The sequence below is a fragment of the Xenopus laevis genome, chromosome 4L, assembly GCF_017654675.1.
Source record: "Xenopus laevis strain J_2021 chromosome 4L, Xenopus_laevis_v10.1, whole genome shotgun sequence".
NCBI lineage: Eukaryota > Metazoa > Chordata > Amphibia > Anura > Pipidae > Xenopus > Xenopus laevis.
The window spans coordinates 132,848,315-132,920,403 of record NC_054377.1 but is presented as its reverse complement, the minus strand read 5'-3'; the positions used below and the strand labels follow the sequence as shown (position 1 = coordinate 132,920,403).

General features: G+C 40.8%; 1 long non-coding RNA gene across 1 annotated transcript; it reads right to left on the bottom strand.

Moving 5' to 3' along the window:
* Positions 1–41,592: 41,592 nt before the first annotated feature.
* On the bottom strand, positions 41,593–62,621 carry LOC108714658. The gene is made up of 3 exons (XR_001935392.2): positions 62,475–62,621; positions 44,565–44,635; positions 41,593–42,395 (listed from the first exon to the last, which is right to left on the bottom strand). It is a non-coding gene; the product is annotated as an uncharacterized LOC108714658 (long non-coding RNA).
* Positions 62,622–72,089: the final 9,468 nt, after the last annotated feature.

Sequence of the window (72,089 nt, the reverse complement as noted above, 5' to 3'; positions counted from 1 at the left end):
CTGACGCATGGTCCTCCAAGCATGGTCAGGGCAGGTATGTCACCTACACTGCCCACTGGGTGAACTTGGTAATGGCTGGGAAGCAGGGAATGGGTAGCTCAACAACAACAGTGGAGTTGGTGTCACCGCCACGGATTGCACGCGGTTCTGCCACCACCTCTACTCCTCCATCGCTCTCTACCTCGTCTTCTTCTTCTTCTTACTCTGCTGCTGGGTCCTCCTTCTCCTCCTCCACACCTGTGCACCCCCAGCTCCCCCTAGGCTATTCGACGTGCCAGGTACGCCGTTGTCACGCTGTCTTGGGGATGACGTGCCTGGAAAGCAAAAACCATACCGGATCTGTACTCCTGTCATCTCTGCAGTCACAGGCCGATCGGTGGCTGACCCCACACCAACTGCAGATCGGAAAAGTGGTGTGTGACAATGGAAGCAATCTGTTGGCAGCGTTGAGACTAGGCAATTTAACACATGTGCCCTGCATGGCACATGTGTTAAATTTAATAGTCCAACGTTTTGTCTCCAAGTACCCAGGATTCCAGGACGTTCTCACCCAGTCCAGAAAGGTGTCGGCCCATTTCAGACGTTCCTACACAGCCATGGCACGCCTTGCTGACATTCAGCAGCGCTACAACATGCCAGTCAGGCGTTTGATTTCTGACAGCCAGACTCGCTGGAATTCAACGCTCCTTATGTTGGAACGTCTGCTGCAACAACAAAGGGCCGTCAACGAGTACCTTTTTGAACTGGGTGGTAGGACTGGATCTGCACAGCTGGGGATTTTTTTCCCCCGTTACTGGGTGCTTATGCGCGATGCCTGCAGGCTCATGCGACCTTTTGAAGAGGTGACAAATATGGTCAGTCGCACCGAAGGCACCATCAGCGACCTAATACCCTTCGCTTTCTTCCTGGAGCGTGCCGTGCGACGAGTGACAGATGAGGCTGTAGACCAGCGTGACGAGGAGCTGGAAGCGCACGATTTCTGGTCGGAATCACCAGAACGAACCCAGGCACCTGCTGCAACGCAGGGAGAGGTGCCAGAAGTGGAGTCAGAGGAGGAAGGTGGCTTTGTGGAGGAGGAGGAGGAGGACCAACAGGAGCAGGCTTCCCAGGGGGCTAGTGGTGACCTTTTGGGGACCCCTGGTCTTGTACGTGGCTGGGGGGAGGAGACCGTGGATGATGCAGTCCTTGATAATGAGGAAGCGGAGATGGATAGCTCTGCATCCAACCTTGTGAGAATGGGGTCTTTCATGCTGTCATGCCTGTTGAAGGACCCCCGTATCAAGAGGCTTAAGGAGAAGGACCTGTACTGGGTCGCAACGCTACTAGACCCTCGGTACAAGCATAAAGTGTCAGAAATGTTACCAACATACCACAAGTCCGAAAAGATGCGGCATTTACAAACCAGCCTGCAAAACATGTTGTACAATGCTTTTAAGGGTGATGTCACTTCAGGAACTCATCAACATTCCAGGGGCAGAGGTGCCAGTAATCCTGCCACGAGCACACCTGCAAGGACAAAGCCCTTTGGCCAGTCTGTAACGTCAGACATGCAAATGTTTTTCTGTCCAAGGCAGCGCCACAACCCTTCTGGATCCACCCTCAAAGAACGCCTCGACTGGCAGGTAGCGGACTACCTGGCATTAACTGCAGATATCGACACTCTGAGGAGCGATGAACCCCTGGACTACTGGGTGCGCAGGCTTGATCTGTGGCCAGAGCTGTCACAATTTGCCATGAACCTCTTGTCTTGCCCAGCCTCAAGTGTGCTCTCAGAAAGGACCTTCAGTGCAGCAGGAGGGATTGTAACTGAGAAGAGAACTCGCCTAGGTCACAAAAGTGTCGATTACCTGACCTTTATTAAAATGAATGAGGGGTGGATCTCGGAGGGTTACTGCACGCCGGAAGACTTGTTCTGACTTCTATGCAGCTGTCCTTCTCTTCAAGCCTCATGACTCCACACACAGCTGTCCTTTAGCGTCCTCCTCCTCCCTCCGCCACCGTTACAAACTAGGGTGCAAACCCTACTGGTTTAATTTTTTCTGGCCTCTGTGCTTCAGTGGCTGCAACCAAAAAAACTGGGCAAACAATGTCTACAAGGTCAACGTATGGCAAAAAATGACTATTTTCAGCATTTATATGGCATATTTTTTCTGGCAACTGTGCTTCAGTGGCTGCGTCCAAAAAAATGCATATTTTCTGCATTTATATGGCATAATTTTTCTGGCCTCTGTGCTTCAGTGGCTGCAACCAAAAAAATGCATATTTTCAGCATTTATATGGCATAATTTTTCTGGCCTCTGTGCTTCAGTGGCTGCAACCAAAAAAATGCATATTTTCAGCATTTATATGGCATAATTTTTCTGGCCTCTGTGCTTCAGTGGCTGCAACCAAAAAAATTTATATTTTCAGCATTTATATGGCATAATTTTTCTGGCAACTGTGCTTCAGTGGCTGCGACCAAAAAAATGCATATTTTCAGCATTTATATGGCATAATTTTTCTGGCCTCTGTGCTTCAGTGGCTGCAACCAAAAAAATTTATATTTTCAGCATTTATATGGCATAATTTTTCTGGCAACTGTGCTTCAGTGGCTGCGACCAAAAAAATGCATATTTTCTGCATTTATATGGCATAATTTTTCTGGCCTCTGTGCTTCAGTGGCTGCAACCAAAAAAATTTATATTTTCAGCATTTATATGGCATAATTTTTCTGGCCTCTGTGCTTCAGTGGCTGCAACCAAAAAAATGCATATTTTCAGCATTTATATGGCATAATTTTTCTGGCAACTGTGCTTCAGTGGCTGCGACCAAAAAAATGACTATTTTCAGCATTTATATGGCATATTTTTTCTGGCCTCTGTGCTTCAGTGGCTGCGGCCAAAAAAACTGGGCAAACAATGCCTACAAGGTCAACGACGTTGACCTTGTAGGCATTGTTTGCCCAGTTTTTTTGGCCGCAGCCACTGAAGCACAGAGGCCAGAAAAAATATGCCATATAAATGCTGAAAATAGTCATTTTTTGCCATACGTTGACTCAACGTATATGGCAAAAAATTACTATTTTCAGCATTTATATGGCATATTTTTTCTGGCAACTGTGCTTCAGTGGCTGCGACCAAAAAAACTGGGCAAACAATGCCTACAAGGTCAACGTATGGCAAAAAATGACTATTTTCAGCATTTATATGGCACATTTTTTCTGGCAACTGTGCTTCAGTGGCTGCAACCAAAAAAACTGGGCAAACAATGTCTACAAGGTCAACGTATGGCGAAAAATTACTATTTTCAGCATTTATATGGCATATTTTTTATGGCAACTGTGCTTCAGTGGCTGCGTCCAAAAAAACTGGGCAAACAATGCCTACAAGGTCAACGTATGGCAGTTGTTTAAAGAGAACAGTAGATTACTAGCCAGCAAAGCTACCTAAGCTAAAATGTCCCTCAAATCCCTGCAGACTTCTGTCCCTCCAATACAGAGCAGTATCAAGCAGATTACTAGCCAGCAAACTTACTATCATCTGTCCCTGAAATCACTAACAGCTCTCCCCCTACACTATCTCTTCCAAGCACACACAGGCAGATTTTTCAGATACATTTTTGCCCTTGATCCCCCTCTGGCATGCCACTGTCCAGGTCGTTGCACCCTTTAAACAACTTTAAAATCATTTTTCTGGCCAGAAATGTCTTTTCTAGATGTTAAAGTTCGCCTTCCCATTGAAGTCTATGGGGTTCGCGAACCGTTCGCGAACCGCTCGCATTTTTGCGCAAGTTCGCGAATATGTTCGCGAACTTTTTTTCCGACGTTCGCTACATCCCTATTGATGGAGAAGGACCTAGCAGTGCTTGTAGACAGGTCTTGGGATTAGTTGAAGAATGTTATTTCTTAGTATGCAGAAAAGGTTTTCATCATAGAGAGAAGCTGTAAAATTCTCTCCCAAAAGCTATTGAACAGTTTTGTACTCTGTCGATCCTCATAGGATAAGTAAATCTTTAAAAATGGTTGTTTTCCTTAAAATTAACTGTTAGTATAAGTTGATAATTTGCAGTTGGTATTCAGCTTTTATTATTTGTGTTTTTTTTAGTTATTTAGCGTTTTATTCAGCAGCTCTACAGTCCACATTTGGGTCCAAATTACCATAGCAATCATGCTATACATGAGATACTGGAATATGAATAGGAGAGGCCTGAATGCAAAGATGAGTAATAAAAACTTTCAATAACAATAGATTTGTAACCTTACACAGCATCCATATTTTAGATAGGGCCAGTGACCCCCCAGGAGAAAAAGGCAAATAATTTAAAAACTGGAAAAAAAAAAAAAGGATAGAGGCCAATTCAAAAATTGCTTAACGCATAGGTGAACCACCCTTTTACAGTTTACTGGAGGATTATTCTAAGCACTTTTGCAAAATATGTGCTGCTAACTTAACACATTTTGTTAAAACAGTGCCACCTAATGGCCAGTTTTGTAACGTGATATATTCCTAGAACTTTTCAGAAGAAAAAGTGAGGACTGTTCTGATGTTCCTCTGTTTTGGACAGATGTGAGAAAAATGATCAGATTTTTCCCATGTCTTTCCTAAACAGAGCAACATTAAAGGGCTCGTTCCTCGACAGAGTTACTTTTGAAATTGACCAGCAGGTGGCACTGGTGTAACAAAATTCATTATGTTAGCAGTACATATTTTCCTTAATGTCTTGGAGTCTTACCAAGAAAAATAATGAATGCAATTTGCAAAAGTGCTTAGTCCAATTTTACATTCACGTATTTTAAAGGTTTAAACTCATTCTTCTCTAACGGGACTACATTCAGAAAGCTGGACTGATTGATATTCTACTGCTGCCAGGGCCGTATTTATATATAGGCCCCCGAGGTCCTGTGCCTAGGATGGCCCTCGGGGTGCCTATTTTTTTTTGGTTTTCTTTTTTTAAAAAAAAAACCTCTCTCCGCCCTCCGCCACGAATTTCCATAGGAAATCCGATTATGGAGCTGAGGGGGTAAGCGGGTCAGAGGAAGACTGCGGAAGTGATTTCACATGCACGGCTCGCAGATGTCACTTCCGCTGAACGCATCACATGACATCAGCGCGTATGGCACGTGCCGTCAGCGCGTCGGCATGTGACGTCAGCGCGCACAACGTAGGCGCATGTTTAGGTCCGATGCCTAGGGCAAGAGGTGAAAATGAGCAGTGATAAAAGAAACAAACAACAATAAAAAATACATAAATTGTAGAACTGTTCATAGGAGCACAGTCAATGCAGAGAGAAAGCATGGTCTCTTTAATGATAATTATACAATATATTATAAACAAGGTTTAATAAGCAGCAGATCTTGAGAATGAATGCATCACTAATGTGTGTTACTAGAGAGATCACAAGGCACCTAAACGGCACATTGAATTGCACAATCATGAGCTTTTAGCATGGACAGAGTCTTCCCGCTTGTACTGGAGGTGCTGATTTCATCCATAAATCTATAAATATTAAAAGGCATAGATATTTATTCCTGTGAAGGTAAAAATAACCAGAATTTATATTTGCTTTAGAGAGTTCCCTCTGCTGCCTCTTTTTTTATCTCTTCTCTCTTGTGGTGCTCCGCACACCACGATGTTGGCTCACAGATGGCCAAAAAGGATTCTGGGAAACGGATTGCAATGAATGGCTGAAGTGTGCACAGCAGGAACATGAAAGTTCAGTTTGTTGAGTTGAACTCGTAAGGTTGTTTTTTTTGGGGGGTTTTAACCACAGTCCTTAGGGATCGCTGTTCTTATTTACCAAGCTATCTTCTGCTGTAAAAACCCATCTGATATATAAAGACAGTTCATAAAGGAATCCCATTATCAGACAGAATAACGTACAAATAGTGGTATTCAACTGCAGAAGACAGACCTGAAGAAATGTCATATTTGTGAGTGAAAATATATACGTAAATACAAAAAGAAATTATATATGTTTTACGGTTTTGACTCCCAAAATGTCTGCTCGTTCCTAAAAATTCCACAGTTTGTTTTCTGGACACTTTCCAAATTCCTATGAAAGATCCTGTTTTCGCATAAAGCAAGACAGGGAATGAGGTGAATTTGCATTGATTAAGTTACTGCTTTTATTTCAAGGCTGGAGCCAATGGGTAAGATCAAATGCTTTTCTGGGACATAAAATGCCAACAGCTAGAATTTGTTATCACCTGTTGGCAAAACAATTTCCTGTGATGACAGCTGGATTTCCCATTTGGCCAAATTTGAGTTGAAATGCAATAAAAATCATAAACAGAATAAAAAATGTGCAAAAATAAGAATGAAAATGTCCATCTTTTAGGACCTGTTTTATGCGTTCATAATTTTTTATTAAAGGAAATGTAAACCCTCAAAACAAACAAATGTATTGTTCAGACTGCTCTTCTGAGCACTTTTGTAGTTGACATTATTTTATTTCTAGTTTTCAAGCAGTTTTTACACTTCTGACATAATGGAATTGAAACAACAATGCCAACCGTTGATCAGTTCGTCTTACTGGACTGGCAGTCGGGAGAAAATTTCAGAAAAAAGTGGAAAGTGCTGTGATGCTCTGCTTAGGCAAAACTAAAGAATTCCCATAGGGAGGAAGCACACCAAACAATTGGCTTTGCCTTTTAGAACATTTATTCAGCAGAGTTGGCATGGGAATTCTTGTATGAAAATTGTGCTTGGAAGTAGCTGGAGGAGTTGAATGCACCCTAAGGAGAAAAAGCAAGAAAAGTAAGTGGTGTGCCGAAGAAAATGTATGTTGGTATAGGCAAAACTAAAGACACATCAGATGACTGAACACCACAAGATTTTCATCTTCTGAAATTTTCTCCCAATTCTCAGGCTGGTGCAAAGAACTAATCAGTCGGTGGCGCTTTTGTTTTAGTTTTATTACATCAGTATGTAAAAATTGCTAATACCTTGAAAACTAGAAAGAAAATGTGAGTTAATTGCAAAAGTGCTCAGAAGAGCACTCTGACCATGGATTATATTTCCTTTAATGCAAAGCTTAATTACGTACAAATTGCAAAATTTCTATTTTTGTAACTGGAAATGTGTCTCTTTTTATACATTTTTATTAGCAGTTTTATCAATAAAGGGGGTACAGAAAAGAAAAGGGGAGTGGTGGAGGAGGGTTTCACACATTAATCAAGTTAGCAGTGATCCCCAACCAGTAGCTCGTGAGCAACAAGTTGCTCTCCAACCCCTTGGATGTTGCTCCCAGTGGCCTCAAAGCAGGCGCTTAGTTTTTAATTCCAGGCTTGGAGGCAAGTTTTGGTTGTATAAATATCAGGTGCACTGCCAAAGAGCCTCAATGTAAATTGACAATCCACATACGGCTACTAAATGTCCAACCACAGCACTTTTATGGCAACCCAAGAACATTTTTTAAGCTTGTGTTGCTCCCCAACTCCTTTTACTCCTGAATGTTGCTCACGGGTTCAAAAGGTTGGGGATCCCTGAGTTAGGCCATCATTTTAAGAAACTGTACAGGGTCACAATAAGGTAGTATGTTGCTTCAGCCAAGCATATCTAGTCCGCCTAGTTGTACTCAACATGGGGTTTTATCCCATAAAACCTGCTAACAAAAGTAAATAAGCTTACTATATTAAGTTTTGCTTGTATATGTCTGAATCTTTAAATAAAAAACAGCGTAACCAGGTATCCCTGTTTCCTCTGTTTCTCAGTCTGGGCTGATAGTCCCTCAAACTTTGCAAGCTCATTTACCTTGCTCAGCCATTTTTCTGAAGGGGAGAAAAGAGGTTTTCCACTTATTTGGGATGATGAGTTTAGTACATATCTCTCTAGGGTAGAGTCAGATATCACTTCTGGCTGTAGGAATAGCAAGGAATGGACAGGGGTATCCAGTATCTCCCAAATATTTGTGAGCACGCCCTTAGAGCTTGCACTCAGTACGGCCTAAGCAGAGCACAATCACAAAAAATGTGGAGGAGTTTGCCAACTTCGGATTTACACCTACAGCACATATTGCTAGCATGGGGGTACATTTGTTTCAAATTCTGAAATGTATAATACCACCTGGATAGGAGTTTGTAATTCATCTTCTGAATCTAACAGCAGTGAGAGTTAAAGAGAAGTGCTTTCATACCTTTCTCGAGACCTTCCTCTGAGAGGTCTAGGGTCAGGTCTCATTCCCAAGACTTGATAAAGATCAATTTCTTCCTATTTCCAGAAGGGGCTTGGAGTCTATATAATACAGATATTATGTGCTTAGGGAGTAATTGTTTGTTGCACAGTTTTTCAAATAATGTTAAGTCTCTCCCCAGGGAAGTAGTTATAAAAGTGTTTAACTTGATGGTATTGGCATTCCAAAAGTTTAGTTAATGGTCTTGTTTGCTTGGAAGATGTCAATCTACTAGCCATTCTTTAAACTTGTTTGGCTTGAGGGCAGGTGGGAAAGCAGGGTTATTAGTCATTGGGATAAGTGGTGTTGGGAAGGAAGTTAACTTAGTACTTAGTTCATAGAGTCCCAGACCTGTAGGGTATAGTTTAGTAGAGGGTGGGTGGCGTGAATAACCCTACAATGTCGCTTATCAACCCATGGCAAATGAATAAGGTGTGTGCATGTAGTTTGCTGATCAATCTTGATCCATGCTTTGTCATGTAGGTTATGAGACCAGTCTATAATTCTATTTAGTATTGCCGCCTTGTGGTAACCGAGGTAGAGCTTGTCCGCCTTCTGACTTACTCCTTTGCAGTATGGTCATTTTAATTCTGGGGGTTGACCGTTACAGATGAATTTGATAATGGCTGATTGGAGCGTCTTCAGGTATGGTATAGAAAAGGTTAATGGGAGACATTGGAATAAGTATAACAGGAGAGGCATCACATTCATTTTTACTACAATTAATTCTCCCTAGCCAGGAAATTTAACCTATTGTGATAGGTCCTTTAGAATTAACTGCGACCCAATCCCCATAGTCCTTTGTGATAAGGATTCCTAGATAGGTAGTCTGTTGGCCCACGTATATGAAAAATTTGGGGAAAATTGTGGCACCATGTTGGATGGAATGGATTTGTTCAAAGTCAGGAATTTAGCATAGTTGATTTTGCTCATCTTACCGAACATCTTGAGAAGTCTGTTTAAATTAATATCAAGGGATGAACTGCTACTTTGTAATGCTTTTGCTTTACTAAGACCCCTGAGGTGTCTGGATGTAGCCGAACATGTGTCAGCAAGGGTTCTAATACTAGTATGAAGAGTGTGGGCGAGAGGAGGCAGCCTTAACATTTATATAATCAGAAAGGATGCCATTTACTCTGATGTGTGTGACTGGTCCTTCATATAGAGATTCTATCCAGTGACATAGGTGAGTTACAAAACATATTTGTTCAGTCACCTAAACATATACGACCAGCTCACCCTGTCGAACACTTTCTTCGTCGAGAGTAGCATAAGAGGGATGTGCCTTAGCTTAGAGAAGTGTATGTAAGTTAGTTTATTCATACTGTCCCACACTTGGGACAAACCCCACTTGGTCGAAATCTATTAAAGTTCCCAAAATTCACTGTATTCTTGTAGCTACTATTTTAGCTAGTAGTTTAATATCTGCATTAATCAAGAAGATTGGGCGATAACTGCCTGGCTCTTCCCGGGTTTTTGTTGGCTTTGAGCAAAAGGGAGATTCGAGGGATTGATGTGAAAATTGTGATTGGTCCTGTAGCGAATTAAACACTTCAGTTAAGTGTGGGATCCGAGCATCTACACATTTTTTATAATACATAATTGTAAAACCATCTGGTCCTGGACTTTTACCAGTAGGAGAAGCCTATTGCTTTAGAAACTTCTTTGGTGGTGTTAGCCTCTAGTGCCTGACTTTGCTCTTTAGATTATATAAACAAGCTGCTATGTAGCCATGGGAGCCGCCATCCAAGCCAGATGTTGCTTTTCTTGGGTAAGCCATCTACGACTGTTGGGCTACCCAATTGGTAAAGTTCCATATAATATTTGTGAAAATCTTTTGCATTTTCCAAATATATTTTTTTATGAGCCTGGCTAACCATTTGGATAGCTTGGCTGAGGGGCTGTGTTTATGTGACATCTCTAAGGTTCGGATCTGATCTACTAGGGCATTGTATTGGGTTTTACAAATGCGTTTCTGGCACACACCGATCTGAATCAGATCCCCCTTATGCAACACTTATGTGCTTCCAACACAATTACAGGGTTAACTTTACCACTGGCGTTGTTTTTGAAATAATTTGTCATGGCCTGTTTAATCTCTTTTAGGATAATGGGGTCTTTCAAGAGAGATTAATTTAGTCTCCAGAGATTCTGTCTCTCCTTACTGCCTCTCAAGGATAGATCTTCTGTAATGGGTCAGTGTTCAGCCCAGAAGAAAGTGTGAATTACAGCATTATCCAGTAGACCCAAGTGTTGCTGCAAAAGAAATATATAGTCAATTCTGGTATATAGGGCTTGATGGGCAGAATAAAATGTATAATCCTTTTCTTGTGGTTTAAGTAGCCTGCAAGCATCTACCAGTTGCAGTTGATGTAACAAGTGTGTGATCATTCATAGGACTTTGGGGGAGATGCTGGATCTGCCTGTTGAGCAATCTAAATTAGGTTCTAGTGAAGCGTTGAGATCATCGCCTAGTAGCAGTATGCCCTCAGAAAACCCCAGTAAATCCTCAAATATACAATTGAATTCCATGTCCTAGCTTTCATTTGGCAAGTATACTGCCACAAAAGTAAAAATTTGGATACCGAGTGCACATATCACCCATTTAAGTCCATTTTGGGGGAGTCAGCCTTAAAATTAAAATTTCTCTCAAATAATATGGCAAACGTCTATTATACTTTTCTGCATAATACTTGTTAGACCATTTGGGAACATCAGCCAATTTGAAATGTGTCTCTTGTATAAAGGCGACTTAAGCTTTATGGTGCCTCAATTCTGCAGAAAGCACCCCTTTTTTGGGGTGAATTTAACTAATTTACATTGAGGCTAAGTATTCTAATAGGTATACTCCTATTCTCCAAATGCCTTACAGTAGAGTGACATTGGGGATAACAGGGAAGAGAAAGAGAGAAAAGCAAAAGGAGAAAGAAGGGAAAGAAGCGAAAGGAAAGAAACCATGTATCAGAAAAAGGGGGGGTGAGGTTGGGGTTTTGAGGGTAGAACAGGTTGAAGAGGGGAGAAAATTTAGTTTCGGGACTGAGTAGGTTCTTTATGCTCTTTCCAATGGAGGGTGACAGCAATCACCTCCATGTGGATAATTCAGGTAGTGAGCGTGGGGGTTAGGGGGTAAGTGGGTACAAAGTGGTGACCCATATGTGTGGAGCTCCAGTGTACTTCTTACTACGTCATTTGCCTCATGTGTTGGCTACACTTGAGGGAAAGGGGGCTTAAGAATATGTAGCTATATAATAACTAATTAAATTTTCAGTACTGTGGGAAACGGTATGGAAATAAAGTCTGTTCCAGAGCCCCCTTTTTGCCTCATATCTTTCCCTCTATGCTAAAACATATTGCAAGTAAATACATATAATATCTAAGAATATAGAATCAACGTTACCGTTGGTCTCTATAGAGAAATACCAGCTGCATGTACATAATCAATTTCGAGTAATGCACAATATTGTATGTGCCAGGCCATAGCAAGTATCACTCAGCTATGAAGTAAAGGTACCTTTGCTCCAAGTCAATGTGCCCTAGGTGTTGGGGAAATACGGAGAAGTCAGCCTTTGTGTGTCATTAAAGACAGTAATGGGCCTGGCAAGGAGTAATTTATACGTATTAACAAAAGAAAATAATTGAACTTTAAACATACAAAACTGACAAACTCTGTCTGGGCCCTAGAGGGCTAGACAGGCAAAATCCGAATGGGAAAACTTGATGGGAAACCTTGTCCTTAAAGTCGGTATACGATGGTCATCCTTCTGCTACAGAGGGAGGGCTGGTGCCATACAGGTAGCTAGACCAATTCATGACATCTGGGGGAGAGATGTCTAGGGCAGTGTAGAATCTCCCAATGTTGGCCAGTTGATGTAGGTAATGGCAGGTACCTTTGCGTCGTGCTGAAAGAGTGAAGGGGTGAGCTCACTTGTAGATTATTTTTCATCCTTTTAGGATCTCTGTCAAGCCTTTCAGTAAGCACCAATGCACGATCGTTGAACTGGCCAAATCTTGGAACAGCTTGATCTTGTCTGCCTAGATTTTAAAATCTCCTGCTGCTTTCTGGAGGATTACTTACTTTTGACTGTAATGTTGTAGACAGCAAAGCACATTGTGAGGCCGGCCTGGTCTGGCTGCAACAACTCTATGAAAATGGTCTATGAGGATTGGCATGGCTTTGTTCAAGTACAGAAGTTGTCGGAAGAGGTCCTCCATTAATTGCCTGGCCTCTGAAAGCTCCACATCCTCTGAAATGCCACATATTACAGCACCTGCTTCTGTTTTCTGTGTCTTCCATCACCATTTTCAGTAGGTATATCTTGCGGCCTTGCATGTCCAATCTATCTGATAGTTGGCTTGTGGTGGTTTGCACTCTGTGGTCCTCTCCAAATCTGTGGAAGATATGAGTGGAAATTTATAACGCATGGGACAGGTGAAAAAAACCTTGTTTTTTGCACTTTGCCCCTTCGCCATAAGTGAATATGCAGAGATGCAAGTTCTTAAGTATAAGGCTGCAGTTTCCACATGAATATAGCTCTGCCTATATTTAGTAAAACTGTATTCATGAGAGGTAGGCTGGAAACATGTAGACATAGCGTTTCGTCTTATTTGTGCATCATTCATACTGGCAAGTTAGGGGACACTGGCAGGCACTATGCCTAGAAATGCAGACCCCCAGCAAGACTAAAAACTGAATGGGCAATTTTGTCGTTTGTGCCTTTGTTGTTGTAAATGACACCTAAGGGACCATGGCTTACACTGTTCTACATTTTTCCATCATGAGCCCCCGATGTTGTAGGGGCTGTTCTACCTAAAGAACAAAGACTCTTTGTTAAAGTGTCAGTAATCAACAAAATGCATCTTTATTGCCTTATATACATTGTAAATCCATTGCTGGCTCTGCCAGTTTGTGATTGCTCAAGACACACTATAACCTAGAGGCTGCCGTCAAGTCCATACCTATTCTCATTAGCTAAAGTGTAATTCAGGTAAACGCAGAATTCTCTGGGTAAAGTAATCGTATTACCCTCATCCAAGAAACAACTCCCTTATCATTCATGGTGAAGACATGGCTCGCATTACGTAACCATCTCCTATCCGCTGCTTTTATGGTCCTGAATCAATTCACTAATGTTCCCATGTTCTGCCCAGATGTCCGTAGGTTCTCTGCTTCTCGCCCTCTACAATCAATGGGGGAGCCACATTCCTACATAGGGGTTCCTTTTTAGGGCTTAGTTACTGATGGTGGGGCAGTGTTTAACATTCAAGAGACAGGCACACTATTCACCCTGCCCCACCTAACCAGGGTCCACACCTACTTAACCTAGGGTCCAAATTACCCTAGCAACCCTGCATTGATTTGAATAAGAAACTGGGATACAAATTGGAGAGGGCCTGAATAGAAAGAAGCATAGTAAAAAGTAGCAATAACAATAAATCTGTAGCCTTAAGTTGGCCATATACACAAAGATCCGATCATACGAATCCACGTGTGTGTAGAGTCCCGACATTTTTCGTCCAGCGGAGATCGGACAGGTTAAAAGATTTCTGTCGGCTGCCGATAATATCTCTGCATGTATTGCCGATCGTACGATTTTCAGTGGGAGACTGTCACTAGCTTTGTCAGACATAACTTTCGTACGATTGCTGTAAGGGGCAGAACATCGGCTGATTAGACCCCCATTTGAAAGCTCTAATCGGTCAGAAGCAGAATTATATTAATTAAAGAACTAAAAAATTAAGTAATGAAGACCAATGGAAAAGTTGCTTAGAATTGGCAATTCTATAACATACTAAAAGTAAACTTAAAGATGAACCACCCCTATAATAATGGAAATGTTGCAATTGCTATGAATAGCATGTCTTGCTAACACAGTACATATTTTTCTTATTAGATATCTGTTGAGCCTGGACTTTTCCTATTGAAGCAGATGGCATATATGTATATAACCCTTTTGACACCCCTCTGTCGGTGTTACACTCCATGTGTGACTTTTACCTAATGGCACAGGACAAACTTGAGCCACGCCGCAGTGGTATGAGGAGAGACTGGGTACCTGGTATTTACTAGTGCAGTGCCTCCACCTAGTGGGATCCGGGAATGCACCTACGGATGGCCCCACTAGGAATACAGAAATAACACACACACACAGTATTAGTTAAACTGAATAACGGTTTGTCTAAAATAAATGGCCAACTAGTACATGCAGCACATTGCGTCGAAAGGATTTCCTTCTCCTTTAATCTCGGTTTACAGGGATAAGTGCAAGGGTTTTGCACTAATTCCCTACATGTATCTATAGGAGACCTGTAAATTAGTGTACAGGCTGGAGCAGACTCTAATGCATAATCTTTTCTGACTTGCTCAATTTCACTTTAAATATTAACAAACTGAAATAAAAAGTTGTATTTAGAAGTATTGTTCCTATTTTATTCTATTACATAGATAACAAGCCTGAATGACAGCCACGGTTGAGCTAAGAGGGTAAAACTCAGTGAGGCCACAACATTTGCATCTTCTAATTGGACTGAGGTTAAGTAATGTGTCATAGGGATCTGTGTTATAAAGATTTTTTCATTGTATGTAAATGACATAGTTATGGATAATGACTGCAATGTACCTGTTGATAACACATTATATTCTACAGAATCTATGCAGCATATGCCATATTTGCAGGGGGGAAGGTGGGCAATGAAGCGACAAAGGATTCCTTACTGTATAATGCTATATAATGTTGTGCATATGTGGATAGAAATCTGTATGGAACCTAGATAAGCAGATCTTTAGTGTAGAAATAGCTAGAATATTTTGAGATAAGAGACTTAAAATACACAAAAGCCATTAATAACCTGTAAATTATATAGTGAATGAAGTACCCCCTCTTGTAAATTATAAGGATATTATAAGTTACCGAGGAGTTTCATGACCATATAAAAATATGAGGCCTAAGGGTACTTTATTCACTATATAATTTACAGGTTATTAATGGCTTTATTATAATACACAAGATTCAGTGAGTCATGTGACAGAAATGACATCACTACTCACCGTTTATGTGAGAGAAGCAACTCACCCTGGTGGTCCAGTGGTGCGGCGGGGACGCCCGCTGCGCCGCTTCTCTTCGGGCACCATTGCAGCTACTTAGGGCGCGCACGCCTGTGTCTCGTGGGTAATTTTGACGCGGGCACGATGACGTGACGACTTTGTGCGAAATTGAAAAGGGTATTTAAAGGGATCCCATTCGTTCACTCATTGCCCATGATAGGTTTATCTTGTGGTGCTTTTGAGCTTTGTGCTATCTGTTTGATCCTGTCCCTGATTCTGATTGAATCCTGTTGTGACCCCTGCCTGGCTTTTGACTATTCTGACCTCTGGATCTTGACCCTTGCCTGAATACCGACTACCTCTTCTGCTAATTCCCTTCTGATTGATCTCCCGGTTTGACCCTTGCCTGCCTGACTACGCTTATTCTCTGCCTGTCTCAACCCAGCCTGATTACAATTTTGCCTTACGCGTTGTACTGTGACCTTCTGCCCAAAGATACACATACACAAATAGTGCCTATGATTACATATCCTTGGATACGAAACGCGTTAGGACGCATACTTTTTAACATGATGGAATAAAGTTACTACTTTTAACCTCAATTGCCATGGCTGCAGGAGTGCGTGCACATTTATTTTCGAACTTCTGCCCAAAGACTCTAGTTTACAGTTGTGCCCCTCTGCTTGTCTAGAACCCCTCGCCATGCACCTCTCGTTTTAAGACCTGGCGGCATCTGAGTAGCTGAGGGCTCCTCCCGAAGCCAAAGGCGGCTGCTACAGGCAGAAGCACGAGCAGAGACCAGGGTGCTTGGCATCAGTTCTAGATTTAGGGTGCCAACCATTACAGTTTATAACTGATTACATCAGTACTCACCATTTATAATGATATAATTTACAGGATATTTATGGCTTTTGTGTATTATGTGTAAAAGAAACGGATCCGCACACACACCGATTAGTGCAGTTAGGGATTATCCCCTTTTATTCAGCCACCAAACATCAACATTTCGGGGGGGAAACACCCACCCTTCATCAGGATTATTATATCCCTATAAATGGTGCTTGGATATCTTCTATAGGAGATGGCCAGGGAGGAGAAATCGAGCGCCACACGATGGATCGTCACCATGTTTCTGAAGAGGAGCGCAAGCAGAGAAGTAAGTAATTTCTTAATAAAGACTGTGATTTGAAAGTTAAAACTGCCTTGGTTTTTTTTTTTCTTTAAGTAGAAACTATTTTTTTAATTTTTTTTTATTACTTGTTACTGGTCCTTAAAGATGTACAGGTTCAGTACTTTAAGAGGACAGAGGTCAGAAGCAGGAGTGGCTGAATGTCAGGGCCAGAACTAGGGGTAGGCAGAGTAGGCACGTGCCTAGGGCGCAATGCTGGGGGGGGGCACCAGGCACGCACCCTTGCTTTCTACCCCTAGTCCAGGCTGAGAGGGAGTGCTCACGCCTCTATTTGTGCACCTGTGCCTTTCCGCTGTATGCATGCTCGCGAATATCCAGGCTTGCACACACACACACCAGTGCACTCAAGGCGGCGCCTAGGGCGTCTGGCCGACTTGGGCCGTAGCTGCTGAATGTACATCAGAACTCGAAGAAGCAGAATGCGGCAAGACATAAAAAGCGCCAAAGAATGGGGCTGTGCCCAGGCTAGCAGGCTGTGATTGTATGGTTTGGCTTGTGCGAAAACCTGGGGTATGGACCACCATGGGGTATCCTGAGAAGAGAGAAACCAGGGAGAGCAGGGCTCCTTCTTGGTGGATGCTCTTGAAAAATTGCATGTGATGTCAACCGGGCCACATTTGGTGGAGGGGACTTAATATTCTAAATGTTTAATAAAGCTGTGACCTCTGGTCCCTTTTATTTTCCACATGTTTTGTTGTTCAATTATGTTGTTGTTCTGGTTATTTTATTAGTAGGATTCATTGGTTAGATGGAAACATTTGTGTTGCAGTGACAACAGATAGCGGCATAGAACATTTAGGGCTCATATACAGTGTTTCCATGTTGGCTGTTCACCTTTGGTCTTGTGCCTTTATATAGCCATGGAACTCTCAGCTCACTTGTTCTGGGTCCTCTGAGATGAGAGGAACTGTTTCAACTTCATGTAAGGAACGCTTGAACATTTAAGAAGCCATAATAGCTTTCTCTTCACATTTGGCTCCGATGGCTCACCATTTTCCACCATTCCACGCTGCATATAATTATCACACATTTTTCTGTGAAAAGTGGGCGTCCGTTTACTAAATTCCATAGAGATTGCCTATAAACTATCGCCCCTTATTGCTGTGAATGTTCTTGAGACAAAATGAATGTCACTCACGTTTACTAAAGTGCAACTAAACAAATTTGTCTTGTGATAAGTGGTGTTAATTACACTAGCATAGCAGTTAGCTTCAGAGTTATTTCTGGAGAGTTGAAAGGTTTGGGGCTCATTTAGGTTAACTGCATAATCTGCTATACATTTTGTGAATTTTTTTGCAGCCGCAGACATGGCCCCACTGATGAATAGTTTATATAAAATAGTATTTATTAGCAATTAATCCATTTATTATGGCCAATTGCTTATGGACTTCATGAACATCTCTTCCACTATGCAATTTCTGGCTTTCTTTTACATAATGCCATTCGACAGACTTCAGACTGGCTTCAATCTTGTCTATATTTAGTGACAATTCTGGCGCTAATCTTTAGTAAACTTTGCGAGACAACTTACATAGAAAATCACTGTTATTATATCTGTGACAGAAGTCAGGTTATGGAAAGTTTGAACACATTTGTGGGTGGTTTAGGGTTCAGGTTTTATGTGTTATTACAGTTTTTCTAATGAAGGTAAATCACAGTTTCCCCAAGAGACCTGCTTATCTTACATTGTTTCTTTGCTTAAATTGTAGCAGATGTATCTAAGTGCACCTGCCATGTATTCTGGGCTCTCTGCAAAAAGTAGGGTTGCCAACTTTTCATAACATTTCCAACAGCCAGTGGTGGGGACGGGAACAAAAGGGGCGGGCTGTGATGCAAAGGGTAGGATCATGGCACGATGGCCAGAAGGGAGAGAAAAGGTATGTTTTGAGTGGATTGGGGGTGGGCCAAGGGCTTTTGTTAGGGGTATTACAAATTTACTGGCAGCTACATTGCCGGTAAATTTGTAATGCTGGCCCCGGCCTTGGCAGGTGTTTTACTGGCTAGGCCGGTAAAATTCTGGCTGGGTAGCAACCCTAGCCAAAATCCATTTCAAAATATTTCTAGAAACTTTGTATCTTTTTCTGGCTGTTCAGTGCAGAAGATCAAAGAAAAAGTCGGGACATTTCAGTAAGAATCTGGGACTGCGGGTTGAGCTGTCAAAATTAGTACTGTTCCGAAAAACAGGGACAGTTGGGAGGTATGCTCTTCTGACTATCCCTAGTTATGGCCCTGAATGTCCTTTGCACACAGTGGCATGTATTCACTACAGGGTCCCTACTAAAGTGTCACCACATGAAAATCATTGCCATAGGTCACTTATATCCTAAGAAGTGGCTTATTAAATAATCACATTATGTATTTTGTGATTTTCTGTGTGTCATTTACTGATCCCCTGACAGGAAGCAAGCTCTAATTGTTACAGGAAGTAGTAAGTAAAAGACACCGCTCTGTCAGTTCAGTGGCAGATGTAACCTAGCATGTTTGTGTGCTCTGGGTTTGTGTGTGAGCACAGTGCCTCATACAAGCCAAAGGGACAGACTTTAGTTAAAATGGCAGTAATCCAATGGCACATATTAGAAATGCTTCTGTTTTATGTAACATATTTTTGTAGAGACCCTAGTTTCCTTAGTTTTGGGATTACCACAACAAGCGCGCTTGCCATGGAGGAAAAAAATATTTTTTTAACAGGTGTGCTTCCGTGTACATAGGCGGAAATGCATAGCATGCTGGGGAAAAACAACAGGGCAGCAAATATGACAGTTGAACAATACCGACTATTAAATGGTGCCGTCACTTGCTGCTCCTAGCAATGTCCATAGTAGGAAATTTGAGATAAAATGCAGCAGGAAAACAAAGCTAGCATTTCCTGCGGCTCATGTTTCTTTAATCATTTTTTTGTTATTTTCCAGAAGTGAACTGTACAAAGTGGCTCGTTCTGTGCAATGGAAAGTGCACTTTGCTGTTTGTACAGAGGGGAAAAAAAGTCTCATTAGGATTCAGAGCATGAAACCCACACAGGTCTCTCTCTGTGCAAGACAAGGCTGTTTTATGTAATATGGCCGTGGCTGCCAAGTGCTCATGTTGGCATCACTATCCACCACTGACATCAATACCTGACATAGCTGGAGCCAGCGGAGGACCTGAAAGACATGTTTGTTACTCACCCTCCTTGATGAACTGAGCTCATTTACAAAGAAAACAGAATGTTGTGTTGCAGGCTTGTTTGATAAATGAGGCTCTGAAGGGAGAGGGCATTTCAGCCATGCAGTTCATGTTCAGAGACCTCCATTTTGTTTCTCTTTAACTGGGGTAAATGTATATCTTGGGACGCACTGACAATAATAAATGCTCAAAAGATATCCAGTGTGTGTGTGAGAAGTTAAAGGAGAACTAAAGCTTAACTAAAGAAGTAGCTAGAAATGTTGTACATTATGTTTTGTGCTTCTGTACCAGCCAAAGGCAACCACAGCCCTTTAGCCATAAAGATCTGTGTCTCCAAAGATGCCCCAGTAGCTCCCCATTTTCATTTCTGCTGATTCACTTTACATGCTCTTTGCTGCTGTCCGTTACTGAGCTTAGGGGCCCACTCACAATATACAGTACACATAGAATAGAAATGTCACAATGTAAGGTTGACCAGTAATTAATACAGATAATTTCTACATGGCAGCTCATAAACAGTGGCGGAACTACCGGTGGAGCAGGGGGTGCGAGAGGGCCAGGGCACCCCCTCAGGGCCCCCCGGCAGTTCACGCACAGCTAATTCCCGGCCAGTTCCGGGTGTACGGAGGGGGTCGGGGGGTCCTGCGCCAGGGCCCGCCCCCCTCTAGTTAAGTTTCTGCTCATAAACCAGTGCAATTAGCATCAGAATTTAATAATCAGCCCTGTAGCATCAGCTTCTCAACAGCTGCTCAGAGCCCACTGAGCATGTGAGTGTCACAGACACTTTCCAAGATGGTGACCCCTTGTGACAAGTTTGAAGTCCTGGGTCATTGCTGCTATTGACAAGCTGAAACTTTAGGCTGGTGCAATATATTCAGTATATAAAATATGGCATTTTTAGCCACATTTTTAGGGTTTACTTCTCCTTTAAAAGATAAATCTGTTGGCTCACTGTATGTAATATAATAGTTTCCCAGAGAAGCAGAGTGATCAGACACCTTAGGAGCAGTTGCGCTAAAATAGACACAAATCTTGGCTTATTGATGCCATTCATTAAAAGGCAAGTCAACCTGAAAATAAAAATTTTCCTAATAAAAAAAGCATAATTCTAAGCAACTTTTCAATATATTTATTTATTTATATTTATTTAACAGTTGCTATTGAAAGCAGCATTTGCTTAACTCCTGGTTGTCACTTTTTTAACAATGTTGCAAAAGTCTTAGTTTCCCAGCAAAGACAGGTCTGATAATCAGCTTCCTTGTCTTACATTATATCAATAGTATGATCCACCAGGACAGCTCATAGAAAGGGACAAACACAGCTTTCAATAGCAAAACATTTACAAATAAATTAAAAACTATAGAAAAAATGCAATGAATTTATATTGCAAAGTTGCTTAGAATTATGTTTTCATTTATTAGGCTACTGCCACCCTGAGGAGAATAATTCCAGGGTTCCCACAGATTTGTACTAGAAGACTTTAAAGGAGAAGGAAACCCCCAGGGCGCTAAACCCCTCCCCCCCTCCCCTGTGCTGCCCCCCCTCCCTCCTCCCCCCTGGCCTACCTGTCCCCCTGGGCAAATGCCCCTAACTTTTTACTCACCCCTCTGCGCAGGTCCTGTCCACGGAGTACGCAGTCGCCATCTTCTCCCACGCGCGTCTTCTTCCTGCTCTGATCGGCGTTTTCTGGTGCATGCGCAGTAGGAACAGGTACCGGTACGGCTCTACTGCGCATGCGCCGAATGTCACGAAGTTTTCCGATTTCACTTCGTGACATTCGGCGCATGCGCAGTAGAGCCGTACCGGTACCTGTTCCTACTGCGCATGCGCCAGAAAACGCCGATCAGAGCAGGAAGAAGACGCGCGTGGGAGAAGATGGCGACTGCGTACTCCGTGGACAGGACCTGCGCAGAGGGGTGAGTAAAAAGTTAGGGGCATTTGCCCAGGGGGACAGGTAGGCCAGGGGGGAGGAGGGAGGGGGGGCAGCACAGGGGAGGGGGGGAGGGGTTTAGCGCCCTGGGGGTTTCCTTCTCCTTTAACCCCAACTACTGGAAGTGATGTCGAATTGTATTTGTTGCACTGGGCAAAGCTCTACACGTGGCTGCTATTGCATTTTTAAGGATGAAAATGTTGCATTGTGGATAAAAACATACCAATTTGAATCCAAAATTGCACTTTTCACACTGCACTTATGGTCATAAATGGGCCCCTGTGTGCTATGTACACTAGAACAAACTTGGCTGGTGAGATCATTTGAGATATGAAATATGTTATTGATGATCAGGGCCGCCGTTAGAAATCACGGGGCCCTGTACCACAACATTTTCAGGGCCCCCTGGTCCCCGCCCACCCCGACCCGAAGCCCGGCCAAGATCCCACCCACTCCACATCACAGTAAAAAGACCACACAGACATCAGCACTAAAAAAGATAACCCCCCACACACACAAGTTATAAAAAAAAACATTGGCGCCAGGGCCCCCTATAAAAGTTTTTTTTAAGAAGCATTTGTGCCAGGGCCCCCTTACAAGTAAAAAAGAAAAATTGGGGCCCCAAGGAACATTTTAAAAAAAACATTGGTGCCAGGGCCCCCCTTACAAGTTAAAAAAAATTGGGGCCCCAAAGTAAATTTTTTAAAAAAAACATTGGCGCCAGGGCCCCAAAGAATATTTTTTGAAAAAAACATTGGCACCAGGGTCCCGCTTACAATTTAAAAAAATTGGGGCCCCAAAGAATATTTTTTTAAAAAACATTGGCGCCAGGGCCCCCCTTCCAAGTTAAAAAAAAATTGGGGCCCCAAAGGATATTTTTTAAAAAAACATTGGCGCCATCCTTTTGTGACTTCGGTCTTGCTGCTTCAGGAGTTCGGCTGATCGGCTTTTCGGCATTTCTGCATTTAGGCTGTTTGGGACTTCGGAAGGGCTTCGGCGCTGTCAAGGGGGGCCCGGATCTTTCGAAAAGTTCAGCACTGCCGGGCCCCCCTTCAGGCCTGGGCCCGGTACACGTGTACCCCCTGTGCCCCCCTGATGGCGGCCCTGCTGATGATGACTGGTCAAAATAAGTGATACGTGGCCACAGATCCAAATGACTAGCCCCTGGGTAATTTAGATGGATCACTACTTAGAAGCAGTGGCCAGTATAAAGCTGGCTATAGATGGACTAATACAAGCTGCCTAATTCATCCCTCCAGCCCGAGTCTGTGGCATTTTGGCCTGGGTATGTGGCCCATAAAGGGCTTTAATATCAATTGAGCAACAGGTTCTTGTAGGTCATGTTGTATGTCCCAGCTGCCAATGACTGAATCTGGCCACTTTGACTCAGTATGTGAGTGGCCAAATCAGGCCAAAATCCACTCATTCGGCACCAGTAATAATTGATTCACTAGTAATTATAACACATCAACTTTGTAGAATCCAAAGTCAAAATTGAGAAATGTCTGCCAGAAATACCCAGACACCTCATAGGGCGGTGGTAGGTCCCAAGGAGCAATCTTCTTTTTAAAGATTTAATATATTTATCTAATGGTGGATTTATGATTAAGAGAAGCACCATCACTTTCGTTTATTCACTGATTCTTTTTCTTGATGCTATTTTTAGGGGACTGATTTACCAAAATTTCAAATATTTATAAGTGCTCTAGGAAAACTTCCCTTATAATTGTTGTCTACGAGAAAGGCTCCCTGGTAAGGGAATATATTTTTGTGTAATAATACAATCATAAATGTCAAATTGACAAATGTTTATCTGCTTCCTCAAGTTTAATCAATTCGTACATTTTTAATTAGGCCACTATGTAGACCATGCAACAAAGGCTATCAGCAGAGAAAAGTTTTTGGATTCAGAATGTGGCATTGCTGCAAAGGGTTGAGATAACATTAACTGATTTTTCCTACTTTATTTAATCTGTATGGTTAGTTGTAGATCATGACACTAAAACGAACAATCAATATCTGAAGGTTTGTCGTACAAAGAATAAAATCTGCATGTCTATGGCCAACTCTAACAGCATGCATAGACTTTTTTGTTTATTTTAAAAATAAGATATGCTTAAGAAAAGCAGGGATGCACCCAATCTATCTATTTGGATTCAACTACATACCGAATCCTCCATAAAAGTTTCAACTAAATCCTGAACCAGAACTCTAATTGGCATATTGAAATCTGAGAGAAATAATAATAATAAAAAAAAACAATTGTAAAGGTACAGGGGGAAGGGTAGAGGGACCCACAGCGCATTCTGATCCAGCTGAGCTGTGCAAACAGGTACAACATGTGCAGAAAAACAGGAATTTGTACAGATTAGATCAGTAACAGTACAGGTAGCGTGACATTATTTCATGGCAACATTTCTAAACATACTATCACCGATTCACTGTCAACATCTAAATAGAAAAATATTTGTATTAGAAGCCTCTGAGAATTGCAGGTTTACCCCCCACCACCACCTCCCCAATGAAGAGCCAATATTTGAAGTAACTTGTATCTTTATTTTTTTTTTAGTTTATTTAGTTAGTGTTGTTTCTCACAGCAGGTACCTGTCATGTCTATGTTTTTATATCTCAGAGGGCAAAGGAATTCTGCTTTATATAATCTGCACATTGTAGTCTTATTAGATTGTAAGCTCTGCAGGGAGGCATGGAACAAACTGTTTCCATAACATAAGAGGCAGAATGTTTTAAATTCCAAACAACCCATAATCCAAGTCTGGTGAGTGTCCTGACCAAAGTTTGAGGATTTACTCCAGGTGGGATCCAAGATGAGACACATGTGTTGCTTTATCCCCTACAGAGTATCATACAAGACATATGGTTACTGGTAGTGCAGAGAGATTCATGAGAAAGCAAAACATGAGATGAGACATAAAACAGGTGCTTGTCTGCCCATCATACACAAACACATAATGTGTAACAGGATTTTTACTGCATTAGTGGAAGACACAGTGCCGTATTTCGGCGCTGACCACAATGTGCCCAAACAGGACCTTTTATCATCACAATCTGCTTCAGGTAGAACAAACTAGGGCTTACTACATAATTTCTCAAAGGCAGCCAAGACAAACATCTCCAGGAATACCAGTAAAGAGCCTCTTACAGCATTTACATGTGGGGACAGCCAACTGCGTCATTGCAGCTTGCCTGGGACAAAATGCTGTTTTATAAATTGAACTGAATTGAGCTGGTAAACAGAAGAGCAGTCAAAATTCCAAACCCTGGAGGTTGCGGCACTCATTTCTGTGACTTCTCATTGTGACATCATATGTTTTGGAACTAAAGGAGAGTTAGCACGAAGTTTCCCTATATCTGGGCAAAACAGGGTGGTTAGGGCCACAGCATGGGAAAATGACTACATAAGCCTGGTAGGACCAAGGCACAGCCCCCCCAACTGTTGCTGAAATACAACCTAGAGTTTTAGATCAATAGCAACTGGAGAGTTATAGGGTTAAACAATCTGCTAATTTACAATAGGGTTTTTCTAGTGGGAGACACATTGTCCTGTATCAGTATTTGCACTAGGGTTGTCACCTGTCCGGATTTTACCCGGACAGCCAGTTTTTGTAAGGGCTGCCTGGGTGAAAAGTGCTTGTCCGGATTTCCAAATTAGGAAATTTAGACAGGACATTTAAGTGAATGACATGGAGATCACCAACGCAATCAGTCCCACCCCTACATCACCCGCCCCCTACATCATCCATTCCGCCCCTGACATCACTGCCACAGACATCATCCATTCCACCCCCGATGTCACCACCTCGTCCCCGACGTCACTCAGCCCACCCCCTTTCCGTTTTCCCCAAACAATAAAGGTGGCAACCATAATTTGTACTACGTTTTGGCATCTGTACAGATATTGGGCATTAAGGTGGCCACATAGTGCACACAGGGGTGATCCTGGCCCCTCCGCCGCCTGGAAATTCGCTCTTAAAGTACCAGGAGCAGCATTTTTGCTGCCCCTGGTACCTAGTGGGGCGCTGCCGCCTGAGGCGACAGCCTCAACTCGCCTCATTAGCGGAGCACCCCTGGGTGCACATATAACAAAATCTCCATCCCCAAAACAGTTGACATGGAAGTGCAATCCCATCAAAGTTGATTGGTCCAATCACCTAATTACTCTTTTTAGCAACTCTTTTTAATTATTGGCCAATCCAGGACTTACTGTAGTAAAGAGAAGTTGACCTTGAAATTTACCTCTTATTATATTCTTGGCAACTTTTCAGTTGATCTTTTTTTTACTTTCTAGATCTTTCTAGATCTCAGGAAATACATAAATGCACTGTCAGGCCTAATGTTTATTCTAATTGTTCCTTGAATGCTCATCATATTTTATAGACGCTTTTCTATTTATCTTCTATTCTTTCATAGAAGATAATGGTTGCTAATATAGGTAAGACCTGAGCAACTCAATAGGAATTAAAATTTCAAGCCCCCCAAAATAAAAATAGATCCGTTTTAAGTTGTCTTATAATAACTCTATATTCCAGTTTGATAAGGCTCTTTAAAGGACCAGTAACGTAAAAAAAGATTTTCTAACCCACCAAGACATATTTAAAAACCCACCAAGACATATTTAACTTTAAAATCTTTATTAAGAAATAACTTACCGATACTCCACTTGTGCTCCTCTTTAGAAAAGGCGACGAGGCGACAATCCATCGTGCGGCACTCGATTTCTCCTCCCTGCTTTCTATAAGAAATAGCCAGGGAGGAGAAATCGAGCAGCGCAAGATGGATTGTCACCCTGTCGCTTTTTCTGAAGAGGAGCGCAAGTGGAGTTTCGGTAAGTTATTTCTTAATAAAGATTTTAAAGTTAAATATGTCTTGGTGTTTTTTTATTCGTTATATACAAACAAATGTTTTAACAAAAAGTTTTTGATGTTGCTGGTCCTTTAACAGGCCACTCAATATGATGTAAACTATCTTTTGGAGAAGTATTCATTCTGTGGGTATAGTTTTCCTGTAAGTGTGCTGAGCATTGTTGAAGTGGAGTTCAGTATTTGCTGGTGAGATATTGCTGCTTTGTACCCATCATCATCCCAAGGAGCACCATGATTGTTGACAGGAGAGTAGATTGTAAGTAGGTTTCATTTGTGAAAACTACCTATTGAAGGCTTTCCATAGGAGAATTTACATATATAAATGTATGAATATGACTTCAGCTGATCCTACATAAATCTTCATTATTTTTTGCCTATGAATTTGCCATGAATGTTCCACTGGCTAACCATTCTGGCTTCACAAGGGGGTGCGTAGGCATTTACATGAATCTTAAAGAGCGCTATGAGTTAGTGCTGCCCTGCTTACATGCAGGGGCGCCATCAGGGGGGCACAGGGGGTACTGCTGTACCGGGACCGGGCCTTAAGGGGGGCCCGGCTGTGCTTCTCTTTTCAAAATAACCGCCCCCTTGACTGCACCAAAGTCCCAAACAGCTGAAGTCCCTTGAAGTTCCGAAGCCGTGAAAAGACCCAAAGTCATGAAAGCGACCGAACATAAAGTCCCGAAGCCGCGAAAAGACCCGAAGTCACGAAAAAACCCGAAGTTGAAGTCCTGAAGCCACGAGTTCAGTTCTACTGGCCACCAGTGCATTATTTTAATACTCTATAGGCCCCTGCCACCAATGTTTTTTTTAAATATTCTCTTGGGCCTGAATGTTTCTTTTTAACTTGTAAGGGCAGAGACACATGGTCAGATTCGGGTAGATTAGTCGACGGCGACAAATCTCCACTTCTTCAGGATGACTAATCTCTCCGAACTGCCTTCCCCTGCCTTCCCGCTGGCTAGAATGAAAATAGTCGGCGGAAGTGCACTCGGAGTGCTTCGTTTTTCCAAGTCACCCTAAGTGTCCTCATGAGGCAACTTTGTGCGACTTTGGAAAATTAATCGGTGATTTTCATTCTAGCCGGCGGAAAGGCAGTTCGGGGAGATTTGTCGCCCCGAAGAAGAAGAGATTTGTCGCCCGGCGACTAATCTCCCCAAATCTGACATCTGTCTCTGCCCTAAGGGGGGGCCCTGGCAGCAATGTTTTTTTTTATCTTATGGGGGGCCCTGACCACCAATGATTTTTAAAAAACTTTTATGGGGTGTCCTGGCACCAATGTTTTTTTTTTTAACTTATAGGGGAGCCTTGGTCATCCGTTATTTTTTCTAACTTATCAGGGGGCCTGACCATCAATGGCTTTTTATAACTTGTGTTTAAATGACCCCCAGAGCTTTTACACTTCGAGGAACGAATGATGCCCAGCTGCAAAAGCAGTTGATGCAGCACAAAGACCCGCAGCCCAGGGGAAGATATTCTAACAATAGACACTTGGCTGAGAGACCTGGAAGCTGCTGCTGAGCATGAGGAAATCTGAGAGTCCCTGGCAGGCACCTATTGATGCTGCTGGCTCTCTATCCTGTTCCATCTTCGGTGCCTCTCTCTCTCTCTCTCCAGCAAATACACATGTTTCCAATTCTTTCTCCTTTTGCCTTCCTAATTTATGAAACATTCTTTTTTCTCTTGCAAAAACCCCACTAGGCTTGGCTCTGAAAGGCTTCCTTCTGTTACTTTGCATGGATCTGCTGACTCAGGGATACGCTGCATGTTTACATACACAAATAGATGTTTACCTCCGGTAGAAAGCAGTAACTGCTCAGCCTTAGTCAGTGGCACCAAATATAAACATTTTTAATGAGAAAACCAATTCTATACAAGTTTCCAAAACACATTAGTGAAACATTGGCAGTGATTTTAGAGTCATTTGTTGAAAGCAGTGTCTGTCTGTCCCTTTCTAATCTCTGCACTGCTGGTTCTGACCCTCGAAACAACATAGCAGGAACCAGCTGATAAATAGACCTGTAAAGAAGGCATTTTCAGAAAGTCTTGGCAGGAGGAAAGCTGGTTTGTGGGACATTGAACCAGCAGTGCAGGGACAATTTCACTTTCAATTACCTTTACAGATTTCTTTGATGGGGTTGTTCACCTTTAAATGAACATTTACTATGATGTAGAGAGTCTTCCCTCATAATTAAAATCTTCCCTCCCTCTAACCAGTTTAGTTGCACTTAGTCTCTGCACTCTCTCCAGCTCATTTATATCCCTCTTAAGGACTGGAGTCCAAAACTGCACTGCATACTCCAGATGAGGCCTCACCAGGGACCTATAAAGAGGCAGAATAATGTTTTCATCCCTTGAGTTAATGCCCTTTTTTATGCAAGACAGAACTTTATTTGCTTTAGTAGCCACAGAATGACACTGCCCAGAATTAGACAACGTGTTATCTACAAAGACCCCTAGATCCTTCTCATTTAAGGAAACTCCCAACACACTGCCATTTAGTGTATAACTTGCATTTATATAATTTCTGCCAAAGTGCATAACCTGCATTTATCAACATTGAACCTCATGTTCCAGTTTGCTGCCCAGTTTTCCAGTTTAGACAAATCACTCTGCAAAGTGGCAGCATCCTGCATGGAACCTATAGTTCTGCACAATTTAGTATCATCTGCAAAAATAGAAACAAGTCTTTCAATACCCAAATATAGCTCTTTCTTGCTAAGGTTCCTGGGTGCTCCTAAATTAATTTTGTTACTTGCTGCAAACTTCCTTAACCCTTTGGAAACTGCAAACTGGACTTTGCTTCATACAGCTTCCTCATTGGTCCCAACTCCAATCATCAAGAGCCGTTAGGCCCTGACACAACTTTAGGAATCCTGCATCCATATAATGGATTTATAATACAATACAAAGTTATAAATAGGGATAAAATACCAAAACAAAAGAAATAAATCAACAAGGGCCCATGACTTTCTCTCAGGAGCTGTTTATTCATTATGTTATCATTGCTTATTGTGGCATTAAAATATGGCTTGAGTGACAAAACTTTATTTGCCCATCTCATGGTAAAAAGACGACTGATGGATGAATGTTGCGCTGTGCAGGTTGCTAGGAGAGTTTTTTGCCATGAGGTCATTCTGTCCTACAACAACAACACATCAAACAGACGGCTCAACAGAGAATGGCTGGAACTCTGAGAATGACCCCCCATCCTTTAAAGCCTAGGATACAGATGTAATAAATGGCTCAGCCATGCATTCAGTAAGATCCCTATTGGTGTCTTTCCTCTCAGTTTCCACAGCTCCATATAAAGCGAACGAAAAAAAAAAAAAATGTTTAGATTGGACTTGTTTTCATCCTTGGAGACTTCAGAGATGCCATTAATGACTTCCTAAATGTTTAGCATATGAATAGACTGAATGCTAATCGCCCCCTCTTTAATTCTGGAAAATAAAACCTCGGATATCATTCTACTTTATTCTCATGGGAGAAACATGACTCTGATGTGGGTAATAAAAAATATTAGATATCCTTTAATTAGTAAATAAACAGAAACAAATAAACTGGCTTTGTTATCTAACCTGAACAGTAGCTTGAATATGTGAGCAACTTTTTCATTTGTCCTTTCTTTGGGATTATATAACAATATGAATTTGGTTACATTATGACATTATTCACAACGTATTACTGTATCACAGGTAGATAGGTTCTTCTCATGGTTTGGTTTGTTAGCCTGCTATTTCCTTATCATGTGGCTTTCATTCTCTTTACAATGTCCTTTATGTGTGGTCATGATTACTTCTACCAGACTAAGTTACTAAATTACTGGGAAACCTATTCTGCACTCCCACTCTTCTATTCCCAGTACTGACTGCCTGTTGCTTTTATGAATTTAAAATAAAACATCTAGCCTGTAAATCCTTTCCATGTTCAACCAGTAATCTGCTTTTTTCCTTTCTCGCTCCCTCCTCCAGCTAGTCCTAGAGGATTTTTTTCACTAGAACATGAGACCTTCTTCCCTAAGAATCTACTATTTTGTACCTACTACCTACATTTTATTGTAGATTTATTATACTCCTTGCATATCAAGCCTGTACCAGATACAAACTTTAGCCACATCTTTGCTCCAGGACATACATTTTATGCACAGCTTACTAAATAAAATACATACACAAAAATATTAGAATGTAATTACCCTCAGTACATAAAACATGAACCATGAACTTCACCAGCACATACATAATAAAAGACTGGAACATATAAAAGTAAATAAAGGTCCAGAACTGGACAATATTCATCCCAGGGTACTAAAGGAGCTTAGCTCTGTGATTGCAAAACCTCTTTGCTCAATTTTTCAGGATTCATTTAGGTCTGGCAATTTGCCAGAAGATTGGGGAATTCATAATGTGGTGCTGCAATTACAAAAGGGATCCTGTTCTCAGTCTGAAAATTATAGGCTTGTTAGACTGACATTAGTAGCAGAAAAGCTTTTGAAAGGGGTAATAAGGTATAAGATACTTGTAATACATTGAAAATCCCAGTATTATGAGTTTGTGTCATCATGGTTCTACGCAGACTGTTAAAGAATATTGGTCTGAAACAATATTTGCAGTTAGATAGAGAACTGGCTTGAATGATAGATTGCAAAGAGTGGTTGGAAATGGAACATTTTATAATTGGACCAGTGGAGTACCACTGGGGACTGGCCTTAAGGGTAAGGCCAGACGAGGAGATTCGGGGAGATTTTGTCGCCTGGCGACTTATCGCCACGTCTTTTGCGCGACTATCTCCCCGAACTGCCTCAGCGTCTTTTCCCCATAGGCTACAGCGCACGAGGCAACTTTAGGCGACTATTGAAAACGCATCGCCGCGTGTGCATTAGCGCAGGCGATTTTGCGCTGTAGCCTATGGGGAAAAGACGCTGAGGCAGTTCGGGGAGATAGTCACGCAAAAGACGTGGCGATAAGTCGCCAGGCGACAAAATCTCCTCGTCTGGCCTTACCCTAAACCTTTGCTTTTTAACTTGTTTATTAATGACGTGAAGGTGTACTGTTTCTTTTTTTTTTCTAATGATACAAAATTTTGCAAAAGTTCCGTGCAAGATGCTGCCACTTTGCAGAGTGATTTGCCTGAACTGGAAAACTGGGCAGCAAACAAGGTTCAGTGTGAGAGTGTGTTGAGGGTATCCTTAAAGGAAATGTTACACTAAATTTTTTTTAGTAAAAAATCTATTCTACCCTGCACTAAGATAAGCTCTGTCCTGCACAAAGTTTACCACTTGCAATGCCTTATTAAAAAAAACCATGATATAACTCTGCTTAATGTTAGGGCCCCCAAAATATCCAGAAGTTGTTTCTGTTTTACCCATATATTAAAGTGACTCATTAATTAGGGCCTTGTGGCCTCCTATGCCTTCTGGATCTCCTACAGCCCAGGGTCTGGATGGGTGTAAAATAAGGGCTGTGTTTGACTAGTGGTAGCCCCTATATGGACTGACAGACTACAGGAGACTCTGTTTGGCAGTACACCTGGTTTTTATGTAACCAAATCTTGCCTCCAAGCCTGGAATTCAAAAATAAGCCCCTGCTTTGATACCACTGGGAGCAACATGTTACTCACAAACTCCTGGTTGGGGATCTCTACTATAGACACTCACACTTGGGGGTTATTTATCAAGCTCCGAATATCTGAACCTCTAATAATTCGTCATTTTCGGAGCAAAAAAAACCCTACGAATTATTTGAGATTGGTCTAACAACTCTGATTCCGAAACCCCAGCATCCGATGATCTCAGGGATTCGGAGCAAAAACCTCAGAAAACTCTGAAAAAATCGTAGTTTTTGTGGAAAACTCTGAACAATTCTGAGTTTTCAGGGAAACACTCACACTTGGGGGATTATTTATCAAGCTCCGAATATCCGAACCTCTAATAATTCATCATTTTTGGAGCAAAAAAAACCCTACAAATTATTTGAGATTTATTAAAGTTCGATGGTCTAAAAACTCTGGATCCAAAACCCCAGCATCCGATGATCTCAGGGATTCGGAGCAAAAACCTCAGAAAACTCTGAAAAAATCGTCGTTTTTGTGGAAAACTCTGAACAATTCGGGGAAAGCTCTGAAGTTTTCAGAGTTTTGCCCAACCCTATTTATTTATTATTTTCATAAATAAGGTCCATTCGGGAATTCGGAGTTGCTCGGAGTTGGAGATGAATTCTGACCTTGATAAATAACCCCTTTATGTTGCACTAGAGAACCCCCAGCACCTGAGGAACATGTGAGAGAATGTGATTGTGGTAGCTACAATTACACCAAAACTCTGGAACAAACATTGCATTGTACGAAATTGCAATTGTTTTTTAGTAAATTAGCCCTTTTATCGCAGATGACCCTGAAAATTACATTTACATTTTGGCTCGTGTTAAAGCAAATATTTTCTGTTTAAAAAACAGTCCTGAATATTTTTATTTAAAACACAGCTAGCAGGCATGGCACACGTACTGGCACCTTCCCTTTCATTGCGCTGTTCTTTGGTTTTCTTGGAATTCTGCAGAATGTTGGAAGGTTTCCATTTCAGAGCTTGGAGCTTCAATCCACTGAAAGTGGAATATATACAGGATAAGTGCGAGTGTTTAATAAATACATCTATATGACCTGAAGTGGCACAGCTGGGCACTGTGGCTATCTGTTTATCACAGATGGAGCGATATGGCAAAGCTCTCAATATTTATATGATTTCAGGAGAAGTATTTCATAGCAGCCTGTTTTTCAGACTGTGGTATTTCCTTTTAAGAAGTATAAGGATTTTATTATGAGATGGAATGAATTAGGTTTTGGTTTCTTGGGAAGATAATGAAATTGACAACTCTGCATTTAAACGTAACCACTTTATTGTGTATCTGGCCTTAGGGCAATGACACGTTGCAATGTTTTTTCCTTTCTAAAAGTACTTGTCAAACAGATGAGTCAAACAGATGATGCCCCGCGCTTATTAGGGCCCCACACAGTGGCCTCCCTCCAAGTACTGGCTGCTCCCCTCTGGATGGGTGTCACAGTCTCGATAAATATGACTCCCCACATTATATAAATTGCACACAAAGATGCCTGGAGGTGAGAGGCCTGAAGGATCTCTGATGATAAAGTTTGTATGAGGCTTGGGGCAGGACCACTACTGTGTTGTCATGAAATGCCTTGGGGCCCAGGGCCACCATTAGAAATCACAGGGCCCGTACAACAATATTTTCGTGGCCGTACAACAAAATTTTCGTGGCTCCTGGGCCCCGCCCACCCCGGCCCCCAATGCATAACAGCAACCCCCCCCCCCACAAGTTATAAAAAGATATTGATGGTCAGGGCCCCCTTATAAGTTAAAAAAAAACTGTGGTGCCACGACCCCCCATAAAAGTTTTTTTTTAAAAAATTGATGGCCAGGGCCCCCTGTAAGTTAAAAAAAACATTGGTGCCAGGCCCTTACAAGTTAAAAAAAATTGGGGATGCAGAGAATATTTAAAAAAAAAACATTAGTGGCAGGGGCCTGTAGAGTATTACAATAATACATTGGTGGCCAGGGGAATAAAAAATAAATAAAAAAAACACACATTGGGTTTCAGTAGAATTGAACTTGTGGCTTCAGTACTTCAACTTCACCTCCTTTTGTGACTTCGGGTCTTTTCGCTGCTTCAGGACTTCAGCAATTCGGCTTTTGGCGGTTCGGGCGGCATGGCTTCAGGCACTGTGAAGGGGGGCCGGCTCTTTCAAAAAGTGCAGCACAGTTGGGCCCCCCCTTCAGGCCCGGGCCTGGTACAGTTGTACCCCCTTTGCCCCCTGATGGCAGCCCTGTTGGGGCTATAGGGTGCCATGAAATGCTGGGGGCCAATGGAACAAGGAACAGAGATGAACGAGCAGCGTTACACTGGAAGCCAGCAGCAGTCAGCTGGAGAGAGGCAGGGATTGACACCATTTGTTCTACTATCCCTGGAGACCCGATGGCCTGCCAATCAGCAAACCCAGTCTAGGGGTCACACCAGACTGATCCAAATTGTCCCCTGCATTCGATAAGACTGTCCTTGTTGTCAAAAACCTGGTGGACTCCTGGCCCTCATGTGCCCTCATGTGCCTGCTAGCCCAGGTCCACTGACTGGCCACCTCCTCAATGCGATGTGACGCAATGCGCATGTGTGCATGTATGGAGCGGTGGACATCAGAAATCCCCTGGTGGTTGCAAGCAGGGCCCTTGGCATCGCAGCTTTGTGCCCTAGAAAAAGTTAAATGACCCCACATTTTGTAGTATGGAAAAAACCAAGGTCAATAAAATAAGATCTGTATATCCACAAGGGCAGCAAGCAAAGTGCAATCTACATGTTTTTCTAATAAATTAGCATTTCTTCCCCCACAAATCCATCTTAGTTTTGATCACCAGGAGGAGTTGTACTTAACACATTTGCGGGCCGAATGCATCACAATTAACACAACTGTGATCGCAGTTCACTGTAAATCAGATGCAATTGCACTTTAAGTTTTCCAAGTCTGGTTGTTGTCATTTCCAGTGTTTGGTGTGATTGGTGCTTTATAAATACACGTTAATCATAAAAACACCTGAACCAGTTCAGTCAAAAGCACAAAATGTATTTTCACAAGAACAAATTTTAAAGATGAGCCAACGTTCTATTTGAAATCGAAGTCATGGTACATAGTACATATCTTCCATAAAATATTAAATATAATAAATACTGCTAATTATTTTCAGTATGACAGCTATTGTGTTCCTTGTCCTCGTAACTGCCCCAAGGCACAGGGAGTAAACTGACTGACATGGGAACTGAACTGGGCTTTGTGCTTCAGGGCTTACTATCTTAATTCAATGAGCCACACATGCTTCCTTAGCGGGGGTGAGGGAGATGTGATCGGCAGCAGTTATGAAATTAAAATTTGAAACCGATTACAAGGAACTGCTCCCCTGCCATTGCACTAAATTCTGCAGTTTTGCATTCCACAAATTTAAGTGCCATTTGGCAGGCAAATCCAACCCTGCTTACTCTCCATTAATACTACAGATGAATCAGTCTATGAATAGATACAAGATTAAAAGATATAAACTGCATCTGAAAACTGTACTTTGCACACTGCGTCTGGTAAGTAAATGCCTCGATAGATGATAGATAGATAGATAGATAGATAGATAGACGGATGGACAGATAGATAGATAATGGATGGATGGATGGATACATAGCGCTTCACTTTGCTGAAATGTTCTGCTCATGAGCACACTGGATTTTTGCCTGTAAATCGTTAAAAGTTGTTAAAAATCGTTAGAAATCCGGAGAATGCATAACAGTGATGGGAGATCGGGGGACAGAGCAGAAAATCTTATAACTCCCCAAAAAATCGGGGAAGTTGACAGCTCTGAGATATAAACAGTAGATAGACACGATAGATAGATAGATAGATAGATAGATAGATAGATAGATAGATAGATAGATAGATAGATGATAGATAGATAGATAGATAGATAGATAGATAGATAGCCTACTTAGCTACTGTAGACCCCTTTTGCGCTTGGCAAATTTTATTGTGTTTTTAGTATCAGTAGTAACAAAACTTGAATTCTCATTTATATTATTATCCAGATGATGCTCATCTCTGTCTCTCCTCTTCAGATCTGCTCTCCCCTTGTTTTTCATTGCCTACAACTCAACATGAACAAATCTGAACTGTTAATCTTCCCAACTTTTGCATACCTTCTACCCAAAATGACCATCAATGTTGATAAAAAACAGATTTAGACTTCACTCTGCACATTGCCCTCTTCTCCTTATTCATTACCTCTTCACTGTATCGCATCTGGGACTCTTTGCACATACTGCGCCCATTCTGGAATGCCTTTCCTTGTCCATTTAATGGTAGGGAGTCATCCAAGGTCATAAATCACATTGGGTGATGGTGGGAACTTGCAGTGATCACCTCAGCCTGCATGAGGTCATTTTTGAGGAATTAGTTACACCTCAGTTCTCTGATGATGGTGCTTGTTGTTGGCATTCCAGTCATTTTGTATCTTCCTTTGGAACCAATAAGCCATCCTCAGTGTGTTGCAATTCAATAGTTATTCCCCATTCCATTTGTCAGTCCCAGAGCCATTCTCCACCCCTTTAAACGCTTCCTCCATTCTATTGCAAAAAGGGAATGTTGTGCTCACCAGTAAATAATTTGAAACCATTAGATTGGGGGTGCAATGAGGGTGTGATCACAAAATTCATATAAAAATGTATTCTTTTTATATTTTGATAAATGTATAATGAAGCAGTAGTATTCTTAATGTATTAGGTGAAATTGGATGTAGGACTGGCCAAACTAATGATGACTTTGATTCAGTTGGCCATCTTGAAATTTATTGCGATATATTGACAAACAATCCATGGTTTGTTTGAAGGGAACCTCTTTTCTTTTCTCCACTCTATATCTATGCCTTCAGTATACCCCTTTTCCCTTCTTCCATACTCACTAATAATTGGCGCATTTTCACTACGCACTTACTAGCACAATATAAATTTATAGAACCTCTACCACCATGCAGATTACCCCACCTCATGTCTTAATCCTCTTTGTTGAGATTTTAAATGTGAGTAGGATCCTCCCCTAATGTATATGCACTTGCAACAATTTGTTTTATAACAATGCTAGCACATTAAAATTGTTATGTCTTGCACTTGTATCCCCTTCCTCCATAAAGTGCTTCAGCTAAACAAATAATGATATTTTTCTGAGCTGATACATAGCCAGTCTGACGGCTTCAACGTACTCGTCAATCTGGAACCTTGAAGGCATCTGGTACACTCAGATGCACAAGAGAACCCCTGTGGATTCCTTTAGGGGCTTCTGGTTTTCTACTGTGGAACCAACAGAGGATATGACTGTTTTGTAGTAAGAAAGTCCAGAAAAAAGTACCAGCAAGGATCAGGCAAATCGTAGTCACAAAACAGGCAAATGGGTCGAGGCAGACGGTAGGAATTGAAGTCAAACAGGCAGAAGTCAAAAAACAGGAAAGTCAAAGAGTATATTACACTTCAGCAGGATCTGTGAACAGAAGCCAGTTTGGGCATTGTTAAAATGGAAAAGGACCTTCTTAAAGTTTACATCTCATGACAAAAAATTAGATCATAACGTTTAGGGTCAAAACGTGAGACGCTCAGTGTCAACTGCGAGCGACCAGACGTCTGTGTCACTTGCACACGGCCAATGCAGCGTGCGCCTATGTCCCATTAGCCAAGGAGAGAGGCGTTGGGAGGTAAGGGAACGGGGCAATCTTCCGGCGCGTCTTACACGGCTTTACATCATCAAAATCTGAATTTTTCTGAGTATTTAAATTAAAAAAGTCAGAGCAAACTAGAATCCACGATTGGACCTTATTTATTATTAAAAAAGCAAGATTTAATCGCATCAGGGAAAAACAATAAAATCGAGCGAAAACCTAAAATCGTAAAAAAAAAAAATTCCCGAATCGCTCCATTTTTTTAAAAATAGGAAAGAAAGAGATCTAGGATTCTACAGTCTGCTTCCTCTGCCGGTGCCCAATATCCGTTCTCCCTCGGATGCAACAATCAAACAGTATGTAAGTGTTGGCTTGCACCGACTGTATGTTTTTTTTCCTCTCCAGTTCTCCATTATTTCTATAGGAATGCGCTTAAAGGGACTTGGGGCAGCTGGGAAATTGACAAAATGTCTAGCCCAATGTCAGATTTCAAAATTGAATATAAAAAAATCTGTTTGCTCTTTTGAGAAATGGATTTCAGTGCAGAATTCTGCTGGAGCAGCACTATTAACTGATTCATTTTGTAATTTTTTTTTTTTCCCATGACAGTATCCCTTTAACGAAGTGTAACGTTTTCTTCAATAATAAAATATATATAAAAATTACACTCACATTTCCAAAATGCAATAGCGTGTGTAATAATGTCTCTGTAGTGCCAAAGTCCGGACCTTTCTAGTGCGGTCAGTTGTTTGTTTGCCCGTTTTATATTGTCTCCCAAAAATCCACAAGAGAGCAGCAAATCCCCCAGGTAGACCTATCATATTGGGGATAGGTTCATCTACAAGCAATTTATCACAGTAGATTGATAGGATGCTACAGAAATATGTAGTTTCCCTATAAAAGATTCAACTCAAGTAATCCAAACTTTACACAAATTGAGTTGGAACCAAATATGATCCTGGCAACACTTGATGTTATACCCTTGTACACATCAATAAGACATAGCCAAGGCCTTAAAGCAACAGCACATTTTTTGGAACATGATGATCTCTGCCCCCCCCAGGAAGAATTTATTTTAAAGGCCATTGAATTTATATTGGTACATAATTACTTCTGGTTTCAGGACAGATCTGCAAATATGTGGGACAGCCATAGGTACTAGGTTCACGCCCAGTTATGCTAATCTGCACATGGGTCTTTGGGAGAAAATCAACATCCTCCCATGGCTACAAATGGGCACAGACCTGGTCCTATGGCATCGCTACATAGACAATATTATATTTATTTGGAGAAGATCGGAAAATGCAATGAATGATTTTGTTGTGTCGCTTAATTTGAATGATCTCAATCTCAAATTTTCATTAACTTATAATACAGAAAGAACCAAATTTTTAGACTTAGAAGTTTATGTAAAGAATGCACAGATACAATTTAAAACATTTTTAAGGATATTGATTGATGTAAACAACTGCGTAGTTCCCAGAAGCAGCCCACTATCCACAATGGATAAAAAGTATCCCCTTTAACCAGATGTGTAGAATTAAAAAAACTGTAGTGAACAAAAAATATTAAATGAACAGTTGGACCATATGAGCAAAATATGTTAAAACAATCAAGAGATAAGGTGGATAGGATAGACAGAGAAAATATCCTGAAAAACAAAATAAAAGAAGTTAAAGGGGAAACAAAACAAGAAATATTTTTTTCTAACACTTATAAACCCTTAGCTAATAATAAAAGTAAAATTATTAAAAAAAAACACTGGGGGAAACTAAAATGGGACAGAGAACGACTATCCCAGAACAACCAAGGGTAGTATTTAAGAGAGCAAATAATCTGAAACAAATTTCATGGTAATACTAAGAGAGAAAATGTAACAGAAAAGGAAAATATATGGGAAGGTTTTTATAAATGTTCACTATGTAAAGCAGTGATCCCCAACCTGTAGCTCGTGAGTAACATGTTGCTCTCTAACCCGTTGGATGTTGATCCCAGTGGCCTCAAAGCAGGAGCTTATTTTTGAATTCCAGGCTTGGAGGCAAGTTTTGGTTGTATAAAAAACAGGTGTACTGACAAACTGAGTCTCAATGTAGGTTGACAATCCACATAGGGGCTACCAAATGGCCAATCACAGGTATAATTTGGCACCCCATGAACATTTTTCACGCTTGTGTAGCTCCCCAGCTCCTTTTTCTTTTGAATGTTGCTCACGGGTTCCAAAGGTTGGGGATCCCTGATGTAAAACATGTAGGTATGGCAAGAAGAAAAATCCTTTATCTCCGAAGTAAACAAAAAAGAATTTAAGATCAAGCAGAATATTAGATGTACTAAGAAAAACATTAGATATTGTTTACAATGCCCATGTGACCAACAGTACAACAAAACAAACCGAATGTTAAAAGATAGAATAAGAGAGCATGTAAACTATATAAAAAAAGGGAAAGTAAATCATAGTATTACTTTAACGAAATTCATGGAATGAACGCCATAGGTTTACCATATTGGAGTATGGAAGAGGTTAAAAAGAAATTGAGAGGAGGGGATTTAGTTAAGACAACCCTTCAGTGTGAAAGCAAATGGATCTACACTTTAGAAACATTTACTCCAAAGGCCTAAATATAGACATACATCTGAGAGCCTTCTTATAAGTGAAAAGCAATAGTCATCTCTTTTTAAAACATACAGTAGGTTTCCTAAAATGTATTTTTAATCAGTTTTATGACAATGTAACTAGAACGGTTACCATGTGCTTGCGTCAACATGGTTGCCGTTTCACTGTAAAAGGAAGACATGTGCAGTAGTGTTTGTGAAGCATTTGAGGAAGTGGCAAGACGAAGCGCGTCAGGCTGTGACATCACACGCATGTGCCTAGCACTACATGCTGCGGTTGAACGCCGGCGAACAAGAACTAGAACAAGCACTAGAATGGTCCAGACTTTTCCACTATGGGAACATTATTACATACGCTATTACATTGTGGAAATGTGAGTGTAATTTTTATATATATTTTATTATTAAAGAAGATTTTACACTATTTTAAGCACATTCCTATAGAACTACTGAAGAACTGGAGAAGAAAAAAAACCCTTACAGTCGGTGCAAGCCAACACTTTATTTGAAGGTTCATATAAGTATTAAACGTTTGTAAGTACCCACCCACAATAACTCCCAAATCACTGTTTAGATAAAAGGTGGGTCCATTAACCAAGGGGTGAAGGAGAAGGAGCACCTCCCTTATAGATTGTGAGACCACCTAAAGGTGTATAGTAAAAGGTCAAAAATACTACACTATCATCAGATAATTTGTCCTTTTTATCTATCCTCAAGCTGTTTCTGAGTGCTGGTCCATTCATTTAATACTGCTCCATTTTTTCAGTTTTTTTCCTGAAAAGCCAGAATTTTTCGGATTTTTAATGGAAAAGCCCGAACTAGTCAGATTCTCAGGCTAATAACAGTGCAGACTTCCAAATAAGATAGGGACCTCTCCCATTGACTTATATACAACCTCAGCAGGTCCGAGATGCCAGATTTTCAGATATATCATAAAAAGTAAAAACGTTTATTATAAATGAAGTCACTGTAGCAACCAATTTGCAGATAGCATTTACTATTCACTTGTTTGGAACCAGATTGGTTGTTATGGGTTACTAGACCTGGGCAAATGTTATGGCTTTCACTACACTCACTCTGTCTCAAAATAAATCCTAGTCTTAATTCGTAAATAAGGACATAACATCTAGACAAAGCAGAAGCATATCCATGTCCCAAACAACCTCCTGCAAACAATTTATTAAGTTCTTTTCAAAAGTACGCTTAGTCTGTACCTTTCAAAATCCCTCATAATTTCTATAAAGGTTGGCACTTACCTGTATTTTGAGTTGGCTGGGATTTGGGACAAAGGTTATAAATATTTATTATCTAAGGTTTCGCTGATATAAACTGCCAACAAATTAAGTATGGGGCCCTCTAAAGGGCTTCCCTGATCGATATCTGGCCGAAAGTCGGCCACATGTCGATCGGCTGGCCTTAAACATTTCGTCAGATTGAGGAACGCATTGGTTCATTACATTTAAGAAAACTCGAATTTCGGATTTAAGAAAACTCGACTTTTTCTCAATTTTATTTTTAAGAAACCACAAATAAACACAAATGTCAGTCATTTATCAAAAGATCCGAACTGAAAAAGCACGGACAGGAAAAAGTTGTGAAAACTGCACAATAACTACGACTTTTGCCGCACAAAAGTCAGCGTCAAAAACACCCAAAAAACCTCAAAAGCCACGAAGATCTTCCAGTTGTAAAAGGGACATCTGAGATTGACATAACGTCTCATTCAACAATGGTTTAAGGGTGAGATGGCAATTCTTGTCATATATATATATTTTTATTTATTTATTTATAGTATCTAGGTGTAACAAACTTACTGTCACTGATTAACCGTTCAAATCTTGCTTGATTAGTAGTTGTGACCATATCAACATTTATCCATTCTTTTTTTTTTTTTTTTTATAGAACAGCTGTAGAAAAAGTCAAAATAAAATGTTCTTTGCAAGGCCATGTGGAATGCCAGGTATTTCTACAAAGAAGGACCTGTGTGTTCTCCTCAAGCCATCGTTCTCGTGCCAAGGCTGCCAAAAATGTTGAGGTAACTGCTGTGCTCTTGGTTCTGTGGTCTAGATTATATTTCATCTCTCACGTCGCAGGAGATGGCTGAGACAAAGTATCTGTGGTGTATAAATATTCAGGGTTATACTTGTGCCGCAGTGGGACGGCTTTAAATATCCTCCATGTTGCTTCGTCTAGGCAAGGGACAAGACAAAAATAGAGATGGGTTTATAAAGTACGTTCAGTTCTATATGCAAAAATATCTCATTCTAATTTTTGTTTCGATGAAGAATGCTTTTCTTGTTTAGGTTCCTTGGCTTTTCTCCGGCAAGAAAAACAAAGAGAAAAGAAAAAAACAAAGTTGACGAAATGTATCTGTGCTTGACCAGTGTTCCCCGGTCCATAGGAGTCTTTTGGCTGTTAGGGAGATACTGGGAGCCGTAGCTTAACAACTTCTACAGGGCTGCTATGTATATATAATTCCATTTACACCCATCTATACAAAGTCATCCATGGCTTATGGAAAAGTCTTCTATCTTCAGCATTCTAATATCCTTGCCTCACTCTTTTCATTGTAGTAAACAAACTAGTCAAACACAATGAAAAACAATTTCTCCAGCAGCTATTAGATCTTTATTTGTACTTTGCTCTAGTCTTCATCAGTGATCCCCAACCAGCGACTTGTAAGCAACATGTTGCTCACCAAACCCTTGGATGTTGCTCCCAGTGGCCGAAAAGCAGGAGCTTATTTTTGAATTCCAGGTTTGGAGGCAAGTTTTAGTTGCATAAAAAACAGATGTACTGCTAAACTGACCCTCCTGTAGGCAGCAAGTCCACATAGGGGCTACCAAATGGCCAATCACACTAATTATTTTGCACCCCAGGAGCATTTTTAATTATTTTTTCATCACTCTTTTATCATCTGAATGTTGCTTATGGGTAAAGAATGGTTGGGGACCCCCACTCTAGAATAATGAGAGAACCCTGATGTGAAAACTCTACCTTCATTTTTAGATTATAGGATGTATTACAGGTAGAGGACTCAGACCTATACCTGTTTGCATACACTTTTTGAGCAGGACAAACTGAGCAAATTTGACTTCATGGGTAAAATTACTGGAATAATCACTGCCTATTTAAATTAACACTAGGTACCATCCTCCCACTCTTATGAGTTGTGGAATCAAAGGTGAAATGTGCCTCTGGGGCAGTACAGAAAAAAACATGTGGATTGTCTATTTTTGTAGAGAAAGCATTATTTTGTCATTATGACTAGGAGAACATATTTGTCCGCTTCTAGAGAACAATTCAACTAATTATTAACTATATTGTAGAAAATAGATGTGCTTTTCTCAGTCACATTGCAAGTGGCAAAGAATGTAGTAAATAGTCAATATTATGTCACACATACTTGAAAACAGGAGTTTATCCGGTTCTGGCACCTTTGTGGGTCATATATGAGTATGTCAGCATCATTACACATGTATATGTCCATAGCATTATAATAACTATCAAACACCATTAATCATATTTGTCTCATTTATTCCCTTTCTACTCTTTGCCCAGGCTTGACTTTGTTCTTGGGTGGTGCTGTAGGCTCTTTCCTTTGTTTGAAAATCCCGTGTACCCAAATATTGTACTGCAACTCATTTTTGAACCTGTCCTACTCGTACCAACCATACCCAAGTTATTTATTTCACTTCTTTCTACCTGCCCATGAGCTTCAGTCATCTAACTATAAGGGGCATATTTTATATCCAATAAGAATTATTACCATTTAGGGCAGAGACACACACAAGGATTTGGGCAGATTTATCGCCTCTTCTTCAGGCGACTAACCTCCCTGAAAAGCCTTCACGCCGACTAGAATTGAAATCACCGGCGTGTTGGAGCAATTCGTTTTCCGAAGTTTCCTCGCGAGGCAACTTCGGGCGACTTTAAAAATGAAGCACTCTGAGTGCCATCCCACAGGCGATTTAGATTCTAGTCAGCGGGAAGGCTTTTTGGGGAGATTAGTCGCCCGAAGAAGAGGCGATTTGTTGCATGCGTCTCTGCCCTTACAGGCATGTTGGAGATTATCCACCTCTTCTCTGCTATCAACCTGCCTGTGAAAAAATAGCGGGCTAACACACCACAATCGCCAGGCTTTACCGTGTATAAAAACAAAGTCAAATTTTTATGTGTTTTTTTGTTAGAGTGACTTCTGCTAGAAAGCAATTTAAAATAACGGCAGCAAATCTGAAGATTGCTTGGCATAAAATTATACACACCTTGATACATTTTCAATGTATTTTACACAGCTTTTTACGCTGATTTTTGGCGAATTTAGTTTTACACGGCATAATAAAGAATTCTAGTCTTACCTTGAGCAGATTATGGCCAAGTTGTCTATTTCAGCCTCTGACAGTTGGTCTGTATTCTTTCTATAGGATAACTGGGTGTGACATAATTGTTATATCAAATAAGAATTGTTACCATTTACAGGCATATTCGAGATTTTCCACCCCTTCTCTGCTATCAACCTCCCTTCTGTGAAAACTCTACAATCTTTGGGGCAAATTCACTAAAGTGTGAAGCACCTAATGCTAGAGCAAATTTGCCAGCGTGACGTCATTTCGTTACTTCGTCGATTTACTAACGGGTGCTGGCGTAAATTCGCTAGCGAAGTGGACCTACTCTAGCACTACTTCGCACCCTTACGCCAGGCAAAGTTGCACTATGGCGAAGGGACGTAACTACGCTAATCCACTAACTTGCGCATTTTACTGAACGTTACCTCTTGCGCCAGACTTGCCTTCACCACCTCAGATCAGGTGAAGTGCAATAGAGTAGATAGGGATTGCTTCAAAAAAAGTTGAAATTTTTTCTAAGTCCCAGAAAATGCTGGCGTCTTTTCCTTTTTTAAGGGTGATAGGCTGAAAAAGATTGTAAATTTTTTTGGGGTACCCTCCTTCCCCCCTACATTTCCTAACATATGGCACCTAAACTATACAGTGGGCACATGTGTAGGGCATCATAACACCTCTATTTTATTTTATGAAGTTTTCCCAGCATTGTGTAGTGTAATGTATTTGCTGCTATATATATACGTCCATTGTACTTAAACTTGGCGCCGTATGCAAATTAGGCATTTAACGAATTAACGCTAGCGCAACTTCGCTACCGTTCGCTTCCCTGAGCCCAACTTCAGATTTTAGTGAATTAGCGGCGCCCTGGCGAAACTTCACCTGGGGAAGTGCGGAGAAGTGTGGCGAAGCCTGCGCTAGCGCAACTCCGCAGGTTAGTGAATTTGCCCCTTTGTCAGAAGTCACAACGACAATGAAGAATCAAACTCACCGACTGTGCAATCAATATTACAATTTATTACAAATCTCCAAACCCCTGTAAAGATTTTCCAAAGAAGGATAATTGACAATATATTACGTGTCAGATTAACCGGTAACCATAATGCTGCTTTATTTGTGGGTTTATCAAACTCCGCATATGTGCACATTCCTGAAACCAAATAAATCACTGGAATTCTGGAAGTTCAAATTACCCAAAAGAAACAAGTTCGTGAACATCCAGCCACTAATCAGAAAGACCATAAATCAAAAGCTGGCAACATCTGAACCCAACATGCATGGGCAAAGCAAACAATTAAATAGTGAGCTTTCCAATGTTCCCATTGCTTTCAGAATGTATCCTCAGCATATATATGTTAAACAAATGGAGATGAAGTTGCGACATTTTGCTTGGGAAAGGTGCCCACAAAAACAGGAATGAAGAAATTTTAGCAGTAATTAGTATCCAATATTGAGCATTATAACAGGACTACCTAGATCTGACATGCAATACAGAGATCCAAAGGTAGAGAAAAAATTTTAGCCAAATGAAAAACTTGAATTATATTTTTATATATATATCAGCATAAGTAAATTCCAGGGGAAATCTAAGCCAGCTGTTGAATACACGCCACACGGAGAGCATGGCATGACTAGGCACAAATATAACTTACTGTAGATTTAAGTTATCTATAGCAATTCCCCTTCATTACAGAATACAATATCCTTTTTAAACATCAAGTCAACCCCAAAATAAAAATTTGCCTAATAAAAGAAAGCGTAATCCTAAACAACTTTCCAATATATCTTTATATTTCAATGCTCTTGAAGTTATCTGTAAAACAATTTTTTACTGAAAGCAGCATTTGCTTAACTCCTAGGGGGCAAATTCACCAGCGACGGCTTCGCTCACATTGCAACACTTCGTTTATTGGGACTATTTTTTGAGGAAGTCCTATCTACTCTATTGCACTTCGCCTTGTCTGAGGTGCGAAGACAAGTCTGGCGCAAGAGGTAACGTTCAGTAAACGCCAGAGCGAAACTTTACCTGGGGTGAATGCCAGTAGCAATAGAGTCTATCTCCTTCACTAGCAAAGTTATGCCAGTGAACGTTATTAAATCGGCGAAGTACCGAAATGACATCACGCTGGCGAATTTTCGCCAGAGTTAGTCACTTCGCCATTTAGTAAATTTGCCCCCTAGTTCTTACTTTTTAAATGATGTTGCAAAAGTCTCAGTTCCCCAGCAAAGACAGGTCTGTTAATCAGCTGCCGTGTCTTACATTGTATCAACAGTCTGAGCCTCCAGTGCAGAGAATAACTAGGGGCAAATACTGCTTTCAATAGCAAAATAACTTAAAAACCATAGCAAACATGTCATAAATGTATATCGCAAAGTTGCTTAGAATTATATTTTCTTTTATTAGACAAAAAAAAATGTTTTTTTGGGTTGACATTCCCTTTAATGAAACACTAATCAATGCCTAAGCAATAGTTTGTTGTTACTAGTCATAAGGAACACCAACAACAGCTCCCACAACACAACAACAACCACACCTTTGGCATCTTGTACCTGCAAGCTGAACTCATAATAACATTTTGTACAGCAACAGTAAGCATAAACAACTGTAGAAGCTGATAAGGGACATGCTGCAAATGGTGGATGAAATAAAGTCTTCACTAAAGATGCCAAATGTTGCACATTCTGATATCTTTATTATTCTATTCAGATGCATATTTGCATGAATTAGCAGCTCAGCTGACCCAGGTGCATGAATCAATCTCATGAAGCACTTGACAGTTGACAATAGGGCTCATTTACAATTGCAACCACAGTTATGGTTACAATGAGGACACACATTGATGGCGTTCATTAAGGGAATTACATCCAAGCACACTCTTTGCACTTTCCTATAGTTAGCTTAGTGCCAGTGCATCCATCCAGCCTCTTGTTCTGAATTACATGAAAGTGCACCCATTGGTGAAGGGGAAACCTTAAACTATTACAATCTTCAAGCTGTGGCAATTCCTGGGTTCACAGTTGGAGTGGGCCTGCGGAACACTGGGAAACAAAACCCGGTGGGTGCCAGCCCTCGTGGGCTCTGCCGGCCCAAAGCCAATCCCTACAGCTCCTTGTCTCCATCTCTCCTTTCTGACCTTCCAACCGCCCGATTGCAATTATAAATAGTGATGGGCGAATTTATTCACCAGGCGCGAATTTGCGGCGAATTTGCACGATTCGCCACCAGCGAATAATTTTTTTTTCGAAAAAACAGACGCCGGCGTCAAAAACAGGTGCCGGCGTCAAAAACGGGCGGCGGCATAAAAAAAAGGGTGCCGGCGTCAAGAACGAGACGCCGGTGCCGTTTCGCGAATTTTTTGCCATTTCACGAATTTCGCAAATTTATTGGCGAAGCGAAACAACGCAAATTCGCCCAAGAAGGGTAAGTTGGAGGCGGGGGTTTTGAGGACAGAGTGGATTTGCTGAGGTGGGGGGCCTGTGGGGATTTGCAATTGGGGCAGGGGGATGGGCAGTGGACCCTGCTGCTGCCTGTGTTCGCACCGTGGACTGAAGCAATACTTGCAACCAACTTGTTGCGTTATCCATAGGTGTAACATACCGCAATCTTTAACCAGTGGATTCTTTCTCTCCTGGTTTTATTCTGGCTACTACCAGAGGAAGGAGCATCATAGTGTCAAATGTGTCTGGGGTCTATACTTAAAGGGGAACTATTAGTTAAATGAAAACTGAATATAATCTTCATCATACTGAAATAAGAAACTTTAAAAATACAATCAAAGTTCTGTAAATAATCAATAGTGATGGGCGAATATGCGCTGTTCCGGTTCACCGTAAAATACGCAAATTTCCAGCGAAATGCGCGAAACTGAGAAAAATTTGCAAAACGCTGCCGGGGTCTCGTTTTTGACACTAGCATACTTTTTCTTGGATTTTTCCATTTGTTTTGACGCTGGTGAATTATCGCGGCCGTTTCGCGAATCACGAAAATGAGCCGAAAATTCGCGCCTGGCGAATAAATTTGCCCATCACTAATAATCAAGTTTATCTTCACTATCCCTCCCTCAGCATCTGGGTATCAGTTAGATCCAATATATCTTTTAATGGGACTCCCTTTTCACTTTTTTCTAGCAGATGTGTTAAATCTCACTCAAATAAGACTTCATTGGACCCAACTATCATTCAAAATCAGACTCCCAACTCCTGCATGAAGAGATAATGAAGAGAGACTGATGCTGAAATTGGGAAAGCAGACATTAACTTGGTCAGAAACAGGTCAGATTTTTTTTTTTTTTTAATAAAGTTTTTTATTGGTGATAATCAGTTACATTACAAGAATTAGTGATAAAGATATGATTTTGCACTTTTCTACATAAGCATAATAATAAACATATATTGATTAAACTATTTCTATGTCTACTGTTTCATTTTGAAGGTCAGAAATGTAAAATTGGAATGCAAACGGTAGCAGCCAGGATCTCTTTCAGATGTCTGGCTTGCTATTTGCATGGTTTCTAGTCCGAGTCTGTATTACATTATAGAAGGGAGCATTCTGTGGTAATTGAAGATGAGTATGGCTGGGAATTTCCCAGTTGTCCATTTTTTGCTCCGTTATCAGAAAACCATTGAAGTAGGATACAGGATCATAAGAAAGGAAACATTTCAAAATAAGATCTTATCATTCTAACAAACAAAACACACATTCAATGTGGTGCCTCCTTTAATTGCTCTCCAGGTCACAGGGTACAAACTGGTCTGAATTTTTAACTGATTATATTTCGAAAATCTCTTATTTTACTAATGCTGGCCATAGATGTTGAGATTTTTAAAAGATCAGATCCTGATCGCGAGACCACGATTTTCTCGGAACGATCGTACGAATTGACCATCAACTAAAAAGACCAATTTGCCAGGAAAACAAAGGGGAGCTGCCTGCTTGGCCCTGCAAACATAGATAGATTGCACTGGGACCGACAAAGATTTTTTGACCTGGTACGATCGTTCGAATCCCACTATCCGCACGATAATTTCGAAGGATTGGTCGGGCTTCACTAAAATCGGTCGTTCGGCAAGAGAAATCTTTGCGTCTATGGGGACATTTAGGATGGTGGCAGACAGGGAGATTAGTTGCCCAGTGACAAATCTTCTCTACTGCAAACGACTAATCTCCCCGAAATGTCTTTCGGCCAGCAAGAATGTGAATCGCCAGTGGGATGGCATACGTACTGCTTCGGAATTTGAAGTCACCCAAAGTTTCCTCTTGACGCAACTGTCGGGTGACTTTGGAAAACAAATCGCTACGTATGCTATCCTGCAGGCGATTCGTATTTTTGCCGGTGGGAAGGCGTTTGGGGAGATTAGTCGCCCCCAGTAGAGAATATTTGTCTCTGGGCAACTAATCTCCCCATCTGCCGATTAAATTACATTTTAATTTGGTCATAGTTGCTCTTTAACTCCAGACAAAATGTTGAGCATTGGTGCACTTAAGTAAGTATCTCTTACTAATTTAAACATTCATGTTATTAAATACCATAGTAGAACAACTAAGACCAATCTCAAAAGGAATGCACCCGTATAGAACATACTGTACCCTACATTATAAACTCTTGGGAAAATGATAAGGCATTGACCTCTACTCCCAGTTCTCACCCTTGAGTTCCTGTACTGGTAAGCAACACACAAAACATACTGTACCTCATATGCAGTTAGTGCAGTAAAACCCTAATATCTAATAACCCTTTCCTGCCCAACAGTCAAAGCATTATTCATACATGCACCAGGCAAACAAATCAGCCGGAGTAGTTTTGGTCATACTAAGTTACAGTTAAACAAAGTATGAGCTTTCAGTTCTGATGAGCCCAAAAACCTTTGCATTCTTCTCCATTAAACAGGAAAAGTCTCATAAAGAGCTGTAAATGAGCAAACTCATTTTGTTTTGCAAATGAATTGAACAAACTCGTCAAACAAAGAAGAACAGACTTTGGAAAAAAAATCCTGTAGAACCTGGGAGTTGCATATAAACACTTCAGAACAAGGACTCTGTGTACAAATATGCCCAAAGAAACCTCAGAATCTAATCGGTTTGAAATATATTAATGCAGCACATTAAGATCTAGGATTACTTAAACTATTAGGTCAATACCAATGGAAAACAGGGAGGGGTGCTCACCGCAATGACATCACAGCAAGTCAAATTGCTATGGTCTTACAGAATGTTTGTTTGTCATGCTTGTTTGCTAGAATGTGTTATGCTTGTCCCAATGAATTAAATGCGCACTGTTTGTTGTAAACATGTCATAGGCTTTATGTAAGGGATAGCCAAAATTATAATTTAAATGAATGTATTGTAAGCATACATCAATATTAAAGCGTACTGGACAAATAAAAGTATTGCCCAGCTGATTCTAATGTCCCCCTCCCAAATATACCATCTGCAAAATAAAGGTACTTAGTTCCCTAAATGAGAGCATAGAGAAATAAACCACAACCAGTAAATGTAGCGTATAATTGCAATACTTGACACCTTTTTGGTAGGTCCATACAGGTAGTTTTTCTTCTACAATCATTGAAGGTGAAAGTTCACCTTCAAATAACTTGTATGTGTAAAGTGATTAGATTCATAAAGATTGCACCAGGTCTAGTAACCCGTAGTAACCAATCAAATGGTTGCTCTGAAACAGTGGAACCAATCAAATGGTTGCTCTGAAAATGCTACTTGCAGATTGGTTGCTTTATACTGTACCCTGTGCTAAAAGTGCTTCTTTTGTCATAGGCTTGGCCTTGCACATTTGCAATATAGTCAAATGTTCCAAATCTAGGAAGCCCAAACCTATGCCAGGGAACCCTGGAAATTAGAAATATGATGAATAAAGATCTTGCTGGGTTACAAAACAAGTGAATGTAAGGCTACTGACCGTTGTGTGGAGGGGATGTCTGGCCCTGTCCATCCCTGCAGGCAAGTAGTTGGTCGCAGTCGCCGGCGAAAGCGCGCCTGTGCACGAGCGTGCGCATTGTCGCACGTGCGTTTTGGCGCGCGTGCATACGTTCATGCGTACGTTGCGTTGCCCTGCGTTTCTGCGCATGCAAGTTCACGCTAGGCCTATATCAACTCAGTTGACATACAAACAAATTGCTAGGTTATCTTAGTTCATTTCCAAGAGACCCCAGCATTATATATTTGATCTCCTGTTGTTGACCCGGCTATTCCTGACTTGCTTGAACTCAGCCTGCACCCGACCTCGGCCTGATATTGACTACGAATCTAATCTGCCTGCATCTGACCTCGGCCTGACTCCGTTTACGAATCTGAGCTGCCTGCCTCTGACCCGGACCTGTTTGACCTTGGTCTTCACACCCTTGTTACTTCGTCCGGACTCTCCGGCCTCTTTTCACAGCGCATTCTTCCTGTTTCACCTTCAGGTTAGTCTGTCGCTGGTGGAAGCTGCTTGTGAGCCCTCTTCTGCAAATTGATACGCATAAAGCCTTATAGTGAATGTTTACCCAGTCTGGCCCACCACTGATATTTCTACTCATGGGCAATTTAGAGGGATAGTTTTGTGGCACATTGAAGCAATAAAGGAGAAGCTGCGCCAATGACCATTTGAGAAGAGGAGAGAATAAGGACTCCTGCTGCTGTGTACTCTCTATAGATCAAAATGGTGTTTGATTGCTCAGAGGAGTAGTTGATATTTGATAAATCACATTTTCACATTTTAATATACATTTATTTATTTCCTAGACCTAGATTATAGTATAGTAATTATAAGTATTGGTGTAGGACCTAATATCTGGAATGCTTGGGACCTGGGGCTTTCCAGGTAAGGTATCTTTCCATAACTGTGGTCAGAGATGTTTGTCTGCTAAAAAACAATTAAACATTATTGACAGGGGGTCGCAGATGATCTGCAACAGAATCAAAATCTCAGGTACCTGCAAATTTTTTGGGCATCTGGAGTCATTTTGGGCACCATCTTAGAAAAGAGGAAGGGATGCCATGCCTGTTCTGAGCTTTCTGGATAACAGGTTTCCAGAAAAGGGGTTCTATACCTGTAACCAGCTTAAGACACCAGATTTTCTTACAAGCAGATAACAAACCAAACACATCCTACTCACCGTCCCTTTGATCAGGGATGCCACCTTTTCTGGAAATAATTCCTATATTCTTACCTTTTTCCTCTGGCCAGGTGGAAATCCTACCTTTGATTAGCCAGAAAAGTGTATGGAGTGGATGCTTACCCATATTATTAAAATATTTTATTTGATTTTCACAATAAACCATAAAGACAATGTGACAACAAATAGAATGCAGAAAAAGAAAATGTGCTGCAATTTTTACAATGACACAATATTCAAAATTTTGAACTTACAATGAAGTAATATATAAAATAAACTAACAAGAACTAACTAAAACTAACTAAGCCAGTGGATGGAAAGACAATCATAAAAGAAAAGAAAGAAAGAAAAAAGCCCATTGTCCTCGGAAATGTCAGATACCCAACCTGAAATCTGTTTACAATTGAAGGAACTGAGATATTATTATTATGTATTATACATGATTAAATAGGAAAACTAGTACAGACTTCCTTCTCTACCCTTGCTGGGAAGTGCAATGTACTTCTTATTGGGGACACTAATTCATGCGTATGGAAGTTTTTCTGGCATATCATACTAGGCACATGTGGACCAGGGCCAATGGCTCTCCAGCTATTCCACTTAAAGCCGAAATCCCTGTGATGTAAATAATACACAGTATAAGATGTCAAGTTTACTACTGGTCTAATGAAATATAATATCCAAGCAACAGGTACTATTTAAAAGCGTGTTTACTATGGGTTATTATACCTTTGCAAACCTTGTGCCTTTTGTTACATTGGGGTCTAATTCCCTATTTGATCTGCCTAATGTCTAGTCCTGAAGTCAGGGTAAGCCCACTGAAATCATATCTATGTTCCGATGGAGCAATACTAAACCGTGTCACTATGACTTTACGATGACATCACAGCAGATGATTAGATGATGAAAGCGAATGAGTGTCTGGCAGGTGCTATTAATGTGCAGTTTCCCCCAGAAAGACAAGGTCTCTAGCAGGCAGCCATGTGAGCCAGTGAAGTCACTGAGAGATCTATGAATAGCAACATAACACAGAAATCAGTAACTGGAGAGCACTTCAACTTAACCTTGGTGTGTGTTTCATCCATCGCTTGGTACTCTGACACCAACCAGACCCAAGCACTGCTCCACCACTGATGCACAACGCTGGCTTCTTATGTAACTGCCGCTCAAAATATCCCCCCACTTCTACTCCCAGAGAGCTCCAAATATAGCAATCTGTGCTCTGACTTTTATATTTACCATTCAGCGCTTAAGAGTCCAGGTTCTCCCCGAGCTAGTAATGATACCTACAGCTGCAACCCCGACTTCACCATAGACTGAGCTTGTTGAGCTAATGGAACAATGAAAATGATGTGCTATATATCATATAGAGCAGTTTTGTAAAATAAAAGTTATTAGGGCTCATTTGTGAAAACAAGGGCATCATGCAAAGTGCAAAAAAATGCTGCAATCATCCTCCATTAATCAGTAATTTATTAGTAAAGGGCGAACATGGTGGCATTTTGACATCTCCCTGCCCGCCCCATACCCATCATTCATACCCACCAGACTGACACTGTGTTATTAAGACACAATATCGGACTGGGTTGCCGGGACACCAGGAAAAAACTTGGTGGGCCCTGGCCTTTCATGGGCCCCAGCAACCCTGGCCACTTACCTGCCCAGAACGTAACCTCTCCCCCAGCCCAGACATGGTAGCAGCAAATTGAGGAGGTAAGCAGCCCACGCATGCATACATGAAGTGGGGGGGCTAGGTTGGATGCCGGTTGCCAGGAAAAGGGTCTTTCAGTTGCAGTACCGGGACCCTGGACAGCCCAGTCTGATTCTGTTCAGACATGCAAGGTATAAAGCAGCAGGAGGAACAGCCTGTATTGGGGCCCTGTCCTTAATGCCTGTCAAGTATCATTCATGGTTGCCTACGCACCAACAGAATGAGGAATATTCTATTGCAGATTCTGAACAGCCAATTATAATAAATACATTTTAAAAAGTATTTGAATGTTTTGGTGTTACTGGCCCTTTAAACGCCAGCAGCTATAAAGCTGTCCCCTGGGCAGGTGGAGGCAGGGTATATGTCAGGCGGCACTGGCTGTTTCTCATTATATAAAAATAGCTCACTGGAACAGACAATATCATACCTTTGAACTGGCGCTTCATAAAAAAAAAGACATAAATGGATTCTTACACACACATTAACCATAATGTCTGTCTTACTCCCATAAACATAAATTCCATTTTTATCCAATTGCCGGCTGAAGCTTCATGGATTTGTATCCATGACTATAATGAATTATATTATTTGAGCAGCTTTAAAATCTGATTTATATGAAATAGGGACACAATGCATATTGATTTAGTGATGGGCGAATTTCTCCCGTTCGCGAAACGTGAATTTTGATGCTGGCGGCAAAATATTTTTGAGACCGGTGACAAGTCCAACGCTGGCGCCCATTAAAGTCAATGTGTGCCTAGAATTGTCGCCGGCGTCGGAATTGTCTTGGGTGTCAAAAATATTTTGATGGCATTGAATTTTCACAATAATTTTGCAAATTTATTCGCCGGAGGCGAAACACGGAAATTAGCAGCAAATTCGCACCTGGCGAATAAATTCGCCCATCACTAATGATATATATATATATATATATATTTTAATGTAGATATCCCATGTATGTCTGTTTGCCAGGTCGAGGGTGCCCCTTTATTGGATCATCTGACAATGGCCAATGGATAGTCCTGTTTAGACTCATTAAGGTCAGAGTCTTCCCACCATTGTATTGTAGTTTAAAGGGCACCTATTCCCTTCACCAAAGGTAAGGAGAAGCATTTCTTATGGGGAAATAAAAGTGATCTGTAGTGATGGGTAAATCTTTCCCGTTTCGCTTCTGCAAAACATTTGTGAAAAATGGCGAAATAATTTGTGAAACACATTGAAGTCAATGGGCGTCAAAATTTTAACTCGCGACAATTTTTATACCCGTCACTCTTTTGTCCAAATATTAAAGTCAACGGGCGTCCGAATAATTTTGACGTGACAGTTTTTTTTCTGTCGCAGCGAATTCTTCCATGGCAAATTTTCTCAGCAGTTTCGCGAAGACACTTGTGCCCAGTGAAGTGCGGAAATTCGTCGTGAATCCATGCCTGGCGAATAAATTCGCCCATCACAAGTGATCTGTCAAGAATATTGAATGCTGTGCTGCCTGCACTGGAAGCCAACACGGCGAACCCCTTCTCTAGAGGTAACAGTAAGTGCTAACTTTAATTTTAATATTATGCAAATGTTAATTTTTTTCTACAGCAATATATTTTACTTCTTTTGCAAAGTCCTACCACTTTGGCAAAATGTGAGCATCCCTTTTAACTTGACCTATGTGCTAAATTACATAGACATGTTACCAACAGGCAGTTATCAGATTTGATAATGTCCTACAGTTGAACAAAACCATTTGTTAATGGCAGCTACTGGTAATTGTAATTGTACAGCCCTAAAGTCACTAACAACCTGTAGTCTGATCAAGGTCTTCCAGCATAAGAGGGACCCTTTGCATAACTTCAAGCATTTAAAAAACAATAATAAACACCGATCTGCCATAGTCTTGCCCAGTTAACACTGACAAATCATCATCATCATCAAAAGCCACACAGACTTCTGGGTAACCCCACCCATGCTGTGATGCCAAAATCACGATCATTGGATCTATGTCTATGGGGGAAGTTTAATTAATGAAATTCCTACATTTCAATATACAACTGTAGAAGTGGAGTTTAGCCTTGATTAATGTAATTTTAAAAAACAATGCCCTTAGAGTGGAGCCATAAATATGGGGTCCTACATTCTCTGACTCCATCACTGATATGAACTTTCCCATGTGTGGTTGTGACTTGGCCCATTTACATTTTTTGTTCTGTTTACATTGAATTTTTTTTTTTTTTTTGTGAAAAGGGAGCCACTTAGGTCTCAAGACCTCTCTGGGTATTGGAGTTGCATAAAGAGTTACTTCTTTAGTTCTCTTTCCAAAACCTGATCTGGGTAATGCGGGTTGTTCATCTTTGAGTTATCTTTTAGTATGATGTCAAGAGGGTTATTCCGAGAGAATTTGTAATTGATTTTCATATTTTATTACTTGTGGTTTTTGGGTTATTTAGCTTTTTAGTCAGCAGCTCCGCAGTTTGCAATGTCAGTAACCTGTTACTAGGGTCTGAATTACCCTAACAACCATGCATTAATTTGAATAAGAAACTGGTCTATACATTGAATTAACTTTTAGTATGATGTAGAGAGTGATATTCGGAGACAATTTGTAATTGGTTTTAATTTTTTATTATTTGGGGTTTTTGAGTAATTTAGCTTTTTATTCAGCAGCTCTCCAGTTTGCAATTTCAGCAATCTGGTTGCTAGGTTCCAAAATGCCCTAGCAACCATGCATTGAGTTGAATAAGAGACTGGAATATGAATAGGAGAGGCCTGAATAGAAAGATAAGCAATAAAAAAAGTAGCAATAACAATACATGTGTAGCCTTACAGAGCATTTGTTTTTAGATGGGGTCAGTGACCCCCATTTGAAAGTTGGATAGAGTCAGAAGAAAAAGGCAGATCATAAAAAAATATATAAATAATAAAGACCAATTAAAAAGTTGCTTAGAATTGGCCATTTGATAACATACTAAAAGTTATGTCAGCACTAGTGAATATGGTGCCAATCCTAAACTCCAAAGCAGTTTGCTAACCCTCTAAAAGGCCAAAGTACTTTCTTTCTAAGGGTAAGGCCACACGAGGAGATTCGGGGAGATTTTGTCGCCTGGCGACTAATCGCCTCGTCTTTTGAGCGACTATCTCCCCAAACTGCCTCAGCGTTTTTCCCCATAGGTTGCTATGAAAAGTCACCTGCGCTAATGCACACGCGCCGATGCGTTTTCTATAGTCGCCCGAAGTTGCCTCACTGAGGCAACTTTGGGCGACTATTGAAAACACATCGCCGCGTGTGCATTAGCGCATGCGACTTTTCTTTGTAGCCTATGGGGAAAAACGCTGAGGCAGTTCGGGGAGATAGTCGCTCAAAAGACGAGGCGATTAGTCGTCAGGAGACAAAATCTCCCCGAATCTCCTCGTGTGGACTAGCCCTAATAACGACAGTAACCAGACCAGTTATTTAGTATCCGTGAATATAAGGATCATGCCATCCCTGAACATCTGGAAATGAATAGAGCAATGCTTCTCTGTTTAATGATCACTCAAGGCTGGGCCTAGAAAGCTCCGGCTTTGATGTCAATTACTTTGTTCTCTTCCTGCAGTTTTATCATTAATCTTCTGTAACTGCAACATGGGCCCTCGGCTGAATCTCAAAACTGCAAGTCATTCACCCTCAGCATACTGTCAAGTCAGAAAACCTATAAACATTAGATCTGCCTATTTATTGCTCATATTTGTGTGTTTGCGTGTATGTATCTGTCTGCTTTCATCTCCATCTCTTTTATGTATTACTTTAATACTATTTCCCCTCCAATGGTCAGAACAAATACAAAAAAGGCTAAAGTGTAGAGCTACAAACCGCAGCAATTACAGGAAAGTCGTCTCTCATAGAGTCCATTTTAATCAAATAATTCAAATTTTTAAAAATGATCTCCTTTAATAGTAGTAGTGATTAGTGATGGACGAATCAATTCGCCAGTAGGGATGGGAGAATTTTTCCGCCTTGTTTCGCCTCAAAAATGACGCCCATAGACTTGTATGGTGTTGTGCTAAAAAAAAAAAAATGACATGCATCAAAACAATTTCGCCGCACGACAAAAAATTTTTTGACGCCCATATACTTTAACGGGCGTCATTTTTGGCGAAAAGAAACGGGTCAAATTCGCCCATCCCTATTCGCCAGGAGCAAATTCACGGCGAATTTTATGCATTTCGCCACTGACGAATAATTTCGCGAAACCGCGTGTCAAAAAAAATATGTATGTGCGTCAGAATAGTCAAAACTGACGCGCATCAACAGTATTTGGACGCCCATTTAACATGGGCGTCAAAATAGACACAGGAGTCTAAATTCGCATTTTTGCCCATCACTAGTAGTAATACAAAATTACCTTGAAATTGATCTTATAATGAATCCTTAGTGAAGGCAAAACCATCCTATTGGTTTTATTTAACGTCTATATAATTTTTTAGTAGACCTAAAGTATGGAGAACCAAATTACAGAAATTCTCCTTATCCAATAAACCCCAGATCCAAAATATTTGTGATAACAGGTCTCATAACTGTATTAACATAGCTTTCTAAGACAGGCATGTTATCCAAAATGCTCAGGACCTGGGGTTTTCCAGATAACAGATCTTTCTGTAATTTTGATTTCTATAAATCTACTAGAAAATCATGTAAACATTAATTAAACCCAATAGGCTGGTTTTGGTTCCAATAAGGATAAATGATATATTAGTTTGGATCAAGGTACGGTTTTATTATTATAAAGAAAATGGAAATCATTTTTAAAAATATAGTTTATATGGATAAAATGAGAGACAGCAACCCCGTAATTTGGAACTTTCTGGATAACAGGTTTCCTGATAACGGATCCTATACCTGTATTAATAACTGTAATTTTCAGCTGATTTACCATAACCTAACTAGTGTGTGTAGCTTATAAACTGTACTATATATAAAATGTTCTGGGTGAGAGAGAGAGTGAGACTAATTGCTAAAATGTTTCTCTGTATGTTTAAAAAATATTTCATATTCCCAAATCTTAGGTGGCCCTAAAAATGATTTTGCTTTAGGTCTTGCCTTCATCTAGTTGTGCTATTGTACAGTGGCGCTTGAATGTTTGTGAACCTTTCAATATTTCTGCATAAATAGGACGTAAAATATGATTATTTTTTCATGCAAGTTCTAAGACTAGATAATATGAACCAAATTAAATAGATTAGTCAAACAAATTATACTTGTCTAACATGAGCCTAACTTATACATTTGTGTGTGGCAAAAGAATGGGAACCACTAGGATTCTAAGTTCATTTGAAAGGAAAATTAGAGCCAATGTTTCAATGAAAAGGAGGATATTCAAAAATGTTTGTGGAGGGGTTTGCCTTATTAAAGAACAGGAATCTGGCTCTTCACTATCTAAGTCTGATCTTAACCACACAAGTTTCAAGAAATGTCATGGCTCAAACACAGGAGATTTCTGAGGACCTCTGAAACCAGTTATTGAAGTTATTGATGCTCACCAGGCAGGTAAATGTTACAAAACTATATCTAAAGAGTTTGGATTCCACCAGTCCACTGTCGGAAAGATTGTTTACAACTGGAGCAACTGAACCTCATTGTTTCCCTCCCCACAACATAAATAAATAAAGAGCAAGGCCTGAAGTACTCTAGAAGATCTCAAAAAAACCCAGGTCAATGTTTGTGGAACTAAAGGCGTTGGTGAAGGGCATGAGTCCACCATCAGGAGAACATTAAACATCAGTGGTGCATGGCAGGACTGCAAGGAAAATGCCACTACTATTCAAAAAGAAATGTGCAGTCTGTATACAGTTGGCTATGGATCACATAGCTGAGCCAGAATGTTATTGGAATTAGTGACGGGTGAATTTATTCGCTAGGCACAAATTAGCGGCGAATTCCCGCGATTCACCGCCGGTGAATAAATAAACAAAACCACCCCCACCACGGCGCCGGTTTGTGAATTTTTCGCCGTTTCACGAATTTCGTGGGAAATTTGTGAATTTTTCGGCAAATCGAAACGCCCCAAATTCGCCCATCACTATGGAAATGAAAATCATTATATTTTGGGAATGGCATTGCAATCCTGCATAAGAACCTTAACCCATCTGTGAACCATGTTAGTTGCAGTTTCATGGTTTGGAGCTGTTTTGCTGCTTCTGGAACTGGACAGCTTGCCACTAATGATGGAACTTGTACAAGCAAATGGAATATGTTGGGGTATCCTTCCGTGGACTGAACCTCAAGAGAAACTGGGGCACACAAGTCAATCTACCAACGAATGGTTGAAGTAGAGGAAAGTTAACATATTTCAATGGCTGATGCATCAAAATCCTGACCTTAATCTTATAGGAATCTTGAAGGATCTGAAGCGGGCAGTTCAAATGAGAAAGCCCACCAACATCCCTGATATTAAGCTTTTCTGTATAGAGGAATGGGCTGAAATTGCTCCAAGCAAAATCCAAACAAATTGCTCCAACCAAATCCGAACCCTTCTGCAGCACTGGAAATGCAGAGACACAAGCAGAAAAACCTGATATATGCATGAAGAGCGTGCTCCAATTTTTTTCAGTTAGATAAGTTTTGGATTTGGTTCGGCCAGGCTACGCTAGAAACAAAAAAAGATAACAGGGCCTTTGTACCTAGGGATCAACCCTTCTTACTCCTACCCCAGCAAATCATCTCTGCCAGTTTTTTTGTCTACTCTCGGATGTAGATCAGCTGGGCTCATGTTCTAGTGTTTCTATAGAATGAAGAAGATCCTGTGGTGCAATTGCAGAGATGTCTTCTGATGTGGAAAAGTAAATCCGCATACATTTCCATATTTCTAATAAGACTCAAAGCTAGAGTAAAACAAATCCTTACGTAGTTCAAAGTGTTAACAAGGATTTTGCCATTCTATTCATTACACAGCTCAGCTGTACCCAAAGGCCTTTTATAACAGGAGACACTCGCTTATGGGCACCTTTATATTGAGCAATAAGCGGCCAAGACTTCCATCGTTACAGAAAACTAGGCAGGCAAGGAGCTTGGCATTGCCAGCTTTTTTTGTATTTATCTTAACAATTGGAACACTTAATCCTTTGGTTTGCGGTGGAAAAATACAAACCCTGACTTTACACTGGAGCTTGCATTCATAACTTAGGGACAGGACGTAAAACAGCTATGTACAAAACACCCAAAACGTACAAAACACCCAATATCTACTTCTGGCAGTGGGTGCCAACAGTACACTAATAAAACATCAGTGACTATGAGACACCTTGTTAAAATGTGTTGATCCCCAGTCAGGTTAGAACTATAAAGCAGAACAAATACCAACAAATTCAGATCCATAGTCATACAATGTTTCATTGTAATATATCAGCAGTATGTCACCCCCTAAAGGCTGTAGAATGCAGGGCACAGATAAAAATGGCAGAATAATCATTAAAAGGAGTTGTTCACCTTTGAGTTCACCTTTAGTTTCATGTAGACAGTGATATTCTGATTGAGTCCTGCAGCGGGCCGGGCACCCGCAAAAACCTGCGGTACCATGCGGGTTGCGGGTAGAAGTTCCGGGTGCGGGTATAGACATGGGTCGGTGGTTCTGTGGGTTTGCTGCTGCGACTGCGGGTCTTCTCAATATCAATTTTTACTCCTTCTTTCTGATCACATCTTCTTCCGATGATGTCACTTCCTGTTTATTTGCGGATAAGGTACTTGCGGGTCGGGTCGGGTCGGGTAGCGGGTCCAAGCAGGTAAGAATGTGGATTGCGGGTCCAGGTTGCGGATTGCAGGTTGTGGGTACGGGTCGGGTACAGGTTCCAAAAAATGGACCCGCACAGGACTTATTATTTGTGGTTTTTGAGTTATTTAGCTTTTTATTCAGCAACTTTCCAGTTTGCAATTTCAGCAATCTGGTTTTTAGGGTCTAAATTCCCCTAGCAACCATGCACTGATTTAAATAAGAGACTGGAATATGAATAGGAGAGGCCTGAATAGAAGATAAGTAATACGAAGTAGCAATGCCTTGTATAAAAGGGGAACATAATCAAGTTTGGGAGGGTAAAGGCATTTTTTGCTTTTAAAATGCATTAACCTAATAAAAATATTATATCTTGCTTACTTTTTACTTTCTTGAAGATCTTCAGCATTCCTCTTGATTAGGTGTCACAAAAGAATGAAGCTACTCCGTGTTTCTAGCTTCCGTTTTTTGCAATGTAAGCAATTCGATTTCCAGTGCATAAATAATCCCCCCTCCCCGCATATTGGATTTTCTCTTATCTGTAAGATAGCAAAGCAGGCACAACAAAGGGTGAAAGGAGGAGGTTGTTCATACAGAGCTTGTTTATCAATAAACTAACTACAGGGACGTTCTTATACAGTAAGTCTGAAATCAAAAAAACTCGTCATTGCTGCTCTGTCATAAAACTAAGAAACTATGGATTTATTTAAAGTTCTAATTAAAAACACACGTTCTATTAATTTTGCTCATGTTGAAAAAATCTGTTTGCAGAATGCACAGCTATCCCAAAACCTAATGCAGGCAGCAACCCTTAGCATAGGAAAGTGTGTTGTATAAAAGTAATTAGCACGGAAGGGGCAGGGGCCCCTCAGAGAAGATGGATGTTGGAAAGCAAACATAGGTTTAAACTGGCTGTAGCCTTGTAGAACTGTTAATGAACTTTTTAATGTGTTATTTTTTTTAAAGATGTCCCTTAACATTTAAATATGTCTTCATTTTAGACCCCCGCCCAACAGTATAGAGCTTCAGAACCCAAAATCATTTCATTACCCAGACAGAGGCTTGTACCACATGGTGTAAAGTTGCTCAGATCCTATGAAGCGACTGTGCTACAAAGCTAAATGCACATCTGAATCCTGGCATGGGCATTGCCAGTCTGCACACTCCTCGGATCTACAGAGCAAGCACAAAAGATTCAGTTACAAAGTCTTTGTAGAAGAAAATGTATGGTACTGTACCGTGCCAAAAATGCAATTCCCAGTTCTGACAATTCCGCTTTGGAAGGAGCCGATAATTGAGGCAATGGTATTCAATCAGCACATACACATAGAGAGGAAGTCTGGAGACGTTTCAGAATTTGCAGAGACCACAGAAAGAATCACAAGAAACTGTGACGGACAGAGATGATAAGTTAGTTAATTAATGCAATGTAAACTAATTACACACAGAAAAAAAACCAAGAAGTTGCGACTTCCATTACTGCCAACAAAGAGAAATAAAGAGAGGCAAGAAAGAGATTAAAGCATCCCTGGGGGAGTCTCACAAATTACCCCACCCAGAGATTCTAACTTTGTTTTTCCTTAAATCTCTTTCTTGTTTCTAACATAGTAACATAGTAACATAGTAAGTAAGGTTGAAAAAAGACACACGTCCATCAAGTTCAACCTTTTTTTTTTATTATTATTTCTGCCTAACTGCCAGTTGATCCAGAGGAAGGCAAAAATCCCATCTGAAGCCTCTCCAATTTGCCTCAGAGGGGGAAACAATTCCTTCCTGACTCCAAAATGGTAATTGGACCAGTCCCTATGAGCTATCTCCCATAACTCTGTATTCCCTCACTTGCTAAACACCATCCAACCCCTTCTTAAAGCTATCTAATGTATCAGCCTGTACCACTGATTCAGGGAGAGAATTCCTCATCTTCACAGCTCTCACTGTAAAAAACCCCTTCTGAATATTTAGGCGGAACCTCTTTTCTTCTAATCGGAATGGGTGACCTTGTGTCAGCTGGAAGGACCTACTGGTAAATAAAGCATTAGAGAGATTATTATATGATCCCCTTAAATATTTATACATAGTCATCATATCACCCCTTAAGCGCCTCTTCTCCAGCGTGAACATCCCCAATTTGGCCAGTCTTTCCTCATAGCTAAGATTTTCAATACCTTTTACCAGCTTAGTTGACCTTCTCTGTACCCTCTCTAATACAATAGTGTCCTGTTTGAGTGATGGAGACCAAAACTGTACGGCATATTCTAGATGGAGCCTTACCAGTGCTCTATACAGTGGAAGAATGACCCCCTCCTCCCTTGACTCTATGCCCCTTTTAATACAGCTCAAGACCTTATTTGCCCTTGATGCTGCTGACTGGCATTGCTTGCTACAGCCAAGTTTATCATCTACAAGGACTCCAAGGTCCTTTTCCATAATGGATTTGCCTAGTGCAGTCCCATTAAGGGTATAAGTGGATATTTTTACATCCCAGGTGCATGACTTTACATTTATCAACATTGAATCTCATTTGCTACTTAGCTGCCCAGATTGCCAGTTTGTCAAGATCCTGTTGCAAGGATGCCACATCCTGGATGGAATTAATTGGGCTGGATAATTTTGTGTCATCTGCAAACACTGATACATTACTTACAATACCCTCCCCTAAGTCATTAATGAACAAGTTAAATAAAAGTGGACCCAATACTGAGCCCTGGGGGACCCCACTAAGATCCTTACTCCAAGTAGAGAATGTCCCATTAAAAACCACCCGCTGTACCTGATCCTGTTTCCTATCCATGTGCAAACGACTTCATTAAGCCCAACAGACATTAGTTTAGAAAGCAGTCGTTTGTAGGGCACAGTATCAAACGCTTTGGCAAAATCCAAAATAGATTAATAGATTCTCTTTTATTTCCTTTTGTTGACAGTAATGTATTCTAGTAGCATACTTTAGACCCGGGCAGTGCTCCTCATCCTCCAAAAATGAACAGGCCTGGAGTAGTTTTCTTCTTGGCAGTGTGCCCAGTGGAGTAACTTTTGAAGCTACGGGTCCCCCGCAAAAAGTTTTTCCATGGCCTGCAACAGAGAAAAAATTGCAGACGACTTATGATGCATCCATGGGCAGTAGTGACGTGTGGGTCGACAAAAAGTTGACCCGCACTCAACCCTAACCCACCCCTTCACCCAACCCTAACCCAGTGCATCTTGGTATTTATAGGGCCACGTCTTCCCTGCTCCAACATCATGCAAGGGACAGGGCACACAGATGTGAGCCTATGTAAAGTACCAGGGAGGTGGAAGAGGGGCATTGAAAGGTTGTGGGCATTGTGTACACATCATAAAGTTCAGCCCACACCTGCCTGTGGTCTGCCAAAATTGTGAGAAAGTCGGCCTGGATTCTGTGGGCCAGGTTTGCACATTACTAATGTCTAGGGCAGCGATCCACAACCAGTAGCTCATGAGCAACATGTTGCTCTCCAACCTCTTGGATGTTGCTCCCAGTGGTCTTAGCAGGTGCTTATTTTTAAATTCCAGGCTTGGGGGCAAGTTCTAGTTGCATAAAATCCATGTGTACTGTAAAATAGAGCCTCAATGTAAGCTGACAATCCACATAGGGGCTGCAAAATGGCCAATCACAGCACTTATTTGGCACCCCAATACATTTTTTCTTGCTAGTGTTGCTCCCCAACTCCTTTTACTTCTGAATGTTGCTCTTGGGTTCAAAAGGTTGGGGATCCCTGGTCTAGGGTGACAGTTTGAGGGGATAGCCCTTGGGTGTCTATACAGAAAATACATAAATACAGTGCTGTGTAGGAGATTACCCAGGCCCACACATTAATGCAGAGGCAATATTTGCTCGATTTATGAAAAGAACACATTTTGACATTTCAGTTTTGTGATACATAAATCATATATTTTGGGAAGCTTTTCTCAATCATTATCTTTAATGCAACAACTCTCACCCTTGCTCTGGGAAGACTTCTTGCACTGTTTGTTGATTTTCTGCTGTATAATTGTGTTCCCCATGGAGTACCCCTTTCCCCTTCTCACTTGCATTTACTGGGAAATTACCCTAATCACCAATTTCCCTCTCTTAAAGAAAAAAAAACTACAATAAATATCCTCTTTAAAAGAAACATTTGGAGAATGAGCATTAGCCTTGTGAGTGATTTGTATATGTGTATTAGGGATGCTCAGACAGAGGAGGCCCATGCTTTGTGGCTGTGTATTAAATCCATTCTCCGACAGAAAAGGGCTGTAAAATGTCCACTCCCAAAGTGTAAATCTTCCTTTCTTTTTCCACAGTCACTGGCTAGAATGGGGCCTCTGATGAACACTAATCCTTTCATTTTGTGGGACTCTAGTGAAAAAAAAAATATGTGCACCATGGAAACAGCAGCGTTCTCTGGTCCTACCTAATGCTGGGGAAGAATGATCTGATGGCAATTTACACAGCAAAGGCATTCTTTGTCCTCTATCTTACAATAAACAGATCAGCATGGGCCAGTGAGCTAAAATTAATGACTAGAGCATTTGGTTTAATAGGCAGTGTTTGGGATTTCGCATGCTTAAGACTGGAGCCGCTTCATCCCCCAAACACTACAACCCTTTCCAAACACTGCCCCTTGTTTAATGCTGACGGTGTACATGGATAGTGAAAACACAAGCCTCTTCTATATGAAAGGGCATTTTATATCGCACTGTACATAAGCAGTAAAGTAAAAGTTATCGTACTTGACAGTGTCCATGGATTGTAGACACATTTTAAAAAAGAATCTACTCTTCTTAGGGCCCAAAGATATTTATGTATTTATTTTTTATATATATTGCTATTCCGGGGTTGTGTATTAATAGAAGAATGTCATGATTTTGTATTCACGTTAATAAAGGGTCATGCAAATCAACATCATATATCTGTCAGCATATACACAATCATACCATATACCGAGAGATTTGTAAGACAAAAGCAATTTTTTCTAAAGGTGGAGCAGTGGAGGCACCTAGATCCCCCAAAAGTAGAGGTTACATGCACTCCCTGTGAGTGCATGTTAATAAAAGAGTCCAAATTCCCAGAAGGCTTAGCTCAAGTTGGGTAGGAGAATACAGTACCATAATCGTCATCAATAGACTCTTGCCTGGTCCCGAGAAGGAGGAGCCTGATAGAAGGGACTCTAGGATAGCATGGGGCGGTCAGGCTTTGCTGCCTTCGGTTTCAATGTGAGTTACATGTCACCCTTTACAAAGGAAGATGCTCCTTTCTTCCATGAGGAGCCATGGGGGTCTACACAGGTCAAACAGATGTTCTCATGTTTTCCTAAACGCCATCTGCCTGTAAGTTGTGCCAGAGAATGTCCACAAATTCAAGGTGATGCTCACAACACCAGGACAACAATTCCATGGTGGTTCTATGGAGACTTTCAAACAATGGATATAGCTAATTGGAGCACAACCATTTACACTGGTGTTGAACAACTATATATATTAGTAGGTGTTGAACAACTTTATATATTGAGGGACTGCTGGCCCAGCAGGTGGTAAAGCTTTGCAGGGAGACGGTGCAGTTTCCATCTCTCTTAAAGTTGATGTCATTGAATACATTAAGAAGGTCCATGAAAGGGCTTTAAGTTGAGCCAAGTTTGTTAATGCACTGGAGGGAGTCCTTTCGGTACCTGCAGAGAGGTGGAATACACTCGGTAGCAGTTCCACCTAGCACTGAAAGGGTGGAGGGGGTTTATGATAAAGGGCTTCCTTCAGCATTCATGGATAATATGAGGTTTGTACTGTATATTTCATCCTTAAATGCAAGTTGGGCCTTCTCCCTGTGGAATTCAAATGCAAGCAACTCAGTTAAAGTCGAGTCCCGAGAGGCCTTTAGCGTTGGCTGTTCCTCAATGAATGAGGTCTGTTAAGAGGCTGACTCTATCCCTTTCCTCCCTTACAGAAGTTGGACACTGAGGTTGACATGTGTTCTGCATAGCTTCAAACTGCTGAATAATGCGTCTATCTGTGCTACACCATTATTGAAACCATGTCTTTGCTTTAGACATGTTATTTAGAGAGATCTTTTTCACCCTTTGGGTATTTGTTTTTCAGGAAAACAATCTTCTCAAATGCTGGTCATCTGGCTGTGCTGAAGTCTCCCGTAGCCAAACATCTCTGGTCTCTCACAAAGATCAGTGACCTCGGTTCTCCACAAAAACAACTATAACTCAGCAGGCCCATTTAGCACATTATTGTCCCACTGAGAAAAGTTCCTGGCCTGGGCTCATAAAACTTTTCTTCTCTGCCCTTTCTATGCAGCGTCAGTCTATGTCCTGCCATTCCAAAACCATCTGGTTGGAGTTGCTATTTTAACCACTTAATTTATCTCATAAAACCGTGTGTATGCAACATGCTTCATCCATGGTATGGATAGGTTTCATCTGACTGGTTGGAAGTAATTGTTTCTTTCTTGCACCAATAACCATGCATTTAAATGTAAAAAGGCAACAATAACAATGAAAAACAACAACAATTGTAAGTCCTGAAACAATCCTGAAGAAAAGTGGTAAAGTTAAGTTGGCCATTCATAAGCTGACCCATATTATTCTCCGACCAAAGGTTGAATAACATCCAGGTCACCAGTATTGCTCAGGTCAACTGCCTTATCAATGGAAACAGCTATAGCTCCTCTACACAACAGAAATTTTCCATCATACATGTCCAGATGGTTGTGCATAAGGTCAAAAGAGGTCAAAATGCCAAAAGAATCTGGGAAAGTATGGGCAACATTATGGTATGTGTTATCACCTTCCCCACATGCAGATACACTTATACACACACACCTAAACTCACACAAGGGGGAACTAAGAATTACTGTTCAACAACAGCTGGAGGCCTGTGTGTTGGATATCGCCAATTTAAAACCAAAACCAATCATTTTCACAATTTGGAACAGTGAGTTTGGCCAACTTATCCAAACGCAAATACAAGAAAAATGAATTCACTTTAAAGCAAACACCGAAAATGAACTGAAGCTTTACGGTAAAAAAGGCAGATTTTTAGGTCTAGATCTAGTATAGGTATGGGATACCTTCAACAGAAACTCATTATCCAGGAAATTTAGACTTGAAGGAAGGCCATCTCCCATACACATTTTGAGCACATTTTTAATTACAGGTATGGGACCTGTTATCCAGAATGCCCAGGACCTGGGGTTTTCTGGATAATGGATCTTTCTGTAATTTGGACCTTAAATCTACTAGAAAATCATGTAAACATTAAATAAACACAATAGGCTGGCAAGGATTAATTATATCTTAGTTTGGGTCAAGTACAAGGTACAGTTTTATGACTACAGAGAAAAAGGAGAAAGAAAAGAAAATTTGGATTATTTCATTATAATGGAATCTATGGGAGACGGCCTTTCCATAATTCTGAGCTTTCTGGATAACGGGTTTCCGGATAACAGATCCTATACCCGTGCTACTTTTTCTATGTAATGAAAAAACAATACCTTGTACTTGATGGTAACTAAGCTGCATAAATCCACATTGGTGGCAAAACAATACTATTGGGTTAATTGAATGTTTACATTTTTTTTTTTAGAAGACTTAAGGTTTAGAGAAATAGAGCATAATAGATCCCATACATGTACTACCATTCCAATCCCAATTTCTGTAGACAATATGACTCTTCATTCATGTTGCCATTCTGGAGCTTGCACTCATTTTCACTTTTCACTGTGTTTCATACTCTCCACATCATGTATTTATTCATTCTGATCCAGTCAGTCCCTTCCTCAGGATCTTAACTACAGAGAAAACAGACCCTGCAGCTGCAGGGGGCCACAGAGTATAGAGGGCCCCATAAGGCCCTAATTAATTAGAAAATTCGATATATATATTCATACCTCCTAACTGTCCCATTTTGAGCGGGACAGTCCTTCTTTGACCGCTCATCCTGCAGTCCCGGATTGTTACAGAAATGTCCTGACTTTCTCTTTGTGCTCCTGCACTGAATAGCCAGAAAAGAAGAAACAAAATTTCTAACTTAATTGGCTTTTGGTAAAAAGCCCAGAACAGCCACAGTTGATCAAAGATACTTTTGTAACAATTTCAAGATAAGCAAATAAGTAATTGTAACAATAAAGATAAAAATGTCTCTTTGGAGAAGTTAGACTCACAGCTTAAAGGGCAATTCACCTTCATTAGCAAAACTGTAACAACTGGAAAAAATAAACACAGAAATGTACTCAAACTTTCATAACCTGACAAATTATGTAAAATGAACATGGTAATTAGGGGGTGTGGCCACAAAAATGGCGTGGTCCAAAAAATGTTCACCATGCTACATGGCCGACCCTTTTTGTCCCTCTTTCTATTTCCAAAATGTTGGGAGGTATGTATATCAATTAAACAGGACAACCTCTGGATATGTTGAGGGACCTAAAATTAATTTGCTAGGTTGGCCCAGTAACATCTAGTTACACCACCGCCTTCCTCTATTACCCCTAGCCTTTATAGCAAATGCCTCAGTGAGGAGGAGTATTTATTGAAATTTTTCATGCATTGTGATTTTTTTTGGCCAGACTACATATTTTGGCAACACCAACCAGACCTGGACTGGGATTCGAAACATTTCAAGTACACAGAGGCCCAAACAGCCCCCGTCAGCCCAATAAATAGTCACTGTCTATGGCAATTTACAGCAGCCCCTCTGGTATTTGCCATAATCCTAGGCCTGACACCAACCACAGTGACATGTGACTTATTGATCCCTAAAGTTTTTCCCCAGTTGGCGTATTGTTAAACTAATATTAAATGTGTAGGTGTGATGATTGAGAACACAGTTAAAAACATATGTAATACGGTATGACTCATGATTCTTTGAGCCATTCGAATGTATGCTTTACATGGAGTGCTTGTGCTTTATCTGAGTTCATATTAAATCCTGCGATTACAGCAAATCTCTAACACGTGTTTAACATTACTGGGACGTCTTCGTTTGTTTATTAATGAAAAGCAGAAACCGACCAACTTTTTTGGTTCCTTGTGATTCCTGATTTGGCAGTAAATGTCTAAAATGTGATCCACTGCTATACAAGAAAGAAAAGACAGAAGCTTGCAATTGAAAAGGAGAAGGTGGGGTAATTAACTGACTATTTAGATTCAAGTGCAAGAGCACTGAAAGGAGCATAATAATGCTTTAGTGCTTATTTGGGATCTGACTGCCCTCCACGCCTTGCACCAAAAAAATCCTGGGCAAAGTGCTCCCTAACTTGACACTCCAATTAATGGACCCTTATCACATGAAAACTCTATTTAAGTCTATGGGAAAAATGCAACTGTATTAGGAGAAAAGTGTTTTCTCCTTGAATTGAATCTCGTCCAGGAGTTTTCCCGTGATAAACCATGAGATAACTTTTTCTCACCGATTTGAATCTGGCCCAATATCTGAGTGCTTTGTATCCCACATCAAAATGAATAAACCATATATTTATGTGTATGTCCTTATATAGACAGTGGGATGGCTCTGATTCCTTTGGTTGATGTGGAATGATATAATGACGTATTTTAACCTGCCTAACTGCCAGTTGATCCAGAGGAAGGCAAAAATCCTTAAAGCCTTAGAGGGGGAAAAAATTCCTTCCTGACTCCAAAATGGTAATCGGACCAGTCCCTGGATCAACTTGTACTATGAGCTATCTCCCATAACCCTGTATTCCCTCACTTGCTAAACACCATCCAACCCCTTCTTAAAGCTATCTAATGTATCAGCCTGTACAACTGATTCAGGGAGAGAATTCCACATCTTCACAGCTCTCACTGTAGGCGGAACCTCTTTTCTTCTAATTGGAATGGGTGACCTTGTGTCAGCTGGAAAGACCTACTGGTAAATAAAGCATTAGAGAGATTATTATATGATCCCCTTATATATTTATACATAGTCATCATATCACCCCTTAAGCGCCACTTCTCCAGCGTGAACATCCCCAATTTAGCCAGTCTTTCCTCATAGCTA